This window comes from Esox lucius, chromosome 7, assembly GCF_011004845.1.
Source record: "Esox lucius isolate fEsoLuc1 chromosome 7, fEsoLuc1.pri, whole genome shotgun sequence".
In the NCBI taxonomy this organism is placed as follows: Eukaryota; Metazoa; Chordata; class Actinopteri; order Esociformes; family Esocidae; genus Esox; species Esox lucius.
In genome coordinates, this window is record NC_047575.1 from 40813673 (window position 1) to 40885482 (window position 71810).

At 43.1% G+C, this 71810-nt stretch overlaps 4 protein-coding genes across 5 annotated transcripts in view; 2 read left to right on the forward strand and 2 right to left on the reverse strand.

The window, feature by feature from the left end:
• Window positions 1–2418, reverse strand: part of LOC105011176 (stAR-related lipid transfer protein 13) — a 67375-nt gene extending 64957 nt beyond the window's left edge. The window contains exons 1-2 of the mRNA XM_029120874.2: window positions 2090–2418; window positions 359–1484 (exon numbers count right to left, since the gene is read on the reverse strand). Coding sequence (XP_028976707.2) covers window positions 359–1390 — 1032 coding nt within the window. The 5' untranslated portion in view covers window positions 1391–1484; window positions 2090–2418. The remainder of the gene's footprint in view (window positions 1–358; window positions 1485–2089) is intronic.
• Window positions 2419–19414: 16996 nt separating this feature from the next.
• Window positions 19415–23924, forward strand: rfc3 (replication factor C (activator 1) 3). Its single transcript, XM_010871013.2, has 9 exons — window positions 19415–19615; window positions 20363–20500; window positions 21516–21583; window positions 21715–21812; window positions 21956–22137; window positions 22603–22739; window positions 22879–22977; window positions 23216–23285; window positions 23352–23924. The coding sequence occupies exons 1-9, from the start codon at window positions 19529–19531 to the stop codon at window positions 23541–23543; spliced, it is 1071 nt and encodes a 356-aa protein (XP_010869315.1). The 5' UTR covers window positions 19415–19528; the 3' UTR covers window positions 23544–23924.
• Window positions 23925–25176: 1252 nt separating this feature from the next.
• Window positions 25177–41888, forward strand: LOC105011174 (F-box only protein 6-like). Of its 2 annotated transcripts, XM_010871011.5 has the most exons (12): window positions 25177–25638; window positions 28084–28242; window positions 28720–28812; window positions 29190–29328; window positions 29416–29596; window positions 30322–30366; window positions 36120–36155; window positions 38114–38128; window positions 38914–38946; window positions 39289–39354; window positions 40608–40670; window positions 41247–41888. In XM_010871011.5, the coding sequence occupies exons 2-12, from the start codon at window positions 28121–28123 to the stop codon at window positions 41411–41413; spliced, it is 960 nt and encodes a 319-aa protein (XP_010869313.2). In that variant the 5' UTR covers window positions 25177–25638; window positions 28084–28120; the 3' UTR covers window positions 41414–41888. The 2 variants fall into 2 exon arrangements, with proteins under 2 accessions (XP_010869313.2, XP_019903477.2); XM_020047918.3 differs by lacking the exons at window positions 25177–25638; window positions 28084–28242 and adding an exon at window positions 26770–26962.
• A 3404-nt stretch (window positions 41889–45292) lies between these two features.
• LOC109615948 lies at window positions 45293–53944 on the reverse strand. Its single transcript, XM_020048159.2, has 3 exons — window positions 53910–53944; window positions 53591–53673; window positions 45293–46655 (listed from the first exon to the last, which is right to left on the reverse strand). Exon 3 carries the CDS (start codon window positions 46609–46611, stop codon window positions 45439–45441), a length of 1173 nt encoding a protein of 390 aa, XP_019903718.2. The 5' UTR covers window positions 46612–46655; window positions 53591–53673; window positions 53910–53944; the 3' UTR covers window positions 45293–45438.
• Window positions 53945–71810: the final 17866 nt, after the last annotated feature.

Below are 71810 nucleotides of genomic sequence, written 5' to 3' on the forward strand. Positions count from 1 at the left end.
GAACATCCTGAAAACCCTGGCCAGGCTGACAGGTGTGAGTGCGGGGTCTGGAGCGTGCACACACACACACACACTCACACATACATTGGCACAGTGCGAGATGGGGATGCCAGGGCAGGAAAACAATTATGAAATTTGATCTCGTCTAACGAAAGTCTCACACACACACACACACACACACAGACACACACACATACAAAGAAACACATGCAAATTGTTACTCAAAAAGTTACTCAGTTTAAATGAACTAAAATCATTGAGTTCAAACTTGATTGCTTGGGTCACAGCCTGAGCAAATTATATGCAACAAAGGCTCCCTCTAGTGGTAAACACAGATTGGTACATTTACTTATCTCACCTGCTTCTTTTTAGTCTCTTTTTCCCCCTCCTCTTCCTGCTTGGCTAGTGAGTTGGTCTTATTGGTGAAGCCCCGGTCAATCAGAAAGCCTGTGTGTAGGACTTCCTGTCCTTTCCTCAGTGCCTTCCTGTTCCTGCTCAGGCTTCTACGTCGCCGACTGACCAGGAACTCCTTGTACTGCGGCAGCTCTGGGACCTCTTCGTCATCCTCATCATCGTCATCACCCTCGCCACCATCGTAACCGTCCTCCTCATCGGCCGATAAAGGCTCCTCTCCGTCGGTGCTCCGAGCGACGGCGGCCCTCGTTGGGCTGACATTGTCCTCCCCGGAGAAGACTATGGCACTGGGTTTGTGTTTTACGATGCGAAGCAGGTCAAACAAACCGCCCTCCTCTGATCCACGATGATCCACACAGCCCAGAGTCTGGCCCGGAGAGAGGACAGGAGAGGGCGACGGAGAAAATGGTTGGGACGAACGCGTGGAGGGGACTTCCTTCACCCTCTCTGTCTCCTCTCGTACCTCATAGGGAGGCTGTGTGCCTGAGTGTCCCTTTATGCCTGAGACCAGACCCAAGGCTGGCCCAGGCCTACACCCTGGGTCGTCCGTGGTCCCGGACCAAAGCTCCAGTTCGGCATCCCCGCTTACCCACAAGATCCTGTTCCCCACGGTCAGTCCAGCCGAATTGGTCCAATCACCGCGTGCAGTGAAGGTACTCGGTCTGTGGTACTCCTCCAGGTCTCTGATGGTCTCTGTGGTTATTTGAGCCTGGGTAGGTCCCATCATAGGGGACCCTGGATCTCCAGGCTGCTCCGGTGCTGCCGGCGGGGAAGTGGTGCTCAAGGACTCACTGCATGGCAGTACGGCACCAACCTCGCCCTGACCCTGATGTTCAACCCCCCACTGACCCCAACTCTCCTCCTGACCCTGTGGAGGGTCCTCCCGAAGAACGGCCATTGTTTCCAGAGTCTGGCCATGTATCTGAGGGGGCTTGAGGACAGAAAGAGTGGCAACGGGTCCCTCAGGCATGGCCATGGTTACTGATAGGAGATCCTACACCATGAGGTCTGGGCTTTCATCACTGGTCAATGTATTCTAGATGAGTCCACCTTTTGGAAAGACCTGTTTGCTGAAGACAGGAAGAATTTAAAACTATATTATCTCTCTGGGTCAGTAGGTTTATTTCGTATTCATTATTATAAAAGTGATTAATCCAAGCAAAACTTTCGATAAAATTCAAGTTGGCATAGCCAGTGCTGGCATGTCGGATAATCTGTTATCTGTTAACTTTAAATTCACGGTTGACTTTTAAATGGCATCTGGCTTAAGCTTTGAAATCTTCAAGTCTCAATTTGTTTTAGACATCCAAACAGAGAGGTCAGGACCAAGTCATTTATGACCTGGTTGAAGGAAATGTTTCAAACTTGGAAAAATACTTAACTGTACAGCTGTGACCTATAAAAGCTTGTTAATAGCTGAGAAGGAAACGTCCTACCCAACTTAAAACAAATTTTCCCTAATTATTTATTTCCTTTGAGGCTTTGATTGGTATGATATTTTTTGAGTAGCCTATTGTTTGAATGGACTTCCTGAATTGACTGTAAAAGTTAAAATGACAAACAACACAATGACACCCATTGACAGATTGTTTCAGTAAAACAATGTTGAACGGTGTCAGAAAAGAAAACAGAGCATGACAAACATTCATAAAATACACCTGTAATCATGCAATACCTTTGTCAAAACCGCTGTTGCTGAAGGAAGTAGCAAGGACCTCTCCAAACCCCAGGTAGAGAGAGAGATAAAGGGGGAGACACATAGGAAAAGGGGGGAGAGGGAGAGAATGACAGAAGTGAGAGAGAAAGAGAGAGACAAAACGCCACTGAATTTCCCAAGTATACAGTCCCAAGTATTGTCTTGTAAATTAGTTCATCCTTGTGTTCTTCTGGTGTTCTGGTGTTCTTCTTGAAATTGCGGGTCCATAAGGTCCCAGTGAGAGCCCCGCAGTACCACTCTGTTGAGCAGAACTAGCCTGAAGACGGAGAGTCAGAAGGAAACCCACCAGAGAACAGCATGTGTTTACACGTCTGGGAGGGGGGTTACCTCAGAGAGACAGCAGAGGTGAGTGTGGTTCACCTCAGAGACAGAGAGAGAGGGAGACCGCAGACTGGAGTGGGATGAAGGAGAAGGAAAACGGAGAGGGAGAGAATGAAAGGAGAGAGAGAGAGAGAGAAGGAGTGAGAGAGAGAGAGAGAGAGAGAGAGAGAGAGAGAAGGAGGTGTTTGGGACATTACCTCATTGACAAGAAAGAGAGGTTAGACAGTCAGGTAATGAGAAACATTTTAAACTGTGGAAGTGTGGCGTTTAAAGTGTGTGTGTGTGTGTGTGTGTGAAAGAGAGAGAGAGAGAATGCTCATGAATAAAGCGTTCCTTCAGGCTATGGATTATTTTACCTTAAACCCACATTCCTCAAGAATGTATGAAGTAATGTATTTTTGCACTCCTTTCTTCTCTCCCTCTCTACCTGGTCCTTTCAGAAGACTTCATGAAGTACTGCATTTTTTCCCTCCTTTCCTCTCTCCCTCTCTTCCTGGTCCTTTCAGAAGACTCTTTCTTGTCAGAATCTAACACTGACTGACAGGATTATTACGGTCGGCCATGACAGGCACCATTAAACACATTCCACACACAGTATGACATAATGCCTTTCCACTGTCTCTGTCTGTCCCTCTCCTGGTCTGCCTCTGTCGGTCTCTCTATTAGTCTGTCTCTGTCTGTCTCTATTTGTCTGTCTCTGTCTTTGTCTGTCACACAGGTGTGACTGAATGCCTTTCAACTGTCTGTCTGGGCCTCCAATAACCTGTACCGGGTGATTTCCTGGCCTGTTGGTCCTCTCTGCAACCCTAGTTGCCAGTGACCTGATTTAGCTTGATCTCTAGCTAATATTTTCAATTGGGTCAGTAAAATTAGGGTTGGAAAGGAAATCTACTATACAGGGGTTGGGCGGCCCTCGTCTATGTCCTCTCATCATCGATGTGTCTCCCTGCCTGTCTCTCTATTGGCCTATCTCGGGCCTGTCTCCCTATTGATCTGTCTCTGTTTCTGACTGTCTCCTTATTGACCTGTCTCTGACTTTCTCTCTATTGGTTTGTCTTTGTCTGTCTCAGTCTCTGACTGTCCCTCCATTGGTCTGTCTTTGTCTGTAACTGTTTCTGAATGTCTCCTTATTGGTCTGTCTCTGAATTTCTCTCTATTGGTTTGTCTCTGTCTGTCTCTGTCTCTGACTGTCTCTCTTTTGGTCTTTCTCAGGCTGTCTCTGTTTGTCTCTCTATAGGTCTGTCTCTGTCAGCTTCTGTCTCTGACTGTTTCCCTATTGGTCTGTCTCTGACAGTCTCCCCTTTGGTCTGTCTCAGTCGGTCTTTCTAAAGGTCTGTCTCTCTTTTGGTCTGTCTCAGTCAGCTTCTGTCGCTCTCTGTCTCTACCCAAAGCCACATGTGAGCAGAGACTGTTGCAACACACCACAAGGAATTAGTACTTCTTAGTTCCTGATTTGGGTATGTGTCACACCTTCAAACCTCTATCAGTTACAAGTCAAGGTTTGATGAAACCAAGTCACCATCAGATACCTGTTAAGGGTAGTATATTGCTTTAAGGTTCAAGGGAACTCTGTTTATTTATTGGAGAGGTCCAAACCAATCATTATACCCTCAGTGGTCTCTGTAATAAATCACAGAATGTCCAGGCTGTTTGACTTTTAGATTTGCTTAAAGAACCTTAATGAGGTAACTTGGCATAAAAGCCACAATTACAACAGTCAGTATCCAACTAACGTTCGACTTCGGTACTCCCTTAAGTAGTTCCCTTTTTACGTGAATACCTTGACAGTCTCTGTAGAGCAATGTCTGTCAAGGTTATTGATGTCCTCTGGAAGATCGTGTGACTCACTGTCTTGTGAAATGTATTCTGTTTACAGAACATATGAGATTAGGGCAGAGAGGCCTGCTCAGCAGAAGCTGGGAAGACGTTTGAGCTTCTGTGCAGGGGATGTACTGTTTGTTGAAGCAGACGCAATGGACAGTTCATTTTTCTGTATTGTTTAATAATAGTGTTTTAAAGGGGCCGTATCGTATGTAAGATGTTTATGGTGCTAGTGGCAAAATAAAGCAAACATGACAAGAAATCTTCTACTGGTAATGTTGCAAATATTGTTTTTCAACAAGATTGTTCATTGCCTGAGATATTTCCCATGGAAACTTTTTCACCGGTCCATCTCCCTGTTGTAACCTGTAATTAAACCTGTTGGTCAAATTATGAAATAAATGTAATGGACAGTTCTACTACTTTCTATTATGTTACACTCTCAATTTAAATGTAGTTTGTAATGTATTTGTACCATACAAATTCAATGTTCTTGTGTTGACCCCAGAACAAGTAGAGTTGCTGCTTATTTTGGACACTGCTAATGTTGGATTCCAATAAAAAGAACGGAAATCATGATGTCATGAATCCTTTTTTAAAACAGATTGTTTGAGCTGTTACCTGATCACTGCACAAGCCAAGCAACTTATCACCTATATATACTGTATATACACTCACCTAAAGGATTATTAGGAACACCATGCTAATACTGTGTTTGACCCCCTTTCGCCTTCAGAACTGCCTTCATTCTACGTGGCATTGATTCAACAAGGTGCTGAAAGCATTCTTTAGAAATGTTGGCCCATATTGATAGGATAGCAACTTGCAGTAGATGGAGATTTGTGGGATGCACATCCAGGGCACGAAGCTCCCGTTCCACCACATCCCAAAGATGCTCTATTGGGTTGAGATCTGGTGACTGTGGGGGCCATTTTAGTACAGTGAACTCATTGTCATGTTCAAGAAACCAATTTGAAATGATTCGAGCTTTGTGACATGGTGCATTATCCTGCTGGAAGTAGCCATCAGAGGATGGGTACATGGTGGTCATAAAAGGAAAGGACATGGTCAGAAACAATGCTCAGGTAGGCCGTGGCATTTAAACCATGCCCAATTGGCACTAAGGGGCCTAAAGTGTGCCAGGAAAACATCCCCCACACCATTACACCACCACCACCAGCCTGCACAGTGGTAACAAGGCATGATGGATCCATGTTCTCATTCCGTTTACGCCAAATTCTGACTCTACCATCTGAATGTCTCAACAGAAATCAAGACTCATCAGACCAGGCAACATTCTTCCAGTCTTCAACTGTCCAATTTTGGTGAGCTCGTGCAAATTGTAGCCTCTTTTTCCTATTTGTAGTGGAGATGAGTGGTATCCGGTGGGGTCTTCTGCTGTTGTAGCCCATCCGCCTCAAGGTTGTGCGTGTTGTGGCTTCACAAATGCTTCGCTCAAAATTGCTTAAATCACCTTTCTTTCCCATTCTGACATTCAGTTTGGAGTTCAGGAGATGTCTTGACCAGGACCACACCCCTAAATGCATTGAAGCAACTGCCATGTGATTGGTTGATTAGATAATTGCATTAATGAGAAATTGAACAGGTGTTCCTAATTATCCTTTAGGTGAGTGTATATCCTCATAGGGGAGCCCCTATATGCTCTGATCAATGGTGTGATATATTGATAATTTGCCCATTCCATTTTGCAAAGTGTTTTGATTGTATTCATGAGTAACTGTGTGGTGCAAGGGTTATTTTGTAAATGTGATTGTATTCATGAGTAACTGTGTGGTGCAACTGTCATTTTGTAAATGATTCATTGCAACATATGAGGGCTCAGCTCCAGCCCAGCTGTTTCTCGTATTCAACTTCTAATTTGCTATACCACAGGATTGAACTTTAACCCCACAAAGGTCCACAGGCTGCTACTTTCCTGTTCTACCTGATAATTAATTTTACCCACCTGGTGTCCAAAGTCAAAATCAGCCCCCTGAGGGAAATAATTATGACAAAAATGGGGGAACAAGAAAACAGGGGATCCGGCTTCAAGGTCTGGAGCTGAACATGAAGGCCCTATGCTGTTACAGATACCATCCATTACTTTTAAAGAAATTTTCTCAGACCCAGATTAAGCATGTGCCATTTAACAAGACTAGGATTAATTTCAGTCCAGAAAACAATCCTTGGGGTTTAACAAAGACCCTTAATAGTTCCTGAACAAATCTCTCTGTGTGTCAGGGGCGTGTTCAGTTCCCCCAGGGGGTCAACGTACAGAATATGGCTGCTGTAACCGTGCGGGGACGCAGGAGAGACAAATCGATTAATCTTACATCCTATTACTCTGAGTGATTGATGCTTCCAATGTTGGTCCTTGTTTGTTCACAGCACTGAGACACGGAATGTTGGTGGAAATCATGTTTCTTCCCTTGCCTTATCTATGGATATCACCCCAATCCATCTAAAGGATTTAGCATTGGCGACATGTTGTGCAACATTGTCTGAAAAGAACACTGAACAAATGTGCCATCACACACACTCACTGTCTTTCACCTTAGATCCAATACTGTTCATTCAAATATACAGAACATAAGCCATTTAGCAGACCCTAGTTTACAGACACTTTAATCCAAACAAAAGTCTAAAATGTTCTTAGAAAAAGAGCCTCAGTTGACAGATTCCCCTTGGCTGCCAAGATTACTCATCAGTGCTCTTAAGACAGATGACTTTTCTTCATTGAGTGTTGGACGTTTTTCAGGTTTTGAGCAAACAGAACAGAGGATGACAGGTTTATTTTGTATTTGGTCAACGGCAGAAGGTAGGAGTCTGGGGTTGGTATGTTAACATCAGGGTTCATTCAACTGGTTGAGACCTGTTGCATCTATGCTGCGCTCTTCAGGTCATAGGTCACAGCTGTTCTGTTCCAGACTCACAAATGGAACCATATCACCTAGTGCACTAACTACAGTAGCCCCATAGGGGCCCTATATAAAGGGGACAATAGGATGGTATTTAGGACAGGAAGAAACAAAATCGAGATTCTAGACCTTTTTCTAAGGCATGTTGTGTGCTTATACACAGGTTGCTCAGTTTTACTGATTGTATTTGACCAATAAATATATATTAATAATATATTAACATAGGCAGGTTTCTTTTCAAAGGACCCCACTTTGACAAAGAAGCATCAGCCATGGAAACTACAACTCCAGATTAGGGTAGTAATCAAGGTGAAGTAGAAGTGTCACGTCCTGGCTGTGCCCCTAGCCATCTCTGCGCTGGGCTCGGGGCATAGCCAGGACAGGACAGGAGGTGGCCTTTAGCCACCTCTACTCCTTTTTTTGGTTTCCCCAATTGGAGGCAGGTGTTAGTCATTGCCTCCAATTGGGGACCCTATTTAAGTTTAGTTTGTAGGCCCCAAGGCGTGGTTCATTTTGGTTTTGTGTATCCTGTGTAAGGAAGACCCACGTCACTGGTTGCTGCCTTTTTGTTTGTTGGAGTCCTTCTTTCTTTTGTTTGATTAAAAATGGATTACCTTCCCTACCTCTACTCTGCGCCTGTGTCCTTTCCATCCCACAACCGTGACAGAATGAACCACCACCAAGATACACAGCAGAAATGGACGGTAGGGGAACTACTCGGTTGGCCGGACAGCGACACCGAGGAGGAGGAGAACCCCTACTGTCCTCGGCGGCACACCGCTGCCTGGGAGCCGCAGTCAGCGCCGCCAGCTCCTCCCGCTGCCCAGTGGCCTCAGCCGCCAGCTCCTCCCGCTGCCCAGTGGCCTCCGCCGCCAGCTCCACCCGCTGCCCAGTGGCCTCCGCCGCCAGCTCCACCCGCTGCCCAGTGGCCTCAGCCGCCAGCTCCACCCGCTGCCCAGTGGCCTCAGCCGCCAGCTCCTCCCGCTGCCCAGTGGCCTCAGCCGCCAGCTCCTCCCGCTGCCCAGTGGCCTCAGCCGCCAGCTCCACCCGCTGCCCAGTGGCCTCAGCCGCCAGCTCCACCCGCTGCCCAGTGGCCTCAGCCGCCAGCTCCTCCCGCTGCCCTGTTTTCGCCGCCGCCAGGACCCGCCGTGGACTGGCCGCCGCCAGGACCCGCCGTGGACTGGCCGCCGCCGCCCGGGCCCGCGGATGACTGGCCGCCGCCGCCCGGGCCCGCGGATGACTGGCCGCCGCCGCCGCCCGGGCCCGCGGATGACTGGCCGCCGCCGCCCGAGCCAGCGGATGACTGGCCGCCGCCGCCCGAGCCAGCGGATGACTGGCCGCCGCCGCCCGGGGCCGTGGATGACTGGCCGCCGCCGCCCGAGCCAGCGGTTGACTGGCCGCCCGAGGCCGCGGATGACTGGCTGCCGCCCGAGCCCGCGGTGGACTGGCCACCTTGTCCCGCAGCACCTTCACCTGCCCAGGAGCCCCCGCATCGTCCTACGGCGCCCTCGCCTGTCCCGGCCTCAGCGGCGCCCTCGCCTGTCCCGGCCTCAGCGGCGCCCTCGCCTGTCCCGGCCTCAGCGGCGCCCTCGCCTGTCCCGGCCTCAGCGGCGCCCTCGCCTGTCCCGGCTCTCCCTGACCCTCCGCCGGCTCTCCCTGACCCTCCGCCGGCTTCCCCGTCTCCGGCTCCTTCGCCGGCTCTCCCACAGGGTTCTGACCCTCCGCCGGCTCCACCGGCTCCTGCTCCTCCACCGGCTCCTATTCCCCCGCCGGCTCCCCCGTCTCCTATTCCTCTGCCTGCTCCTATTCCTCCGCCAGCTCCCCCGGCTCCTACTCCTCCGCCGGCTCTTCCGCCGGCTCCGGACCCTCCGCCGGCTCCTCCGCCGGCTCTTCCGCCGGCTCCGGACCCTCCGCCGGCTCTTCCGCCGGCTCTTCCGCCGGCTCCGGACCCACCGCCGGCCCTTCCGCCGGCTCCCCCGGCTCCTGCTCCTCCACCGGCTCCTGCTCCTCCGCCGGCTCCTACTCCTCCGCCGGCTCTTCCGCCGGCTCCTGACCCTCCACCGGTTTCCCCGTCTCCTACTCCTCCGCCGGCTCTTCCGCAGGCTCCTGACCCTCCGCCGGCTCCCCCGTCTCCTATTCCTCCTCCGGCTCCCCCGGGTCCTACTCCTCCGCCGGCTCTTCCGCCGGCTCCGGACCCTCCGCCGGCTCCCCTGGTTCCTGCTCCTCCACCGGCTCCTATTCCCCCGCCGGCTCCCCCGTCTCCTGCTCCTCCGCCGGCTCCTACTCCTCCGCCGGCTCTTCCGCCGGCTCCTGACCCTCCGCCGGTTTCCCCATCTCCTGCTCCTCCGCCGGCTCTTCCGCCGGCTCCGGACCCTCCGCCGCCTCCCCCGGCTCCTGCTCCTCCGCCGGCTCCTATTCCCCCGCCGGCTCCCCCGTCTCCTACTCCTCCGCCGGCTCTCCCGCCGGCTCCGGACCCTCCGCCGCCTCCCCCGGCTCCTGCTCCTCCGCCGGCTCCTATTCCCCCCGCCGGCTCCCCCGTCTCCTGCTCCTCCGCCGGCTCTTCCGCCGGCTCCTGACCCTCCGCCGGTTTCCCCGTCTCCTATTCCTCCACCGGCTCCCCCGGCTCCTGCTCCTCCGCCGGCTGTCGACCCTCCGCCGGTTCCCCCAGCTCCTGCTCCTCCGCCGGCTGTCGACCCGCCGCCGGCTCTCCTGCCGGTTCCTGTCCCTCCGCCGGCTCTCCCGTCTCCTGACCCTCTGCCTCCCTGGCCTGTCCCTGCGGCTCCACCTCCCCGGCCTGTGCCGGCGGCTCCGGGCGCTGAGCCTCCGCCGGTCCGGGTGTGGTCGTCCCGGTCTTGCGGTCGGGAGCCCGCGCCTTTGGGGGGGGTACTGTCACGTCCTGGCTGTGCCCCTAGCCATCTCTGCGCTGGGCTCGGGGCATAGCCAGGACAGGACAGGAGGTGGCCTTTAGCCACCTCTACTCCTTTTTTTGGTTTCCCCAATTGGAGGCAGGTGTTAGTCATTGCCTCCAATTGGGGACCCTATTTAAGTTTAGTTTGTAGGCCCCAAGGCGTGGTTCATTTTGGTTTTGTGTATCCTGTGTAAGGAAGACCCACGTCACTGGTTGCTGCCTTTTTGTTTGTTGGAGTCCTTCTTTCTTTTGTTTGATTAAAAATGGATTACCTTCCCTACCTCTACTCTGCGCCTGTGTCCTTTCCATCCCACAACCGTGACAAGAAGAAAATCCTACAGGTTCCCAGGTTTGGAGTTAGAACCGCTGGATTTATCACAGTAGAAGACTGTGTAGATAACCTATGATAAACTATAACCTATGATAAACTATAACCTATGATAAACTATAACCTATGATAATCTATAACCTATGATAAACTATAACCTATGATGAACTATAACCTATGATAAACTATAACCTATGATAATCTATAACCAGGGGTTAATTTGAGTCGGATCCTGCTGGAACAGGATCCAGCACCTCTCAGATGAGGCACCTACTTTTCACAGATTTGGTCTGCTGCACCTGACTTGTCTTTTTCCATCACTGTGTTCCCTTTGCACTGTAAACATTCCACTAGAAGTAATCAGAGTTCATGAAGTTGCCTTTTTCTGCAGCCTCAGCACTGCCTGACAAGATTGTGAGGTTTTTTGTTGTCCACTATTTGCGCTACCGATGTGCTTTATTCGCATAGATTTGCCAACCGGATCCATGTCTGTAGAGCACCCGAATGTGTTCCGTGACCTCCCAATTTACAAATTAAGCACTGTGAATTAAACCTATGATAATCTTTAACCTATGAGGCAATAACGAAAATAGTCACATTTTAATTAATCTTTTGCCATGTTTTTAGGTAGAAACTGTGTGGAATTGTCTTTCATCAACTGTCTCAAGTACAATAAATCCCCACCTGAAATAACGTGGCATATCCACCCACAGTGACAGCACTCCCTGTCTCTTTCTCTTTTCCTTCTCTCTGTCTCTCTCTTTTCTTTCATTCTCTTTCATAATTTTTTCTTCCTCAGGAGAGCTACGTGTAAATGCAGATCGGGCTAGTTTGGAGCACGGGGGAGTTGTCTGATGCCTGCTGTGACACGCTACAACTCCTGCACCTCACACAACACATTCCTCCTTATCACAGGCCTACATGATAATGAGTAACACAGGGAGGAATGGGGAGTTAGAGAGAGAGAGGATCTGAGGAGGACAGAGTGTGGGAGAGAGGATCTGAGGAGGACAGAGTTTGGGAGAGAGGATCTGAGGAGGACAGAGTTTGGGAGAGAGGATCTGAGGACAGAGAGTGGGAGAGAGGATCTGTGGAGGAGGGAGTGTGGGAGAGAGGATCTGAGGAGGACAGAGTGTGGGAGAGAGGATCTGAGGAGGACAGAGAGTGGGAGAGAGGATCTGAGGAGGACAGAAAGTGGGAGAGAGGATCTGTTGAGGAGGGAGTGTGGGAGAGAGGATCTGAGGAGGACAGAGTGTGGGAGAGAGGATCTGAGGAGGACAGAGAGTGGGAGAGAGGGCGGGGGTGATGAGAAGGGTTGGGAGACAGAGAGGGAGAGATTGACAATAAATCGAGGCGGGGTTAGAGATGAAGAGACAGAGAGTGAGGCAGGGTGACGGGGTAAAAGGGAAGTGACAAGTAGTTAACCGCTTAGAGCATTTGACCAGAATCAAAAGGTTGTTTGATCAAAATTAAAAGGATGTCGTCCTCCCTGATCAAGACAATTAACCCTAATTGTTCCTGGGTTGTAAATCAGAGTTCTCAGTCAACTTACCTTTTCAAATAACCTGAACTGTAGGAAGAAAGAAGCCATCAAAAATAAAGACATAAAGATGACATAACAATGATGTAAGAAAGACTAGGAAGACATACCAAAAGTATAAGTCAGACATAAGGAATACATAAGTAATACATAAGAAAGGTATAAGGAAGGTACATGCACTACATGATGAAGACATAGGGAAGGCATAAGATGGACATTAAGTAAGACTTAATAAAAATGTAAGAGGCACAAGGAAGTCACAAGGTTGCCATAAGGAAGGAATAAGGATGACATAAGGAACACAGGTTCATAACTACCATGCCTTACGGGACATGACATTTAGGTTTTCTATGGAGAACAGAGAAGTTGCATCACTACATGTTCCCGGAAAAAGAAGACATTACAAAAGCATAAGAAAGACAAAAGTTAGGCATAAGGATGACATAAAGGATACATAAGAAATACTAAAGAGAGGCATGGGGAAGACATTATAACACAAGCAAAGCATATAAGATCAACAATGAGGAAGGCATAAGGTCAACATAAGGAAGATATAAGGTCAAGGTTGATACATATACATTCACCAATCCAGGTGCCTGACAGAACATTATATTTGGGTGTTTTATAGCGAGCATGGGTCTTCATCAAAATGTGTTCCTATTTGTCCAATGTGGTGCATCATATGTGAAACAGGGAGTCATTTGGGACACAAACCCTGTTGGACAATTTTCTGACACGAGGAACCCAGTCAGTCCTGTGTTGTGTCATGAGGCCAGACCGACATTCCTGTCTGTATGAAAGACCGTGGAGGTTCTTATTTTGGCATCAGACCGAAGCAGGCGGACTGGTGGTGCATGAAGGGGAGATGGAGGGTGATATGGGAGCCCATCTGTTTTTGTTGCTGAAATTTTACTTGTCCTCCAACCTGTTCAATCTGTCCCTGATAATAAAATTTTCCCTGGACAAAACGGTTTCTTTACGGGATAATGTTGCGATTATTATTATTTTTTATTAATTCAAAAGCATTCCATGGACAAAGAATGGCCGCAAACCTTTTTGATTAATTCATGTAACTGGTCTGGACTACACTGAACAAAATTATAAATGCAACCCTTTTGTTTTTGCCCCCATTTATCATGAGCTGATCTTAAAGAACTAAGACTTTTTCTATGTTCACAAAAGGCCTATTTCTCTCAAATATTGTTCACAAATCTGTCTAAATCTGTGTTAGTGAGCACTTCCCCTTTGCCAAGATAATCCATCCACCTCACAGGTGTGGCATATCAAGATGCTGATTAGACAGCATGATTACTGCACAGGTGTGCCTTAGACTGGCCACAATAAAAGGCCACTCTAAACTGTGCAGTTTTACCGAATTGGGGGGGGTCTGGGGTGGTCCGATAAACAGTCAGTATCTGGCGTGACCACCATTTGCCTCACGCAGTGCAACACATCTCCTTTGCATAGTTGATCAGGTTGTTGATTGTGGAAAAGTGTTGCGTTTATAATTAAATCTAATTGTTGTGTTTTGGATTAATAAATCTATGGATGTATCCATGTTTAAAAAAAGAATCTCAAAAGTACCTGAAATTAATCCCAAATGTATCTTTATTGCAGCAAATGGAACCAACATTTTATATGCATTTTATAAGTGGCTTTTACCACCCAATTTCCAAAAAGTTGGGAGGCTGCGTAAAATGCTAATAAAAACAGAATGCAAAGATGTGCATATCATTCATCCCTATATTTAATTGAAAAAAGTACCAAGACAACATATCAAATGCTGAAACTGAGAAATTATCTTGTTTACTCTTACTACAGAGCCATGCTGTGCAAAATGTGGTTTGGCATTGTCTTGCTGAAATAAGCAAATCCTTCCCTGAAAAGACACTGTCTGGATGGCAGTGTATGATGCTCCAAAACTTGTATATATTGTTGAGCATTTATGGTGCTTCCACAAATCTGCAAGTCACCCATGCCATGTGCACTAATGCACCCCCATACCATCATGGATGCTAGCTTTTGAATTGTGCCCTGAATACAAGCTGGATGGTCCCTCTTTAATCCAGAAGACGTGGCGCCATGACCGCCAAAAATAACAGAAAATCTTGATTCTTCAGACCACAGGACAGATTACCACTTCGCCTCAGTCCATCTTAAACTTGGGCCCAGAGAAGGGGGCTGTGTTTCTGGATCTTGTTTATACAGTTGTGTTCAAAAGTTTGCATACCCTTAGTTCTTAATACTGTGTATTGCCCCCTTTAGCATCAATGACAGTGTGTGGTCTTTCGTAATAGTTGTCCATGAGGCCCTGCATTCTTGCAGGTTGTACAGCTACCCATTAGTCTTGGCAAAATGCCTCCAGGTCATGCAAAGTCTTTGGTCGTCTTGCATGAAGCGCACATTTGAGATCTCCCCAGAATGGATTGATGATATTGAGGTCAGGAGACTGTGATGGCAACTCTAGAACCTTCACCTTTTTCTGCTGTAACCACTGGAGGGTCAACTTGGCCTTTTGCTTAGGGTCATTGTCGTGTTGGAAAGTCCATGAGAGTCCCATGCGCAGCTTTCATGCAGAAGAATGCCAATTGTCTGCCAGTATTTTGTGATAAAATGTAGCATTCATGTTGCCATACATTTTCACAAGATTCCCCGTGCCTTTAGAGCAAGGCTTAACATTGGCACCCGCCCACCCGCCAAATATGGGTGGAATTCGGATGTGGCGGGTAACGCAGTCACTCTTACTAGCCACTATGGCGGGTGCCATTCTATATCTATACACAGGGTTTTTCCAGCTTTCAAAACTCAAACCAAAATCTCACAACGCCTCTGCGTGTTGGCATGGTAAAATATGATTTTGTGCGGGAGAGTAACCATACTGTCAATGAAATCTGGCAACCTTGCATACAGGACCACATGTGTCCTGACAACGCGGAGATGAGTAACGTCCAAAATACAAGTGGATCTTAGTTTTCTTTTACACCCAAGCATGTCAAAATATTTCTATAAAATGTAATAACCTCAAACTATATCCAAGCCGCATACATTTTTTTAAACTTTTCAGGTGACTTCTAGTATAGCCTACAATTACTGATTAATATACTGTCCCCTCCAAAATTATTGGAACGGTAAGGCACATTTTTTGTTGTTCACTGAAGACATTTGTTGTCGTTTCATCTGACCTGCGGCCGTATGTCTTGGACACTCGGGTGACGAGAGGGGCGGAGCTGTCAACTGATCACCACCTGGTGGTGAGTTGGATCCAATGGCGGGGGAGGAAGCTGGACAGGTTCGGCAGGCCCAAGCGTACTGTAAGGGTCTGCTGGGAACGTCTGGCCAAGTCTCCTGTCAGAGAGATCTTTAACTCCCACCTCCAGCAGAGCTTCGACTGGATCCCGAGGGAGGCTGGAGATATTGAGTCCGAGTGGACCATGTTCTCCAACGCCATTGTCGAAGCAGCCGCTCGGAGCTGTGGCCGTAAGGTCTCCAGTGCCTGTCGAGGCGGCAATCCCCGAACACGGTGGTGGACACCGGAAGTAAGGGATCCCGTCAAGCTGAAGAAGGAGTCCTATCAGGCCTGGTTGGCTTGTGGGACTCCTGAGGCAGCTGACGGGTACCGGCAGACCAAGCGCACGGCAGCCTGGGTGGTTGTGGAGGCAAAAACTCTGGCCTGGGAGGAGTTCGGTGAGGCCATGGAGAAGGACTATCAGCTGGCCTCGAAGATATTCTGGCAAACCGTCCAGCGCCTCAGGAGAGGGAAACAGTGCCCTACCAACGCTGTTTACAGTAGAGGTGGGCAGCTGTTGACCTCAACTGGGGATGTCGTCGGGCGGTGGAAGGAGTACTTCGAGGATCTCCTCAATCCCGCTGTCACGTCTTCCATTGAGGAAGCAGAGGATGAGGGCTCAGAGGTGGACTCGTCCATCACCCGGGCTGAAGTCACAGAGGTGGTCAAGAAACTCCTCGGTGGCAAGGCACCGGGGGTGGATGAGATCCGCCCTGAGTACCTCAAGTCTCTGGATGTTGTGGGGCTGTCTTGGTTGACACGCCTGTGCAACATTGCGTGGCGGTCGGGGACAGTGCCTCTGGGATGGCAGACCGGGGTGGTGGTCCCTCTTTTTAAGAAGGGGGACCGGAGGGTGTGTTCCAACTATAGGGTGATCACACTTCTCAGCCTCCCCGGGAAAGTCTATGCCAAGGTACTAGAGAGGAGAATACGGCCGATAGTAGAACCTCGGATTCAGGAGGAACAGTGTGGTTTTCGTCCAGGCCGTGGAACACTGGACCAGCTCTATACCCTCTACGGGGTGTTGGAGGGTTGATGGGAGTTTGCCCAACCAATCCACATGTGTTTTGTGGATTTGGAGAAGGCATTCGACTATGTCCCTCACGGTATCCTGTGGAGAGTGCTTCGGGAATATGGGGTCCTGGGTCCTTTGCTAAGGGCTGTCATGTCCCTGTACGACCGAAGCAGGAGCTTGGTCCGAATTGCCGGCAGTAAGTCAGACTTGTTCCCAGTGCATGTTGGACTCCAGCAGGGCTGCGCTTTGTCGCCGGTTCTGTTCGTAATTTTTATGGACAGAATTTCTAGGTGCAGCCAGGGGCCGGAGGGTGTCAGGTTTGGGGACCACACGATTTCGTCTCTGCTCTTTACGGATGATGTTGTCGTGTTGGCCCCTTCAAGCCAGGACCTTCAGCATGCTCTGGGACGGTTTGCAGCCGAGTGTGAAGCGGTGGGGATGAGAATCAGTACCTCCAAATCCGAGGCCATGGTCCTCAGTCGGAAAAGGGTGGCTTGCCCACTTCAGGTTGGTGGAGAGTGCCTGCCTCAAGTGGAGGAGTTTAAGTATCTAGGGGTCTTGTTCACGAGTGAGGGAAGGATGGAACGGGAGATTGACAGACGGATCGGTGCAGCTTCTGCAGTAATGCGGTCGATGTATCGGTCTGTCGTGGTGAAGAAAGAGCTGAGCCGCAAGGCGAAGCTCTCAATTTACCGGTCAATCTACGTTCCTACTCTCACCTATGGTCATGAGCTTTGGGTCAAAATCCCGGATACAGGCGGCCGAAATGAGCTTTCTCCGCAGGGTGGCTGGGCGATCCCTTAGAGATAGGGTGAGAAGCTCGTTCACCCGGGAGGAGCTCAGAGTAGAGCCGCTGCTCCTCCACATTGAGAGGGGTCAGCTGAGGTGGCTTGGGCATCTGTTTCAGATGCCTCTGGAACGCCTTCCTGGAAAGGTGTTCCGGGCCCGTCCCACCGGGAGGAGACCCCGGGGAAGACCTAGGACACGCTGGAGGGACTATGTCTCCCGGCTGGCCTGGGAACGCCTCGGTCTCCCCCCGGGAGAGCTGGAGGAAGTGTCTAGGGAGAGGGAAGTCTGGGCATCTCTGCTTAGACTGCTGCCCCCGCGACCCGGCCCCAGATAAGCGGAAGAAAATGATGATGACTGAAGACATTTGGGTTTAAGATTAAAAGATGAGTATGAGACAAGAGTTCTGAATTTCAGCTTTTATTTCCTGGTATTCACATCTAGATGTGTTAAACAACTTAGGACACATTCCTCTAATTGTGAGCCAGGAAAACCCCTGTGTGTGTATATATATATAAACATATATAAACTTTTTTTTTACTGTAGTCTCATTGCAATGAGAGTGACATTACGACCTACATCCCTACAACTCCCATGAGCACTACCTACATACAGTGTTTGATTCTGGAAATAAAACATAATTTCCCAACAACAAAATGGTGGCTATTGAAAATGCTGAGTGGTTAGTAACTTTGGAAAACCACTATCCACAATGGCTGGTGAGACAAAAAGTTAATGTCAAGCGCTGCATTAGAGCTCACACCCCCAATAAACATCAGTGAGCCACCACCATGCTTCACAGAGGGATTGGTATTCTGTTCACTTTAGGCCTTTTTGACCCCTCTCCAAACATAAAGTTTTTCTTTGTATCCTGAAGAATTCTTCTGGCAGTTTTGGCTGAAATCTTTCTTGGTCTACCTGCCTTTGGCTTGGTATCAAAAGATCCCCGAATTTTCCACTTCTTAATAAGGGATTGAACAGTACTGACATTTGCCCGGCATTTCCAAGGCTATGGATATCTTTTTATATCCTTCTCCATCTTTATAAAGTTCCATTATCTTGTTACGCTGGTCGTTTGACAGTTCTTTTCAGCTCTCCGTGGCTCAGTATCTAGCCTGCTCAGTGCATCCACGTGAGAGCTAACAAACTCATTGACTAGTCATACACAGACACAAATTGTAATTTAAAAAGCCACAGATGTGAATTCAGATTTAATTGCCATTTTCACCTGTGTGTATCACCTTGTGTGTCTGTAACAAGGCCAAACATTCAAGGGTATGTAAACTTTTGATCAGGGCCATTTGGGTGATTTCTGTTATCATTATGATTTAAAAGGAGCCAAACAACTATGTGGTAATAAATTACTTCATATGATCACTATCCTTAAAGATATACTTTTATTGCATGATCAATCAATCAAATGTATTTATAAAGCCCTTTTTACAACAGCAGTTGTCACAAAGTGCTTTTACAGTAATTGTTTCAAAATCAATGACACAATTTCACAATTTCATACCCTCCAAGGCTATGCAAACTTATGAGCACAACTGTATATGGTTTCCTCTTTGCATGGCAGAGTTTTACGTTGCATTTGTGGATGCAGCAATGTAATGTGTTCTCAGACAATAGTGTTCCTAAACCCATGCAGTGATTTCCACTACAGAATCGTGTCTGTTTATAATGCAGTGCCGCCTGAGGGCCCGAAGATCACGGCCATCCAATACTGGTTTTCAGCCTTTTCCCTGGCATACAGAGATTCCTGGATTCTCTGAATCTTTAAAATGAATGATATTGTGTACCGTCAATGATGAGATCCCCAAACTGTTTGCAATTTTACATTGAGAAACGCTATTCTTAAATGGTTGCACTATCAGCAGTCTTTCACAGAGTGGTGAAGCCCTCCCCATCCTCACTTCTGACAGACCTATCCTCTCTGGAATGATCTTTTAATACCCAAACATGTTACTGACCTGTTTACATTTCATCTAATTTGTTGTGTGATATTCCACCAGGTTTAGATTTTTAGCATTACACAACTTTTCAAGTCTTTTTTTGCCTCTGTCCCAACATTTTCGAAATATGTTAATAAGTGAGCACATATTTTTTAGGAAACAGCAAAATGTCTCAGTTTGAACATTTGATATGATTAAATGTTTTACACACATAACATAAATCTCAAAGTGATATAATTACACATATTAAAAGACATTTACATATTTTTATAAACCATTTTATATATTGTATATTTGCTGCTCTTTATGGGGGTCACACTCGGTTTAGCCAAGGCTTGAAGGCGCCATCTGCTGGCGGTAAATTATGCATTAGTATTTTCAAACTCGAAAAGATTTGTCCCTCAAGACTCTCCGTAGGTCCGATGCTCTTTGACAGCGCGCGTTGAAAGGCATTTCGCGGGAGTCAGACATACAACAGTTAGCACTAAATAAGAAGACTTTCTCAGAAATAGAATATTCAAAATGAGTTTGTGGGTGGATAAATACAGACCTACCTCTTTGGGGAAATTGGACTACCATAAAGAACAGGCAAACCAGCTGAAAAATATGGTAAGATCCAAACCAACTTATCAACACGCTCAGCTAGTTAAAGTTAGCGAGCTAACGATTAACGACAGACGCTTAGCTAGTTGGGTTTAACCAAATAACTTCACTATAGTATAGCGTTTAAGCTATAAGCTATTTTAGTCGTTGTACAAGTGGTAACTGCGCAGTGCGTGTGCAAGAAAAACTGATCTGGAACACGAACGTGTCGTGCCGGAACAGAGTCACGAACGGTAGAGAAGTTCATCAGTTCGGCCACACAACATTTGGTTCCGAAACGTTTTGGTATAAAGTAATGTAAGGATCAAAACTGAGAGTGACCTGAAATATTTCGTTGTGTCCAACACAGAAAACCTCCTTGAGGAAACATTTCGGGACTGGTTGTAAAGGTTTTGTTTTGGCCAAATAAATACAAACTAGAGTTTAAGCCGTACACTGCTGGCCTTTAATATTCAATAGCTGGGCAACATAACTTTCATGAAGTACTTTCATAGTAAACTAAAACATGCGTCCTTGCAACAACATAACTTAAGCCACTCCCACCCGGTTTCTGTCCGTTTTGGGTTAAATGAACGTTCCAGGTCCAACATGATTACGTCCTTCACCTTTTTTTCAGTGCAGTGCTCCCTCCCACCGTGGTGAAGTATATGTTATATCTTGTGTTTTTGGTTTAGGTCCAGTGTGGTGACTGAATGGGTCGTCTTCCTGTATGTTATAACCTGTGTGTGTTTGTATATTTGTTTGTGTGTTTAGGTTCAGTGTGGAGACTTCCCTCATCTGTTGGTGTATGGGCCTTCAGGTGCTGGAAAGAAAACTCGTATTATGTGTCTGCTGAGAGAACTGTATGGAGCCGGGGTAGAGAAACTACGTATAGAACACCAGACCATTACGGTGAGAACACACACAGTTCCTAGCTATATGAGCCAGTTTCCTTTTGGGTTATGTTCAGTGAAAAAAAACTATTTTTAAGACTGTTTTTATTTTTTTATACCTCATTTATCATCTCTGTTTTACTGGCTATTACTTGCGATAGTGGATGTGTGCTTTGCTTAATAAATGTGTTAGGTAGGGATGGGACAATAGACGATTTAAGTTCTAATCGCGGTGGAAAATACTCACGATTATGAAATCGTGGAGAAATTCCATAATCTGGATAATCCTCACAAGTGACTAGAAATAGTTCTGCCAGTCGCTGTAGTTTCCCTGACTGCTTGTTTTATTTTACAAGTGGAGTGCACATGTCAGTAACGGTAAGAAATGAACTCTATTTTCACCCCTGATCCTCAGATAATTGACTTGAAAAATCTCTGCTTGTTTTATTTAACTGGTGGAGTGCATATCTCAATATTTTTTAAATATTAGATTCAACTTTGTCATTTATCAAGTACAGTACAATGAAATGCAGTTAGCATCTAACAAGTAGTGCAGATAGAAGAGGGCAGAAAATTTGCTTGTATTAAATATAATGTTACAGATGTGACATACAGATGTGCAATGTGTAGATGTGCATGAATGCAAATGCAGTACAAATGGCAATTCTAAATGCCACTAAACATCCTCTGCAGTGTATTGTCAATGAAGCTGGCAACCATACCCATTTACAGATTGACGTGTTATTATAGTATTAGTTAATTATTAAAAACCTTCTTTGATATTTTTTTTACTGTAATGGCTTTTTAAATGCACAAGAACAATATTTATGTACTGAAAGAATATCCGATCAACCCTTTTGAGCTAGAAACAAAAGTTGTCATTGGGATTGTTATTAATTGGGATAAAATCGTAAATCGGGATCATTTTGGACAGGATAATCGTGGCATGAAATTCTCATGTTCTCCCACCCCTAGTGGCTAGTCAATACCACTTAGGCTCACCGTGTGATTGACCTTTGCACCCCTCTGTGCAGGCTCCCTCTAAGAAGAAGATCGAGATCAACACCATAGCCAGTAACTACCATCTGGAAGTGAACCCAAGGTAGGCAGCAGGCCATGTCCCTGTCTCTGTGTGTTTGACAGCGATACATTCAAAGTGTCTGTGTGTCTGTGTGTGTGTGTGTGTTTTTTTGACAGTTGCGTTTAGTGACCCTGACTCTGTGTGCTTGACAGCGATGCAGGTAACAGTGATCGTGTGATCATCCAGGAGTTGATCAAAACCGTGGCCCAGTCGCAGCAGATCCAATCCAGCACACAGAGGGAGTTCAAAGGTGCTACACTCAAAATGCATGCCGTTCTCCATTTGTTTGGATTTGCCATTTTCTGCCAAAGCACTTAAATAAAACATCTCTTGTCACATGACCTCCATGTTACTGTCATTGTTGAGGAAATAATAAACCTCTCCCCATTCTAGTTGTCCTGCTGACGGAGGTCGACCGCCTCACCAAAGATGCCCAGCATGCATTGCGTCGCACCATGGAAAAGTACATGTCCACCTGCCGCCTCATTCTCTGTTGTAACTCCACCTCCAAGGTCATTGGGCCAATCAGGAGCAGGTGCTTGGCTGTCAGGGTGCCCCTACCCAGCAGCGAGGAGGTAAGGAGGGAGGGGTGAAGGAAGGAGGGTAGGAAGAGGGAAGGTGGGAGGGAATGGGTGAGGGTGGGAGAGAGGGGGAAATACCTGGCCATCAGAGAGGCTGAAGGCCACATCATTTAAACTGGACCTGATGTCTCGTTCCGTCTCCCCTCTGTGTCTCGTTCCGTCTCCCCTCTGTGTCTCGTTCCGCCTCCCCTCTGTGTCTCGTTCCGCCTCCCCTCTGTGTCTCGTTCCGCCTCCCCTCTGTGTCTCGGTCCGCCTCCCCTCTGTGTCTCGGTCCGCCTCCCCTCTGTGTCTCGGTCCGCCTCCCCTCTGTGTCTCGGTCCGCCTCCCCTCTGTGTCTCGGTCCGCCTCCCCTCTGTGTCTCGGTCCGCCTCCCCTCTGTGTCTCGGTCCGCCTCCCCTCTGTGTCTCGGTCCGCCTCCCCTCTGTGTCTCGGTCCGCCTCCCCTCTGTTCGCTCCCCAGGTGTGTAGTGTTCTGTCCACGGTGTGTCGGAAGGAGGGTTTGCTCCTCCCAGCTGAGTTGGCGAAACGCATCTCTGAGAAGTCCGGACGCAACCTCCGCAAAGCCTTGCTGATGTGTGAGGCTTGCAGAGTCCAACAGTACGTGCATGTCTGTGCGTGCGTGTGTTTGAATTTTTGTGAGTTCGAAAATTACCAGTTTCCAAGGCTATGTACACCTGGGATGTTAAAGGTTTTTGTTGCCTAAATGTGATGTCATCACCTGACCTCTGGCCTCTAGGTACCCGTTCTCAGCAGACCAGGTCATTCCAGAGACAGACTGGGAGGTTTACCTGAGAGAGACGGCCAACGCCATCGTCAGCCAGCAGAGTCCACAGAGGTGGGGGTGTTGGAGGGGGTGGGGGGCTTCTCACCGATAACTAAGAGGTTGCATGACTGATTCTTCAAGTCGGCAAGGTGAAAAAGCCACTCTGTCCCTGTGCAAGGCAGCTAAACATAATTTCTCCTGGGTCATTGCTGAAAATGGGAGGGATGGCCAGCGCCCTGGTACTAGTGGTGTTCTTTGTATTAGAGGTGTGAAATGTACAAAGTAAAAGTCTGTTGTTCCTCTGTCCCAGGTTGTTGGAGGTCAGAGGTCGGCTGTATGAACTACTGACTCACTGCATCCCCCCAGAGGTCATAATGAAGGTAGGCTACGCCCACACGTGTGTTTTCACCCCACCTGTCAGCATGCTAACTGCTATGTGTGCACAGGGCCTGGTGACGGAGCTGCTGGGTAACTGCGATGGCCAGCTGAAGGCGGAGGTCACCCACATGGCAGCCCACTACGAACACCGCCTCCAGCTGGGCAGCAAGGCAATCTACCACCTGGAGGCCTTCACCGCCCGCTTCATGGCCATGTACAAGAAGTTCATGGAGGACGGGCTGGACGCCATGATGTTCTGATCTGAAGGGGCTCTGTAGGTCTCCTCAGGCCTGGGCCGCTCAACCCTGTTCCTGGAAATCTCTCCTGGTGATTTTCTTTCCAACCCTAATTTAACTCACTGATTGTAATAATAAGCTGGAGATCCAGCGAAATTAGGTTACTGGCAACTGGGTTTGGTGAGGGGAGCTACAGGGCAGTAACTCTCCAGGAACAGGTTTGGGCAGCCCTGCCCACACACGTGTCCATGGCTCTTTGCTTTTCATCTTCTTTCCTTTGTCTTTGTGCTCACTCATACTCTCTGACCTACAGCATGATATGTGAGGCCAAGATTATGTGAAACCTGTCCCATGTTGGAACCCTCACTGTAAAATAAAGTCTCAATATGACTGTTTTGAATGGAAGAGTTCCAGTACCATTTCATGTTTTGTCTGTTATGGTCTTTTAGTGTCCTCTGCCACATTTTCCATCTGTTTACTTTCTCACTTGCTCCGTTATGTCCCCACCTGAACTCAGAACAAGCCCTTGGTTCTTCACGTAGTAGTTGCACTGAACAAAATTATAAACGCAACACTTGTTTTTGCCCCCATTTATCATGAGCTGAACTCAAAGATCTGACACTTTCTCTATGCACCCAAAAGGCCTATTTCTCTCAAATATTGTTCACAAAATTGTCTAAATCTGTGTTAGTGAGCACTTCGCCGAGATAATCCATCCACCTCACAGGTGTGGCATATCAAGATTCTAATTAGACAGCATGATTATTGCACAGGTGTGCCTTAGTCTGGCCACAATAAAAGGCCACTCTAAAATGTGCAGTTTCATCACACAGCACAATGCCACAGATGTCTCAAGTTTTGAGGGAGCGTTGCAATTATCATGCTGACTGCAGGAATGTCCACCAGAGCTGTTGCCCGTGAATAGAATGTTCATTTCTCTACCATAAGCCGTCTCCAAAGGCATTTCAGAGAATTTGTCAGTACATCCAAGCGCAGACCACATGTAACCACACAAGCCCGGGACCTCCACATCCAGCATCTTCACCTCCAAGATCGTCTGAGACCAGCCACCCGGACAGCTGCTGCAACAATCAGTTTGTATAACCAAAAAATGTCTGCACAAACTGTCAGAAACTGTCTCAGGGAAGCTCCTCTGCATGCCTGTCGTCCTCATAGGGGTCTTGACATGACTGCAGTTTGTCGTCGTAACCGACTTGAGTGGGCAAATGCTCACATTCGATAGCGTCTGGCACTTTTGAGAGGTTCTCTTCATGGATGAATCCCGGTTTTCTCTGTGTACAGCCCACAATCAACAACCTGATCAACTCTGCGAGTACACGATGTACACTGTACACAATGACACAATACACAACACAGTACACAAGGACACAATACACAATGACACAACACAGTACACAAGGACACAATACACAATGACACAATACACAACACAGTACACGATGACACAGTACACAACACAGTACACAATGACACAGTACACAACACAGTACACAATGACACAGTACACAACACAGTACACAATGACACAGTACACAACACAGTACACTGTACACAATGACACAATACACAACACAGTACTCAATGACACAGTACAACATTGTCAGGGACCCTTTTTGGCTCAACAGTGCCACTTTTACAACCAGTCGCGATCAGAATCGCGGAGTGCATTAACTAGTCTCCATTTAACAAGCAGTTTATTTATTCCACAACTCGGTACTGGGCATTCGAACGGCCAAGGCTGTGTGTGATCAATCAAATGAATAACATGTATTTTGTACAGCCCATTTTTCATCAGCAGTCACAAAGTGCCTTTTACAGATACCCCGCCTGAAACCCCGAAGAGCAAGCAACGAGAGCATAAACATTCTCAAGCAAATGTTCATATTTATAGAAACGACTGTACATATATGCACAGATTTGTACTTATGCGGTATTGATGAATGAGCCTGCTGATTTGAAATGCCTGTATAAAGTTGGGATAGGAGCATTTCATCACCCCTCCAAAGGCTGCTAAAAAAATGTACAAGAGAAACAGAAAGTGATGTTTGCAGACCAGACTGGAATACCCATCAACACACATCAAACACAACAGAACTCTGTAAGTTTGTGTTATTTAAATATGAGTTGGCCGAATAGTCAACAGCCACGCCAAGAGTTAGGATGAATTAGCTAAATGTACAAATGTATTTTAACATGTTTTCAATTCCTATGATGTTGTATACAGTCAATATGGGGTTTTTTAAGCTTGTTTCACGTTTCCTGTATGTCATGGCGATAACCTTAGTTTTGCTTTCAACTAACTTTAGGAAGAGGCAGCTTAATTGATGTGTAGTTTCAAAGGAGTTCAATAAAATCTACCGTGGTGTACGGAAATGCTGTGGGTTGGACTATGAAAAACAAACTGCTTTATGTCTTATTCCCTCTGGAGGGAGGTCACGCATAGACTACAAAGACAAAGAACATGAGGATTTGGAGACCAGAAATAGGTTTAGGGTTAAGAAGTTGTACATGTAAACTTCTTTAATTATGCAACTATAGGTCAAATAGCCATCAGCCATCCCAAACGTTAGGCAAAACCTAAAGATATATTTACATTATTTACAGTTAATACACTGTTGTATACTGCATTCAATATGCTTTTGGTTTCATATTTGTTTCTTGTATGTCAGGCTAAATTCAGTATCATCTTTAAATAACTTTAAAATCAATAATAATCTAAATATTAATGAACATTCATGTCCTTTTTATATAATGAATTATTCAGATACATTCAAAGTGTTTAGTAATAATAGAGGGAGTGTTGATGGTGTTGAGGTAGTTCAGAAGACAGTAGTAGTGAATGGGCTGTTGATGGTGTTGAGGTAGTTCAGAAGACAGTAGTTGTGAATGGGCTGTTGATGGTGTTGAGGTAGTTCAGAAGACAGTAGTTGTGAATGGGTTGTTGATGGTGTTGAGGTAGTTCAGAAGAATTTAGTAGTGAATGGGCTGTTGATGGTGTTGACGTAGTTCAGAAGACAGTACGTTTACAGATGTTACCAGGTCTATAGGCAGGTATGGACAACAAAATAAACGGCAGATTTTAAATCCATAATCCAATTTAAAGTGTGACAGGACCAGACGCAGTGATGTAGTTTGATAGCATACATAATGGCCCTCATTTATCATTCTTGCGTAGAAACGGGTGTATATGTTGGCGTAAGATTTTGCTTACTCTCACCGCCTGATTTATGAAGCTGTGCGTACCTTTAAAATCCAGTTGTACGCAATACCTGCCCTTGATAAATGCCGCGGCTGAAAACGACCGTCATTAGAATAACACGCCCCTATACATTCAAGTCTCCACTTCCCCCACGCGCTCATTTTACGCTATGGACACACGGAAGACGGAAAAAAAGAGAAACTTTGATTGAGACTATCACCAGGTAGGTAGAAAGAAATAAAATTGTTTCATTTGGCAGTTTAAAAAGCGGAATAAAAGATGATGATGTGATGTGGAGTACCATTCATTCACATTAATAATTGCATGACAATTTGTAATATTCGTCTTATTATTTTACGATATTTATTATTAATGACGTTTATTGTTATTTAGAAGAGGAATGTCGTTATTATTATTATTTCTATTATTATTATTATTTAAAAGAAGAAGAATGTCATTTTTATTATTTTGTCAGTCTGAATTATATTTTGGTCATTAAAAGCTTTTTATTACTGAACCCAGTCCGTGCGCAACTGCCGGGCCTAACCCTGAAACGTCATGTAAAGCGCACAGGCTTGCATCTGAAGGAATACATATAAATCAAATGCTTTGGTAAAGTCACACAAATTAAACATTGAAGTCCATGTTTGGACAAAACTAAACACTGAAGTTTTTTTTTTTTTTTTACAGTGGGTCATAATATATCATATATTTTAGTTTGTCAGTGCGTTAGGATTTTTTTCTGCGCATTTCCGCACTAACTCAAAACGTGCGTACACCACATCCTGAGCTGGCGTAGGATTTGAGAGTGCCGTACGCCGACGTCCATATTGATAAATCTCAAAGTCACCGTGGTTTTGGGTGTACGCCAGGTGTACGCTGGAAATTTGGTGTACGCACTTTTGATAAATGAGGGCCAGTGTCTCCAAAGATATTCTGAACTGTACAAAACCATAAATGTAGATGGAAGCCCGCTGAAGATTCTGCAACTGTGACACTAGATGGCTCGCTATTAGGGTTCAACTGACTTAATAAAATCTTTCAACTTGACAGACCTGATCCTGCAAAACTTGTAACGGAACTTTTACCAGTCCCTGCTTGGGTTTTGCCGAAGACACTCCAGGGCTGGCAAGACATCATGGAGTTTAACTTTTCTGATGAGAACCTTTTGCCACTTGATGCTGTGGACACTGTAAAATTGGGCTAGTTTTCATTCCATTTGTGTGGGTTTTGAGTTGTCAATTTCTGGGACCTTGCAACACTGCCTCCACCCCTCATGGCGACCTTCCCAACAACAGTACTGGTCCATTCAGCCTGTTGAAACGGAACCATTTCTTTCCATAGGCATTTGGTCTTTCTGCATAGACTCCTCTCAGAGCAAATGGATTTTTGGAAGCTGAAAAGAAATGGTGGGGATGGGTGGTGCGTGGGAGATTTGCCCGAAGACTGTGGGTACAACTTTGGTGACGACAGAGTGACCAAATACTTTGCCACCTCCTTTGAGTGAGTAACTAAGCAAATTCATCCAATAGCCTGTCCTTAAAACCAATCTACCCCGTTATGGATTTAAAATGAATGGTGTGGCAAATTTGGTGGAAACTTCCTCAAACGTCCACAACTCAGTGCTTTTAAAACCATTGTCACGTGAGCAAGAATAACAGTCACTCTGTCCTTTACCAGTGACATGGAGTGACGGCACCCAACACTCTGCTCATCTCCCGGGAACTATAAATCTGTAAATGTTCACATTGACTGTAATTTAATGTAGAGGTTATACTGACTTCTCATATCTCATTATCTTATTCTCACCATCCATTTTTTAATATCTGTATGTCACTTGAGTAGTTTTGTCTACTTCTAGCAGCTCCATTACAACCTGTAATAATCTGAGTTTGTAGTGATTAAAGGTGATTCTGTTTCTGACAGGGATTTTCCAGTTATGTATCTTTGGGTTTTTGTGTGAATATCTCTCTCTGTCAGGCTGTGTCTGAAGAAACAGGTGATTGACCTACTGGCAGAGGGCTTTTCTCCTGAATACCTCGATGCCCAGCCAGCTGTCACTGTGAAAGACTAGTAAGACACATTTGCTTTTCTGTCTTTGATGAGACCATAAAAATGTGTCTATTATTCCTTGCCCTAACCCGAAACCTAACCTCAATAACCAAACCATTACATAAAAACCCAAACTTAAATCATAAGGCCTAAAACTAACGACAATTCTAACACTAGCTCAAATTAACTGTATGCCCAACACCTCATCTGGAAATAGCCTCTTTGTGGGGACTGGCTAAAAAAGGTTTTTGGCAAGTTCTGGTCCCTACATTTACAGTAAAACCAGATTCTCACTCTCTCTCACACACACACACACACACACACACACACATAAACACCCTTTTAGAACAGTAGTTGTAACTCTGCTCAACACCAATCATGCGTGTTTGTGTCTGTAGCTACAGTGGGTTAGGATGCTTTGGATGCATCTACAAGTTGACTGTGCGTCTGTTGGATAAGAAGAAGAAAGTGATTCAGGAATTTAAACCAGAACCAGTCACCCTCGACCCACTTCGTGATAATATGTCCTGGAGACAGGTAATGTTGGAAATGGTTCAAAATATCATATCATCACGTTTCGTCTGTTTCTTGTCACATTTATTCATCTTCTCTGTTCGGTTCCAGGTGAGCAACAGCTTCTCTGACTACGGTCCCGGCCTGCGCTTCATCTCGTTTGAACACGGAGGAAAAGACACCAAGTGGTGGAAAGGCCATTATGGAGTCAGAGTCACTGGCAGCTCTGTTACTATAGAGACCACGCAAGCTTCTCCAGCCAGGAATCTCCTGAAGAACCCAGCTGGAAACGGTATAGGAGAATAATTTACTTCTAGATGTTTAGCCTTGTATCACTAATCACTTTCCACATACTCTGACTGGCAAGTCTCTGTGTTTAGTGACTACATTGCTGGATGGCTTCTGTCTGTTACATTAGTCTATAGAGAAAATGTTTGTTCTGAGGGGTATTGCAGAAAACACTTAGTAAGCCCTGTCAAACCAAAACTTTGGCAAACAGGGTCAGGGTCTTCGGCTCCAGAAAGAATGCAGGAAATGTTGCCTGATAAGAAACCATAGAAACCAAGCCTGCTACCTTAGGTGTATCTCATCCTCTGAAACTGAATAATCACAGGGCTCATCCACCAATCAGATTCTATTCTGTCATCATGGCCAGTTCAGATAGGAAACCAGATTGGTCAATGGCCAGCTACGCATCAGCTGACATCGGGGATCACTCCTGCCTCCACCTGATTGGTTATGTGTTTCCTTTTGTCATTACCAATGACGTTGTAGTTGGTACTATCAAACACACGATCACATGATGGAAGGGAGGGGTCCCAGAAAAGCAGAACCTAGAACCAAGACATTTGTATATGAGTATTGTTGAGCATTGTTTTCTAATAAATTGATGAACTAATATGTGGCAGGAGGTGCAAAATCTTCTTACCAATCTCAGTATGCTAACAAAAAGAAATGAAAGAAAGCTAGAAAATAACATGTGCGCAAACTGCTGTATCCCCCCGTGTTGTTTTACAGGTGCCAGACCTGAAGAATCTTGTGACAGTGATGAACTTGAATTCTGTAAGTTGTCTTGTGGGATTGATTCAACATATCAGTATATATTTTTTAGCTACGAAAGTAATATATTGGGATAAAGATAAAAATGAAACCACATTCAATTTAGGAGCACCAAATTTTTTGCCGGACCGCGTAAGCGGAGCCGGCCAAGAAGAGCGAATGTTTCTTGCTGACTGAGTGAGTAACTGACTGACTACCCCTTGTTAAATAGTGTATTGGTTAGAGACGCAGACCTACAAACAACAGGTCCCACGTTCGAATCTCGTCGCAGCCAAAACACATTACACCTTAGGATTTATTCTGGGTGGACAAACACTTAGTTGGAAACAACCTTCAGTAACTATGTTATTCTAAGCCTAAACTAAAACTGTTTACGGTTAAATTGCAACTATTTCTGGTGGATTTTCGAAGTATCCATCCGTGCATGCTTTTTGGGGTAATATAGGCTGTATCAAAACCCCTTGGGCAGTGAAAGTGTAGGGGTTTCCACGATTCTCTCGTCTTTTCACTTGATGAAAAAGTCAGTTATCGTGACCTTTATTGAGTTATTGTATCAATGTCATTCATGAATGAAAGAAAATCGAAAATCGTTTTGGCAGTGTAAAGTTTCAGAAGTGTAAAGTGGCAAAAGCTATACATTTTATAGATGCTATTTGCAGTGGAGGTAAACTTAATAAGAAACTTTACTCAGTTTAACAGAATGCATAATGATGTCTAGCGAAATATTCAAACTTGGCGTGATGTGAATGCGAGACAAAATGTCCTAATGTTGAGATGCTATACCAACAGTTGGCAGATGAAAGTTTAAAGTTACCAAGAGCATAATCATGGGCTCCATCATTGTGAAATGGAAAAAGTATGGATAGCACAATACTCTTCCTAGAGCTGACCTTCTGGCCAAACTAAGTAGCAAGAAGGGCCTTGGTCAGGTAGGTGACCAAAATGGAAGCCACTCCTGATTGAAAGGCATTCAACATGCCAGCTGAAAGACTGAGGGCATGAAGGAAACATTTCTATGGTCAGATGAGACAACTGGCTAGTATCCTCCCTATGATAAATCATGGTGGTAGGTAGGGTTGGGTAGGTTACTTTTTAAATGTAATCCATTACAGTTACAAGTTACATGTCCACATTTGTAATCAGTATCATAACTTTTGGATTACTCAAACTCAGTAACGTAATTTGATCACTTTCATATTAAGCAAGCAAGTTTATTTATATAGCACAATTCATACATAGAAGCAATTAAATGTGCTTTACAGAGAAAAATAAAACATTTTAAAATAGCATAAAAACAAATACTCAAATGAAAACATCATGGAGGCATTAGAAGACAAACAGGAATATTTCCAATATAATACCTTTTACAGTATCAATCAAAGTTAGAGTTTACATAGTTGGCCAAAAACAGAAATAGCATTTTACCTTATGAGTTATTGTAACGAGGACGCGCATGGAGGACGCGCGCCACCCCCCCCGACGTGGTGTTCGGTGCGCGTCATCGCCGGCCTTCTAGCCACGCCGCTCCTCCTCCCACGGCACTGTCCTGTCTTGTTATTGCACACACCTGGTGTCCATTCCCTCATTAGGTTGCCTATATTAGTTCCCTTGTTTCTGGGCGTCTTTGTGTGGTATTGTTCTATGTTTGGTGTTGTATTGCAAGACTATTGCACGCTTTTGCGCTCTTGCGCTCTTGTTGTTACGCGTGCCATTTTTTCGTTTAAGAAAGAAAGAAGATTAACTACCTCCCTGCGTTTGGCTCCTTTATTCACACACCCTGACACACCGATGACAGTTATGTACAGTGCCATAGCTTTCTACTTCAATGTGATTGGGCTACATCTCTACAAGTTAAAGGCCTGTCACATATTCAGTCATTGCAATAAAACTAATAACCTTTGATCTTCTAGAATCTGACTTCTGAACATAACCCAAAATATAAAGTTTTGTAAGCCTATTCAGTTATTTGTGTTTTATTCATGTTTTTTTATTGCTTCAAAACATTGTTGAAGTAGAAATGGCAATTTTTCTATTTGACATTATTGTATATAAAAATCAAGAAATCCGTAGCTTTTCGCAAGTACACTATATTTGCAGTAATCAAATGTTTTCCTTCACAACCACCAACATTGTCAAAACATTGCAAAAACCCCAGGCGTGTTAATGCAAGGTCGCAATCGTGAACCCCTCACACACATATCGTCATGAAGTGCTTTGAGCGGCAAGTTAAAACACACGTCACAGACTCCATGCCTGCAACACTTGACCCGCTACAGTTTGCCTACAGACAAAACAGATCCACAGAGAACACCATAGCTCTGACCCTCCATTCTGCACTCTCTCATCCGGACAAAAGGAACACACATGTGAGAATGCTGTTCATTGACTACAGCTCAGCCTTCAACACCATTGTGCCCCACAAGCTGGCGGTTAAGGTCAGGGATCTGGGTCTCGACCCCACAATGCGCAGACGGATTCTGAACTTCCTGACGGGCAGACGCCAGGTGGTGCGGATGGGCAACACCACCTCCTCACTGACTCTGAGTACGGATTCCCCCCAGGGCTGTGTGTTGAGCCCGCTCCTGTACTCTCTCTTCACCCACGACTGCCTGCCAACCCGCATCTCCAACACCATCGTTAAGTTAGCTGATGACGCCACCATCATAGGCCTGAGCTCTGACAAAGACGAGTCAGCCTATAGGGACGAAGTAAGGTCACTGACTTCGTGGTGTCAGGATAACAACCTCCAGCTCAATATCAGCAAAACGAAAGAGATGATTGTTGATCACAGGAAGCAGCGGCGGGGAGACCACGCCCCCATACACATCAATGGGTCTGCAGTAGAGAGAGTTCACAATGTGAAATCTGAGCATTAACAATTACAATATGAATGTACGTTTCATTGGAAGTGCATGTGCCTAAGAATGGGAACAACAGAAACATCTCTGTTTAGATTATCTCTCTGTTGGTTGTGCTCTAATGACCATAGGAATGTTTACGATGGCCATATGGCATGGTGGTTGACTTCTAAAAACATGGTCTTTGCTAGAAACGCCCTTAATGTATATGCTAGCTTCTCCCTCGATTTGATACGGGTTCTACATTATTTGACCACTATACGAAACCGCTGATTTCTAACAACAACATCCGGTTCCTTGGTGTCAACATCAGCGATGACTTGACCTGGTCTCATCACTCTAACATCGTGGTGAAGGAGGCCATGAAATGGATGAGCTAAGGAGATTTGGCATGGATTCCAGGATACTCACCAAATTATATGGATGCACTATTGAGAGTATCCTGACCGGCTGTGTCACCGCCTGGTATGGCAGCTGCACCGCCCTCGACTGTAAAGCGCTTCAGAGGGTGATTAAAACAGCAGAGAGCATCACAAGGTCTGACCTGACATCCCTGCAAGATCTGTACACAGAGAGGCGTAGGAGGAGGAGCAAACGGATCATTACAGATCCCAGCCACCCATGCCATGGACTGTTTACCAAGCTGTCATCAGGCAGAAGGTACAGGAGTATTCAGTCCAAAACAAACAGGCTACGGGACAGTTTCTTTCCACCGGCTGTAAGGCTGCTCAACTCGGGAACCCATCTTCCCTTCCATCCATAGTCCATGCACTCCTGTCACTTATATCATGCACCTCTGCTACTTATTTCATGCACACCGGTCACTTATATCATTCACACCTGTCACTTTTACATTGCACTACGGTTGTATAGTTGTATAGTTATTATTATCGATGTGTGTTTTTGTATATTGTTATCAATGATTGATTTTAAATTTATAATTACTGTTACTTTTTAACCGCAAATTTATTTTCAAAACGCTCGTTGCAGAAGTCAACTGTGATTATACACCTGCACTCTTAGCTTAAATTCAATTTCGTCTGCAGACAATGACAATTCCATATAATGTTTTATCTTGGAGGCGGTGCTATTTTACTGCTATCTGACAAATAGCTGCCTAATCTTCTAAACAAGTCGTATCTGAAAAAGATAAAACATCAGGTGTAGTATCGCATATCATTGTTCTGAGAAAGATGGGTCGATATACAACCCGTTTCTGAATGTCTCAACAGAAATCGAGACTCATCAGACCAGGCAACATTCTTCCAGTCTTCAACTGTCCAATTTTGGTGAGCTTGTGCAAATTGTAGCCTCTTTTTCCTATTTGTAGTGGAGTTGAGTGGTACCCGGTGGGGTCTTCTGCTGTTGTAGCCCATCCGCCTCAAGGTTGTGCGTGTTATGGCTTCACAAATGCTGTGCTGCATACCTCGGTTGTAACGAGTGGTTATTTCAGTCAAAGTTGCTCTTCTATCAGCTTCAATCAGTTGGCCCATTCTCCTCTGACCTCTAGCATCAACAAGGCATTTTCGCCCACAGGACTGCCGCATACTGGATGTTTTCCCTTTTCACACCATTCTTTGTAAACCCTAGAAATGGTTATGCGTGAAAATCCCAGTAACTGAGCAGATTGTGAAATACTCAGACCGGCTCGTCTGGCACCAACAACCATGCCACGCTCAAAATTGCTTAAATCACCTTTCTTTCCCATTGACATTCAGTTTGGAGTTCAGGAGATTGTCTTGACCAGGACCACACCCCTAAATGCATTGAAGCAACTGCCATGTGATTGGTTGATTGGATAATTGCATTAATGAGAAATTGAACAGGTGTTCCTAATAATCCTTTAGGTGAGTGTATATGCCCACTTTGAATTTGATACCAGTAACACGTTTCATAAAAGCTAGAATAGAGGCGACTAAGGAGACCCTGAACTGCTGAACTTCAGTCTCCTCAGTTCCCAAATGCTTACAACTAGAGATTTTATAAAAGAAGAGGAGATGCAACACAGTAATAAACTTGGCCCTGTCCCAGATTTTTTGAAAAACGTCATACTGACATCAAATTTAAAATGGGCATATATTTTTCCAAAAAACATTTGATATGTTGTCTTTGTACTATTTTCAATTAAATATAGGGATTAAATGATTTGCACATCATTGAATCCTGTTCTCATTTGCATTTTACGCAGCGTCCCAACTTTTTTGGAGATGGGGTTGGAGGTTACTAAATCTGACTATATTATCGTAGACATACCCTGTTTTTACCAGCGCTTCATCAGTCACTAATCTGGTTATGCCAGCCCACATTTGCGCGCAGGATGATCTCACAAAAAATAACTGAGACTCGCAAATGTTATTTGGGTTCAAATAAAAATATCAAACATGCAACGTGTGTTTTTGAATTATTTTGCACACAAATTATTTTTCAATTGAATTAATCCAAGAAGTAATCATATTTGTTTTTCAAAGGTGTCTGTAATTCGATCACAGTATTTTAGCTGGTAACGTAGCGGATGTAAAACTGTAAAACTATTTTTTTTGTAATCTGTTACTCTCTAACTCTGGTGGTAGGAGGATCATGCTATGGGGATGCTTGTCAACAGAAGGGACTGGGAGACTACTCAGTACTGAGGGGAGGATGAACAGAGCAAAATACAATGAGGTTTTGTTAGAAAGCCGAAGGCTTAAAAGCGGCCAAGCCGCTTCTATAAAGTACTGAACAATGGTTCATGTGCATGAGACATTTCTGTTTCATGCTGTAAATAAGAATATATTCTTAGTACAGTTACCAGAAAAACAAAACCATCTATGTAATGTTTTTCTTAAAAGAAATCATAACCTACTTGTTTTGCCAGTGTGCTGTATTGTAATCATATTTTTGTATTTCTCTTTATTTCAGATCAAGATTTGATTGAAGGAATTGGGTGTAGTTTTGGTAATAGTCACTTCCTACATTTCTACATACTAAACATGTTTACTTTGTCAGCAAGCTGGGAGGTGCAGAAACAATTCCAAATTGTAAGTAAGGTTGATATATGTTGAGTAGAAAGTGACCTCATTTTCTTCATTCAGACAAGCTCATTCTGATCCAGGATTTAGTGGGTTGATAGATTTGTTATTTAATGATGGGTGTTTGGCATGAAATCCCCCATAATGATAATGTTTATCTTCTTGGAGAAGGTGATGAGAGAGGTCAGGGGTGAATGACCTCAGGTGGGTCTACCTGGACCCTACAGCCAGACTGTTGCGTTTGAGACCCTGTCAGTGGGAAATAAGCATGGACGGTCTGCTAAATGACAACGTTGTTGACCATCTTTCTAATGGTTGAAAATGTTTGCTCATCCAGTCTCTTTAAGTCACTGACAGCCATGAGCTGATAACTATTTATTCATTACCAAATGTACAGAATTTACTTCTCTCCACAACTAAACACTGTCGCAATAAAAGTAATAAAATGTAGGGCTGCCCTGATCTATGCTCATCAATCAACCATTTTTAAATCAGTAGTGCTTTACAATAAAGTTCTTATACAGATACCCAGCATAAAACCCAAAATAGGAAGCAGAATCCAGGACATCAGCACAACAACGCGGACAGGGACGGTGTTGACCCAGAGGGCTGTGGATAGGGACGGTGTTGACCCAGAGGCCTATGGACAGGGACGGTGTTGACCCAGAGGCCTATGGACAGGGACGGTGATGACCCAGAGGCCTATGGACAGGGACGGTGTTGACCCAGAGGCCTATGGACAGGGACGGTGTTGACCCAGAAGGCTGTGGACAGGGACAGTGTTGACCCAGAGGCCTATGGACTGGGACGGTGATGGCATTCCTTAGATTAAAAATGATACCCCAGCATAGAATTCAGACAGACCCTAGTCCCCCCGCACATTAACTTTAGCAGAGTAAGAACTAGGGACTGAGATGGGGGTGTAGGGGTGCAGGTTTGGACTGTTTCCCCATCCTGATGGGGATATACTGAACTGAAACAGGATGGAGTCACTGTGGACACTGGTTTCATCAGAAGGGGTGAGGGTAGCTTATTAGCAAGCAAAATTATTTATATAACACAATACACAGAAGCAATTCAATGTGCTTTACAAATAAAATAGAAAATGTAAAAATACAGTAGCATTAAAACAAAACCTAGAATAAAAACAATATGACCCAAAGGTCATATTATCTAGGTGACTTCCACTGGGTTTTTTGAGTTTAACAACAAAATGCATCCTGAAGCCTTCAGTAGGATTGCTGTGGGTGCTGCTGCCCCGCCCCTTCACAACCTCGGCACCCCCTGATGAGAATCCAAATTGTCTGCTACTGATGCGTGCGCTCAGTTCATCTGTATGTCGGTGAGACGTGCTCCTCTACTAACGATGCGCGCGCCTCATCCCTCTGTTTTAGATCTGTTGTATAGGGTCCCGCCCCCTGCCAATATCTGCACCCCCTGATCAAAACATCTGTAGATATGCACCTGCAGCCTACGGCTGCTATAATCTGTTGGGCAGAAGAAGCGCTCAGCTCTAAAAACAGCTGGTTATGTGGAGCAGCGCAATCAAAGACTAGAGGTGGTACTGGATAAGCAGATCTTACTGTGGAATGCAGCGTTCAGACATTCAAGTGCCCGTAACTGATAATAGGTTCCGCAATAGCCTTATCTGTCTCTAGAACAGTGTTTCCATACCCTTTGTGGAAATCATCGATGTGTTGTATTTGCAGTCAAGGCCTAATAAACAAATATTATAGTCTTCTTGAAGCCCTTTGTTATACATTTATTTTATTTTAACATGTGTGAATCACCAAGACTGCTGGATGTGAAATAGCTAATGTGGGTCTTTATAAGCTAATAAACTGTTGCTGTTTTGTAATCATATTTCCTTGTTTTTCTCTGCAGATTGGGGCAACTCAGGTAATTGGTCAGTTCCTACATGACACACCAGCTGCCACAGGGGGTACCTCACGCACATAGCAAATGTAGCTTTAAATAAAGAAACATGTCATAGAGTCTATACTCCTCAAGGCCCCTATAAATTCCACGTCATGGCGAATGCAGACGGAATCACGGAATCCAGACATAAACATGAAAAACAGACCAGGCCCGACTCCACAAGGGGGAAAAAAGGGGCAATGCCCCCTCAGATAGAATCTGTGTCCCCCCAGTTTTGTTTCCCCATAAGCAATGCCAATGGCATATGAAATAGATTAGCCACAATGTCTGATTCAGACACAAAGACATTTAGTCCTGGGCCTGATTCCGACATAAACATGGAATTGAAAGAATTATGTATTTTTGTTTTATTGTCATATTTGTTTTAATATAAAAAAACGTAACTATAATATTGCTGTAACAGTACTAATAATTATCACTGCATTTTGCCTACTCTGAAAGTGCAATGGGTCTGAAAGACTATCAGGCTCTGTCGGCTGTGAATGCAGTGCGTGTGTGTATTCCTTGGTGGTTGTGTGGCAGTGGAACTCAACCACTTTATTTGTGCCACTGTTTTCCTCTAATGCTACGTGCACACTGTCCGCTCGCTCAACTCGCAAAACGCTCAATCTCTGGTGAGCTGTCGCTGAGCCGAACCTAGTGTGCACTAATTTCCCATGAAGAGTTGCTGTTGCATGTGAACTAGCTAATGAACATCCTAATATGCTAATAAACAGTTTCGTAATCATTCTGTTTTTATCTTGTAGACAGTGATTCAGAGGAATCCACTGTGTTTGATGGTAAGTGGGCACTTTCAAAATCTGCATAAAACGTGAACATTGTCACTTTTTCAGCAATCTGGGAGGTGCAGAAACAGAGGTATGGATTGTCAGTAGGGTTGAAACATGTGTTTCCCTGTAATTCTGTATTGCAAAGATGCATTTGACTGCCTGCTTGGTAGGCTGAGTCCAGGACTCCAGCTACTCTGTTACTGTAAAATAAGCATGTTGTCATGAATAACATTGAACACATTGATTCCAAATTATATGACCCTCTTTGCGACTAGTAGAACAAATCATGCAAAACCTTTCCCCTGACTGAAATTTTTAAAAAGCATAACCCTCCTCCATTTTGTTTTATAGGTGCCAGTCCTGAAAGATCTGATGAGTCCTTGGAAAGTAAAAGAAACGCTGGTGACGCCCAGAACTGTAAGTTGGCAGGGGAGAGTGTGTCTTTTCAGTATGTTATATTTTTGCCAGACCGCGTAAGCGTAGCCAGACAAGAAGAGTGAATGTCTCTAACTCGCTGAGTGAGTGAGCCGGCCAAGAAGAGTGAATGACTCTTACTTAGTGACTGGCTGACTGAGTGAGTGACTATTGTTATATAGCGTAGTGGTTAGAGACACAGACTGCCATGTAGGTGACTGTTGTTCGAGCCTCACCACAGACAAAACAAATGATGCATTCAGGATAGATTTTATTTTGCTACATCCTTCAATAGCTACGTCATAGTAAGCCTAAAAGTATGCATCCGTGCATGTTTTTTGGGGTAATAAAGATCACAACCCCTTGTGCAGTAAAAGAGGTGGGGTTTCCACGATTCTCTTGTCTTTTCACTTGACGAAAATGTCAGTTATTGTCACTCTCACGAATGAAAGAAAAACTAACGTTGTTCTGCCATAAAATGTAATAGCTTTGGCAGTTTAAAGTGAATCTTCAGTCTCAATTCTTATGACTGTTCCAAGTAGTAAGTAGATACTAGTAGGCCTATCACTGGCTAATAAGCTGTTAAAACAGCCAGTGGCAAAAAGCCATACAGTTTATAGATGCTCTTTGTGGGGGAAGTAAACTTAATTTCAGTTTAACACAATGATTAATGGTGTCTAGCTAAATATTAAAACTTGGCGTGATATTAATGAATGACAAAATGATCTAATATCGAGACACACATTTCTGACGAGGCAGTATGTCCCAATCGGTCCCAATACTGGCATACTAGTTTACTATGTACAAAAGAGTTTGTATTTCACTACAGGGACGAACTGGGAATGAAAATGTCCCTGGACTTAGCAATAAATGCTGATCGCTAGTGGTGGGTGGTCAACAAAAACCAGCATGAGGTGATTTGGCGAACAGTGGTAGAGTAATGCGAACAACAATTGTGCCACTGCCTTTAAGGCTTAGCACAGGGGTTCCCAGCCTGGGGCTACTCAAAATAGATCAAATGTAAAATGGGTTCCTTGGAGGAAGAAGGTTGGAAACCCCTGCGAATGTGTACATTATTAATGGAAGGTGTAACAGGCCTATAAGGCTTCATAGCCTAACTCCCACAAGTAAGAGCTACTAACAAAAACAACAAATGCTGTAGAATGTTGTGGGCTGGCAGTTTCCAATGTGCAATGCCACATTTCCTAGCAGGTCCATTGTCATACAGTTTATACTTTAACTTTTTCCATCAACAGATGAGAAGGCCCAGGGACCCACTAGCAGACCAGAACCTAATGGATCAGATCCCTTTTTATCTGGTATTTACGTTTACTTCTCTGTATCCTACTTTTCACCATTGTTCTTTATTATTATAACCTTAATGATAGAGTACATTGTTTGGATTTAGTTATCCTTCATCTTGTAATAGAGTCTGTGGGAAAGATAGAGGAGATGGTTTCACTGAAAGAGCAGTGGGCCAGATATTAACCATAGCTTAGACCACAGGACCACCCTAGAGGTCACATTTTAATACTTTTTTATTTAGTGGCACAAATACTAGCTATTCCTGTTACTAGAAATTAATCAATGTAGGCCTGCTTAAATACTGCCAGTATAATGTTATAGAATGTGTAACAAATATTTAAATGCTTTGATAATGTTTTGAAAAAGGTTTTATGTCTTTATGAATAACATTGTCATCTGACTGTTACATGGCCTAAGTCATGATATCATGATTACATGACATGTTCATCATAATTCATTGTTTCTAGATGATGTGTATAGTTATCAGGGTTATTCTCACTTGCCGTTAGCCTGCTTGATGAGATTAACTGTTTTAGAACTTTGTGGACATTTTTCTTGTTATCCTGAGATGAGATGTATTTGTTTTTCAGTTGATAAATGCAGAGAGAAGCCAGTTGTTGATGATGGAGACTCTATCAGAGACAACAATCAAATGGTACTAACTTACAAATACAATTTGTATTATACACCTGATGGCCAGAGAGAGTGTCATAGTAATGCTGTTTGGAAAAAGACACCTATATGTAAACATAAGTAAATGAATCACTAGTTAAAATGAGCCAAATATCATCACATCCATTTATGTCATTTATATCACATCCATATATATCATTTATATCATTGCATTAACCTTCATTGTGTTTCATGTGTATGAACTAGAACCTTGTACAGTCCCCAATCATGTGCTGGATGCAACAACAGATGAGGTTGTTATGGAAGGATATGTGCAATAAAGTTTTGTAACTGAAGGTACATATTGTTGTAGCCTAATAACAAGCTTCTGTTCATCATGGTGCATGAAACTCACTTAGACCCCAACAGAATTCTAGAAAGCTGCTGTAGATTTAACCTCCTGAGACCCTGTGACCACATCTGAGGACATTATGTTTTAGGCTTCCTGCACCATGTACTTAATTCATGCATCACTTATTCATCTTTGAATACCTCACTGGTACTGACAAATGCAGTACACACTATGATGTTCAGTATATAAATAAAACACTTTGACTGAATATGTCATTAGCAGTTGTGCCCTTATGTGTTGCCATGTTCAGCCATTGAAATGCACACACACTTAGTGCACACACACATTCATATACTCACACACACTTAGTGCACACACATACATATACTCACACACACTTAGTGCACACACACATACATATACTCACACACACTTAGTGCACACACACATACATATACTCACACACACTTAGTGCACACACACATTCATATACTCACACACACTTAGTGCACACACACATACATATACTCACACACACTTAGTGCACACACACATACATATACTCACACACAGTTAGTGCACACACACATTCATATACTCACACACACTTAGTGCACACACACATACATATACTCACACACAGTTAGTGCACACACACAGACATATACTCACACACACTTAGTGCACACACACATACATATACTCACACACAGTTAGTGCACACACACAGACATATACTCACACACACTTAGTGCACACACACATACATATACTCACACACAGTTAGTGCACACACACAGACATATCAAAATCCTATTTTCTCACACATTTCAAACAAACAGATACAGCACAAAAAAAAAGAGCAAATGAAAATTACAAGTTAACTTAAGAGCCAATCCTCTTCTTAAATTTGACACCACATTCATGTCACTTGGAATAATATGATTTGTTTTCTCCCACTGTGTCGACCTCACACATCATCCACGTGAATATAGTTGCAGGTTTTTATCAGGTAGATTTTGTGAGATTTACCCCAATAGTACTGCGAAATTACCACAGCCGCTAGAGTAATTTAAAGGAAGGCCTTCGATGGAAACTATGGGTTCAAAAGGGTAATATTATCTGCCTCCCGCTGGCATTGGAAGTGGGCCAGCAGCCCAATCACCTGGGCCAGTCAGACACAGAGCACTTGGTTATTTATATCTCACCTGGGCCAGTCTGACACAGAGCACTTGGTTATTTATATCTCACCTGGGCCAGTCAGACACAGAGCACTTGGTTATTTATATCTCACCTGGGCCAGTCTGACACAGAGCACTTGGTTATTTATATCTCACCTGGGCCAGTCAGACACAGAGCACTTGGTTATTTATATCTCACCTGGGCCAGTCTGACACAGAGCACTTGGTTATTTATATCTCACCTGGGCCAGTCTGACACAGAGCACTTGGTTATTTATATCTCACCTAGGCCAGTCTGACACAGAGCACTTGGTTATTTATATCTCACCTGGGCCAGTTTGACACAGAGCACTTGGTTATTTATATCTCACCTGGGCCAGTTTGACACAGAGCACTTGGTTATTTATATCTCACCTGGGCCAGTCTGACACAGAGCACTTGGTTATTTATATCTCACCTGGGCCAGTCTGACACAGAGCACTTGGTTATTTATATCTCACCTGGGCCAGTCTGACACAGAGCACTTGGTTATTTATATCATTTGCGTTGCATCAGCCCCAATTGTCAAGCGGCTCACCGGGAGAACTCCTGGTGCTCTGGATGGCCAGTCCATTATTGCTTCACCATCATCCGCAGGACATACTTGTAGTATGTAGTATGCGTTTTGAGATTCAGCCAATGCTTTTGATTTCCTCATAATTCACATAGCTCACTTGGCCTAGTGGTTAGCTATTCAACTGTTATTGTATGGACGACCATCTACAGTAATCTTTGTACAAGAGTAGACTTTAGTAGACTTTTAGCATTCTGTTGCCCACTTTATTTTCAGCAAAAAATTTAATGGCTGAGACAAAAGTTGCATTTGGAGACCATACAGAGGTGGACTGACTAGCAGCAAGCCCGGTGGTCTTGTGGGAACATCCTCGACCTTCGATGTTTGACCCCGTTTCAATTCCCCTATCAGATGTTCCAATTTTTGTCTCTCAGAAATATGTATCCACTCAGTACTTTTTGAACATCGCACTACAATATATATATCCACTCTGTAATACCATGAATCTCATATATTGAAGAGAATAATTGTATTACGTGACGCTTTTATGTTGTTCTTGTTTTCTAAAGAAATGAACCAGCCATGGAGTGACTAGAGTCATTGTTTTCATTATAGGTGCTGTATAGCTATTAGCTAGCCATCTACAGTAATCCTTGTACAAGAGTACACTTTAGTTCCATTAATAAATGTTCTTTTGTCCATGTTATTTCAGCAAAAATGTAATGGATGAGGTAAAAGTTGCATCTTAAATGCAACTGACAGATATGAAAGCAGGAAGTGAGATGAAAGATTTAAAAAAATGTAAGTGACTTTTCCTGTTATGTCTAATTATTTATTTTGTTCATTGTACAGTTTTTACAGTTTTGTTTGAATGTGATTTAATAGAAGTCAGGTCTCTGGGTTGACAAAATCTAGCAATGCCTTCAGGACAGACAGTGCCTGTCCCTTCACTGTTTTTTTCTCTCAAAACTGTGGTTTTGTTGCCATCTCCTCCACTTTACAGTTTTCACAGTGTTTCATAATATGCAGCCAAAAGCCCATCACCACCTCAATTAAATTCAGGATGTATTTATTTTCCATTTAGGACACCTAGGTTTATCACATTCGAAGAACAATGGACACTGATTATTACGAATCTTAGTTTATTTTATACTTTTTTATTATGTTGTCAATACATTGATTTTAAATGTAGTTTCCTTTAAATAACAATATTTTTAAATGCAAATAAAAGGAACAATGGTTGATGAAATAGAAATCAAAACAAAACATAAACCAGACAAAAAGTTAATCATGAAATAAACATTAAAAAGTATTACATATTCTAGCAGAACATAATGCAATACAACATTTAATTGTAGGGTATTCCACAGATTTAAGCTTGCCTTCATATCAAAAGTGTGCCTACCTAGTTCTCTTGTGATTACTGTAGCCTATACTAATTCACATTGATGGTTCTACTAGATGTATTTTCACTGAGTATCAATCAATCCAATTTATTTATAAAGCCCTTTTTACAACAGCAGTTGTCACAAAGTGCTTTTACAGATACACCCGGCCTTAAACCCGGAGGAGCAAACAACAGTAGTGTTGAATTTCAGTGGCTAGAAAAACTCCCTAAGAAGGCTGAATTTTAGGAAGAAACCTAGAGAGGACCCAGGCTCAGAGGGGTGACCAGTCCTCTTCTGGCTGTGCCGGTTGAGATATTAAGAGTCCAATTGGAATAATTAATACATTTATCTGGGCTAAATCCATTTAATTTAAAATTAGACTAGGTCAGAAGTATGACCAGATGGACAAGGACAGGGACAGCAATGGGCCCCCCAAACCAGGTGTGGACCATGTCCTCCTAAAGTTTAAAATCCTAAAGTGTAAAACGGGAGAAGACTGGGAAAATTCTGAAAATGCATTCATCATATCAACAACGATTTATAGTGGAGAAGGAGAACTTTGTGGGAAAGGAGAACTGATTATGTGTTTCTGCTTTCCACTCACAATAAACAAATGAGCCCAGAGGAGACTGAAGTGTTCCTTAATTTCACCGTTCTTAGTGCCCTTCCAGAAAATGTATATCTGTAGCCCTTTATCTAGTGTACCCATAAGCCCACTACCATCCCTCCTAATATCAAGGCCACGCCCCAAATTCCTGAGGCTCTCAAAGCTGCTACCCCTAACAATACCATACACATGCACAGGACCAAAAACAACACTCTTCCTGACACATTCATTCCCTCAAAGTGTGTCATTAGACCTGTTATTTTTAAGGCAACGTTATCCGTAGTATGGGGTGGAATGAGTATTCCCATTTTCACTGCCACTGTCATTGCTGCACCCAGCAATATTACTAACAGCAGCCCAGACAGTAATGATACACACCATAAAATCATCATCAGCCATAACATCATCAGTGACACGCCAACTGTCACTGCATTTAACCCTGCCCACACCACTGACATTAACCCTGACATTAACCCTGTAACTGAACCTGTCACTCCCCCTGCAAGAGCCCCTAACCCTGACATTAACCCTGACAATAAACCTGACATTCCTCCTGCAAGAGCCCCTAACCCTGACTTCAGTCCTGACAATAAGCCAGACATTCCCCCTGACACTAAACCCGACACTCCCCCTGCATAAGCCCCTAACATTAACACTGACACTCCCCCTGACACTCCCCCTGGCATTAACCCTGACACTAAACCTGTCACTAATCCTGACACAAAACCTGGCAGTAGATTTGATACATCTGGCAGGAGTCCTAACAAGAATACAACCCCTGGCAAAACCCTTGACACGACCCCTGACACGACCTCAACCCCTGGAACTAGCCCTAACCATGAGATTACCCATGACACCAAACCAGACACTAATCCAGGCGCAAGCCCAAATTCGGACACTTTGTCTGACACTGACTCAAATCCCTGCCAAACCCACTTTAGAAAAAAATAAACTGCCTGTTTCACTGCTTGGCCAAACCATAAAATAGCCGTTGACACCCTCCTTGAAACTTCCATGGAGCGTAACCACGACACTACCATTGGCGCTAGCCATAAAAAGAACACTGAAGCTACTCCTGACACCAACCCCGACACCAGCCCTGATACCACCACTGCCCCAGCTTCCACATCCGCCCCTTCCCATACAGGTATCATCAGTAACCCTATAGCTACCACTGTTGTGGCCAAAGTCCATGTCTTTGACTCCGTCTGGACCCCGGCCTCAGTCTGTCCTGCATCACATTTGGTGTTTCCTTTCGACATCTTCTCTGCTGTAAGTTTGTAATGCCTATTCCTCTTTTCCGAAACTGTTTTAAGAAAAAAGAAAGAACACTTAAAATACTGAATATGTAAAAAAAAATACTAAATGACGTTGTATGATGTCAGAAAAAGAAATACTGATAACCTACTTTTTGAGAGGACAACCCGTTAACTGATTTTTTAACTTCACATCTAAAAGCTGATATTTCTGTGCTACAACAGTTTTTGGCAGACCTCAAGTTGGTTTTAAATGAGAGCTAGATAAAATGCATGCTTTTTACAAGATCTAAGACCCCAGTTTTTGAATGACCATATACAGTTGCTCAAAAGTTTGCATACCCTTGGAGAATTGACAGTATATGTACCATTTGTAAAGAAAACATGAGTGAGAAGGCAAAACACATTTTTTATTTCTTATGGGATTCACATTCAACTGTAGGTCATAATAGAATGGCACAATCATAAAACAAAGAAAAAAATGAACTGATCCTTGTTCAAAAGTCTGCATACCCTTATTCTTAGTTGCTAACAAACTCATTGACTATTTATATACAGACACTAACTGCAATTTAAAAAGTCACAGGTGTGGGAAATTCAGCTTTAATTGCCATTTTCACCTGTGTGTATCACCTTCTGTCATCAGTAATTTTATCCAAATCAATGCCAAAATCTCACAATTTCTGACAGGGTATGCAAACTTATGAGCACAACTGTAGTTACCACTATAAGTGGGACACAAATTGAACAAGTATCGTGCTATAAATACCCTTATGTCCATTTTAGATTATGTTGATGTTGTATACGGTACATGCAGTACATTCTGCTATATCCACTCTGAAACAGTTGGAGGCAGTCTTCCACTGTGCCCTCAGATTTATTACCGGTTTTGGTCTTACAACTCACCACTGTGTTTTGTATCAGACAGCAGGTTGGGCCTTATAGGCAAGAAGAGAGCAGCACTACCTTGTTTCTGTTTTTAAAGCATTACTGGGTAAATTACCTACTTACTTAACATCTTTAATCAACTTCAGTATGACTAATTATCAAACCAGGTCTCAAGACTGGATTTCACTATTGGTCCTCGCTGTTTACACAGAGGCTGGCAAAACTACTTGCAGTTTTGCTACACCTTATGTGGAACAAAATGCAGTGTTCTTTAAAATTAGATCAGCTGGTATCTTTTTGGGAGTTCAAAAAGTGAATCAGTTGCCTGTGTGACGACAGATGTAACTGTTTCTAGAACTGTTCTATTTTGGTGGAAATGTTTGTATCGACACGTGTTTGCTTGTGTTCTATTCAGTGCTCAGTTGTAAACGGTCTCAACTGACTTCCCTGTTGAAATAAATTATAAATAGAGTAAAGGTTACATGTCACCTTGTTGTCCCCAAGAGTAAAGGTCACATGACACTTGGATGTCCCCCAAGAGTAAAGGTCACATGACACCTGGATGTCCCCCAAGAGTAAAGGTTACATGACACCAGGAATTCCCCAACAGTAAGGGTTACATGACACCTGGTTGTCCCCCAAGAGTAAAGGTTACATGACACCTTGTTGTCCCCAAGAGTAAAGGTCACATGACACCTGGATGTCCCCAAGACTAAAGGTCACATGACACCAGGTTGTCCCCCAAGAGTAAAGGTTGCATGACACCTGGTTGTTCCCCTAATGTAAAGGTTACATGACACCTGGTTGTCCCCCTAAAATAATGGTTATATGATACCTGGTTTTCCCTTAAGAGTAAAGGTTACATGACACCAATCAACATTTACTGGCCAAATGCTCATGACCACTATTTTACCCTGCTTTCCCTATATTAAAAACAAGAACTTGATCCAATGGAAAAACTCAATTGTGAAAAAAGACATACAAACATAAAACATTTGCAATAAGACGTTGTACTGAAACAGAAAGAACAAAAAAAATTATAATCATAATTATTATTTTTGTGTCACACTTCACAGCTCTTTTCCTACATTTCCCTCATCTTGTCCTGCATTTGGGTAAATGTGTATATATATATTTTTTAATTAATTTGCAAAAATGCTTTTGCTTCAAGGGAAAAAATAATGAGGAATGAGGCTGTAACATAACTTAACGTTAATGTGTAAAAAGTGACTGGGGTCTGAATACTTCCTGATTGTACTATATGCTGAACTGGAACATATTTATTGTCATGTGTGTTTTGTTTTGTCAAGTCTTTTTCAGAAAACACAATTTGATGTGCCTGTCATATAGAAAATATGTATTATTGAATCAAATGCGGCGTAATAGTTAGGATTACGTTAACTTTTGCCTTATAATAGCCCGAAAACAGTGAAACTTCTGTTATTTTCAAAATTCATAGGATTGATTTAAATCTGATTGATTCAAATCAGTAGTCACTGAGCTCGCTAACTGTGTAGCCCTGTTGCCTTGAAACATTAGAAAGTGTATTGACAGGGCAAGATGCTGCATGTTCATGTTCTCAACCTTACGTCAAGCTTTGTGAATTCTAAACTTTGTCATTGTGTGTGTATCTATAACATACTCATTTAAATGATAGGTAAATGTTATTTAAATTAAATTGTTTTCACAATGACGGTTGTAGTATGAATAGGCCCTTTGCTTTTTTTCTTTATTAATGTGAGCATTCTATGATCATTTGCCATTTGTAAGGCTAAACAGTGCAGTTCAATTTAAGTGCTCAGTCATAGGCGTGTGAAAAGAGAAGTGTTTTTAACCTGGATTTAAAAATGTATTAATTTGGGTCACGTCTAAGATCTTCTAGTAGTTAATTCCAGTTGTGTGCAGCATAACTGCTAAACGCAGATTGATCATGTTTAGTTTGGACTCTGGGCTCTACTAGCTGACCTGTGTTCATGGATCTAAGAGCCCTGCTCGGTTTAAATTCTTCAAACATATCAGAAATATTTTCACGGTAACCTCTGTTTTATCTTGGTTTAATTGTAGAAAATGTTGGTTTATCCAAGTATTTATGTGCTTTATACAATAACACAGTATGTCTATTGAGCTGTTGTCATACGGTTCAAGTTATACATTTGTCATACATATGGTAATAAATTGATTTGCATTTTAATGAGTGAAATAAGAATTATTTCTGGCTCCCAGGTTTCTTTCTTTCTCTTAAAGGGTGTGCTCCTAATCTCAGCTTGTTACCTGTTTAAAAGACACCTGTCCACAGAAGCAATCAATCAATCAGATTCCAAACTCTCCACAAGGCCAAAGAGCTGTCCAAGGATGTCAGGGACAAGATTGTAGACCTACACAAGGCTGGATTGGGCTACAAGACCAGCATGACAATGACCCAAAACACACGGCCAAGGCAACAAAGGAGTGGCTCAAGAAGAACCAGGTTAAGCCTAGCCAGTTTCCAGACCTTAATCCCATAGAAAATCTGTGGAGGGAGCTGAAGGTCTGAGTTGCCAAACGATAGCCTCGAAAGCTCAATGACTTGGAGAAGATCTGCAAAGAGGAGTGGGACAAAATCCCTCCTGAGATGTGTGCAAACCTGGTGGCCAACTACAAGAAATGTCTGACCTCTGTGATTGCCATCAAGGGTTTTGCCACCAAGTACTGAGTCATGTTTTGCAGAGGGGTTGAATACTTATTTCACTTACTAAAATGCATCATCAATCATCATCAATTATAAATCAATTTATAAGATTTTTTACATGTGTTTTTCTGGATTTTGTTGTTGTTATTCTGTTTCACACTGTTCAGATAAACCTACCATTAAAATTACAGACTGATCATTTCATTATCAGTGGGTAAACGTACAAAATCAGCGGGGGATAAAAAAAACATTTCCCACACTGCAGATGCATCCAGTGTTCTCTTTTTAAATAGGGGCTTAATGGCACCTGTTTTAAAAGATGTTGGGAAAATGCCTGATAGTTGTTAACAATTTGCTGTCGGTTCATTGTTATAAAGGTAAAGAAATTAAATAATGGCAGTGTGTAGAGTCAACATGTGGAAGCTTTAAGATGTCTAACTGTTTCTTCTAGGGATTTTTGAAATAAAATAAAAATGCGCTACGCGATTACAGGGAACCATGCGCCACCATCCAAAATAATCATTAGCAAATGTAAACATATTCATAACAAAATTTAACAAACCGGTTCTAGTTTTCAGGTTCACTGCAGTTCTGCGTATAGTTTGTCCAAGTGTTGTTGCTGTACCCCAGCAGAAGTCGTTGGTCGAGCACTGTAAGCAGGTTTGCCATATATGCGATTTTAATGCGAGATTGGGCTACTTTTTAAACAAAAATGAATTTCTCACAGGTGGTGCTTTTTTGGGCTAGTTCTGAACTTGACCGCGGCCTCACCATTTCTTATCAGTGTTGCCAAGTCCTCAGTAAGGAAAGTCGCTATTGGCTGTCCTAAAAGTCGCAAGAAGTCGCTAAATTACATCATTGCCTAATTTGCATAATTTCCCATCAGCATCATGAATGGATTTTCTTTTTTAACCTACAAAACTCTCGTTGGGGAATAGAATATACATGCGTATTTACAAATGTTATCACCTAAGCAAAAAAAACTAAACCAAAAAATCGAAATTCTAGAAAAAAAAACTAAAAACATTTGGAGCGACACACAAGGGGAGATATCATCATGGTCATGGATTTAGAACTACAAATTAACTTTCTTCTGTCGATTTTAATAAAAAAATTTAAACCAACCCTCCTCCTTTATCCGGGCTTGGGATGGCAAAAGTTACCCAAAAGAGACACTATGGCGAAGCGCATGCGCGATTCATTTTCAGTCTGGATGCGGAGGAGTTAACATCTCTGCTGTGCGAGGACTGGGCCGCCTGTGAGTGCTTTCAGATGGGGGAGGGGCCCACGGCGGCACCCGCTGCTCCTTGAGAAGAGTAAGAACAGTCGCTAGATTTGTAGCTAGTCCCTTTTATGAAAAAAAGTCGCTAAGGGGGTCTGAAAAGTCACTAAATCTAGCGACAAAGTCGCTAAGTTGGCAACACTGGTTTTTATATGCTATATCGTGTGTTTCTATGCTGTTATCACAGTCTGACATCATCTATACGGCTTCACTTGCGTCTATAACGCATCTTAAATTTTGTTCACTAGTAAAATGCACCAACAAACGTTGGGCAAGTTTTCAGGCATTTTGGGCTGGTATGGAGCAGTTGTTTTTGCCGAACCGTGTTAGCAGAGCCGGCTACGAAGAGCGAATGTCTCTTACTGACTGAAAAAAAACTGGAAAAGTTTTCTTTATTTAACAATTTAAATAAGCAAATGAGGCTAAACGTCCTTATTCCCTAATTTGCACATCATGAGAATACGTTTTTCAACACATTACTGCAAACTAGGATGTTTGTTGTTTTTCTATTGTGATAAGAAACCCAATGGTCAGACTTTTACGGAACAGTTTATCAAAATATATTTCATGAAATTATTTAAAAAATAATATTCATATGTATGACAGATGCATATTTTGCCTATATTTACAGATAAAATGACACTTAAAATCTACATTACACAATATATTTCAAAAAGCCTCTGTTTAAGTCTGGCTATAAGACCTAAGAACCTGTGTGTGGAATATTGTGCATGTATCTCCATTGAAGACTACGAGAAAACATATAATTTTGATAAAGATAGGCTAATGCAATTAGAATGTACTTTCCAGAAATAAGCATGATGCATCTTTCAACACAAAACACCAGATCTACAAAGGATGTAGACATGTATTGACTAACTAAGGATATGCTCTGGAAAATAAACTTATGAATGATATATGATTCAATATGGAATGTTTTAAAAAATAATGGTGGAATGTCTACATGAAACATGCCAACAATAACATGAGTTTTGCTAGGTCTAGTTGATGGAGTTGGGTTAACATGATATAAATCAACTATTTATATCAATTAATTTCAAATTATTTGTACATTTTATGAATGTATGGAAGTATATTATTGAAATATATCCCAAAATCAGATTGAAGCAGAAGCACTATTGTTAACTGTGGTGTCTGGCTTGTTGGTTTTGCGAGCTTTGAGTACGTATGTTGGGTGCAAAAGGGGAGAGAAAGTGAGGCAGCCAAATGGGAGAGAAAGCGAGACAGTCCAAGGGGAGAGAAAGAGAGAAACCCAAAGGGGAGAGAAAGAGAGAAAGCCAAAGGGGAGAGAAAGCCAGGCAGCCAAATGGGAGGGACAGTCAAAGGGGAGAGAAAGAGACAGCCAGGGGAGATTCAAAAAACAATGCTGAGCTGCTAGAGATTCCTGAGACCAGAATGCTGTATTCAATATCATGTGGGTTGAGCCTCTCTTTCTGAGAGGTGAGAGCTACATGCTCTCTTGTTTATTTACAAAGCATTTCTTTTAAAATTCCCACCATATATATCATCTTTAATTTACACTAGACTAACACATTTCAAAATCAGATCACAGACATGGATTACATTAAGGACTCTAGTGGTCTCCACAGAGTTGAGCAGGACTGCTTTCAGTTACTTCGCTTCTTATTTATGGAACAAACTGCAAATCCAACTTAATTTAAACACTCTGGTGTCCCTTGGACCAAAATGTTTTCTGTGACTGTTTTTGTTGAGCTGTATTTGTTTGTTTTTAAATGTCATTTTTACAATTTTTGTTTGCGTGCCTAAATGCCACACAGGGCACAGCATCAAAAGAGATTCAGGTCTCAGTCTGTTTTCCCTGTTAAAAAATTTTAAATAACAAAATATAAAAAAAATCTGAACACAGCTAAAACCATTATTTTAAAAGGTGTGCACACTTATGAAACCAATGTTTGGCTGTTTATTTATTATACATTCTTTTAGTAGCTGTTTAAAGTATACCAAACCACAGATTACTGTTTCTTTAGACCCAAAGAATACATTTATGGGAAGGAACCACCATTTTTAACTAGTTAATAAGGATGTTTTGATGAGAACCAATTTGAACATTTATGATTATTTACAAAGCCAGAATAGTAATGTATTAATTAAGGAGTTCAACTCACTTTTTGAATGGTCAGTGTAACGTATGTGTCTCAGTGCTGGATTGCTGGAGTCTCTTAGAGAATCTTCGCACGGAAATCCCTGTCTAGAGAAAAACATTACAAAGAATTAGCACGTATGTTTTTGGATTCTGTTGTTGTTGATAACTTATGATACATACAACTTATCGAGGAAATTTCCTAAGACTTATTATTAAGTGGTGTTTGGACATTTGCTAGTATTCGTAACAGTCACTGTTATCCCTGAGGTAAAGTAATACTTTGAGTGATAAATATCTATATCGTTTTCTTCCAAACAGAAATGGCAACAGCCCCACCTCACCTGTAATCCTGATGACCGCACCTGTTTAAGTTCTTCCTTCCCACATCAACTCAGATTTGGTTGAGTTCGATGAAGCCACATGTCCGTATTTCTTTCATATTCTATATTCACATCTACCTGTTCTTATACCTTCCTATAAATTCTCCTCCCATTTTGCTCATGAAACAGAAAAACTGGTTTTAAAGAATGTTACTGCTTTACACAGGCCTCTCCAAATAATCCAGACAAGGCTTAAGTCAGGAGAGATGTTTGAGGTGTGAGGCTAGGGTAGCTGACTGCAGACCAAAGGGTAATGAGTTGTGAGACCAGGGCAGCTGACTGAAGACCAAAGGGTAATGAGGTGAGAGGCTAGGGCAGCTGACTGAAGACCAAAGGGTAATGAGGTGAGAGGCTAGGGCAGCTGATTGCAGACCAAAGGGTAATGAGGTGAGAGGCCAGGGCAGCTGACTGTAGACCAAAGGGTAATGAGGTGTGAGGCTAGGGCAGCTGACTGAAGACCAAAGGGTAATGAGGTGAGAGGCTAGGGCAGCTGATTGCAGACCAAAGGGTAATGAGGTGAGAGGCCAGGGCAGCTGACTGCAGACCAAAGGGTAATGAGTGAAGTGGGGAAAGGTATATCTGGAAGTGCAGGACAAAGTAGTGTTTTTTGAAAATGCACATTGCACTGTACAATGAGGAAACGGTGGAGTTAAGGTATTTGAGGGGTGAGGGATTCCTCCAAAGGAAAAGCAGGTCTTTCTTGATAGGTTTGAGTATGAGCTGGTTGCCTGACATCCAAGTATATATATCAGCCACTTAGGCAGAACTGCATGTGACCAACTTGATGTCATAAAAATATTTGGGCATTATCTGCTTAACAGTAATAGCAGAGATCATGGCAGGATGTGATGTAGTCTAGGGACGCTTGAAGTGAGACTTCGGTACACGCCTCGAGATTTTCTAGCAAGACAGGTTGTAACGAAGCTTCAGTACCTGTTTCAGATTAAAAAACGTCCCTTAGATGATGCATGAAACTTAGTTTCGGCACTGTACAACCTCGCTCCTTGTTTGAGTATATAAGGAAGTGAAACACTCTTAATTTCTGAGAGTGGGCAAAAGTTGTTTGATGCCTGAATACAGATTTTTGGAATGGGCCAATCTAGAAAAACATTTGTTTCTCAGTAAAAATTCATAAGAATTTTTTCCTGTTACAAATGCACTGTTCTTTCCTCACTGTCCAGTTACAAAAGTTTATTTGCCTGTTCAAAACACATTTAAAATCACACACAAATGTCTTCTCTCTTTATTTCTTTACTCACTGATTAAACATGCACTTTAACATTCAGTATTTACCTATTATTAATGTAAATAAAAACAAACATTTAGGAAAAAATAAGAATACACAAATTAAGTGTGAACAGGGTTTGTAAAATAAGATTTTTTTTTTAGAAGGGTTCAATTCTGGCTTTACTGGCAGAGGGATGAAATGAGCGTCAGGTTACTTCCATCCTGAAAATGTCAAAATTTTAGGCTATAGTTATATTAACTATTGTTTTCGCATTGCGAGTGATGTGACTGACGTGACTCCTTATTGAAGGGAATGACTGATGCTTCCCTTGAGCCAATGCAACGCCATTGTGGTAAACATTATTGGACCGGCTATTAATTATTTAAACCAGCATTTGCCGTCAGTGAGCGCTCTCGAGAAATTAGCTTTTTAGCAAAGCAATGTGCTGGAAAGCCTTCTAGATTCAACAAGGCCTCGTATGGCCATCACTAATGTGATGTACCAAGCTAAATTTACAGATAATTATTTTATTTATTTATTTTAAAATAACAGGTTTATAGTTACAATTTCCCCATGTTGGTTTAGAAGAAATCATGCGTTTAGTAGATTAACTAATTTAAAAAATAATTAGTGCAGGTGTAAATGCATTGGTTAAATCAAGGAAGTAGAATCAGGTGGGTAAATTACTGGGTACCAAATTAACCAATCAAAGGAAGGGTCAGTAGGAAAGAGTTTGGGCGGAAAAGAAACCTGGTCGGTTAGATGTTACCGTAAATGCAAAACAATTTATATGCATTTCTTTCCTCTTCCAAATTCACATCTACCTGTTCTCATACCTTCCTATCAGTCCTCCTCCCATTTAGCTCATGAGACAGAAAAACTGGTTTTACGAATGTTGCTTCTTTAAACAATTCTCTCCAAATCATCCAGACAGGGTTTAAGTCAGGAGAGACTAGGAGCATTCCTCAGCCGACGTTCCATTCATTACTGCCCCTGAACACAGATACAGACATCATGAGTTACTGACAAGGAAGGCAAGTATTTCAGTTTATTTAATGTTTCAAGAATACAGAGTTCAAATACCTTCTGGCAGACTAATGAATAAATAAGGATAGAATCACAGAGCTGTAGAGGTTTGCACTGTACAATGAGGAAACTGTGGGGTTGTCAACCGTGATGGACAGGTATTTGAGGGGAGAGGGAATCCCCCACAGGAAAAGCAGCTCTGTCTTGATAGGTTAGTGTATGCGGTGGTTACTTAATGAGGTGTGAGGCTACCCACACAGAAGTATTACATATTGACATGTATTTCGAAAACATATATTTTTAATATGTCTATTTTTTTTTAAACATATACTAATGTATGTATTACATGTATTAATAATGTAAGGCCATATATTTCATACATACAGCTCTGGAAAAAATTAGCATCTCTGCATGTATGGCAGCCATTCCATTCCACTGTGTCTGCTAAATTCCAACACAGGTACACCTTTTTTTTCTTAATGAGGTACTGATTAGGTGATCACCTGAACCAAATCTAATGTAACGAGGGAAAGTATAAAAAAGGGATAAAGTGAGAGTCAGGTTGCTTCCATCCTGAACATTTCAAAGACGCCAGTTCATAAGAACAAGGTTAAGCAACAGACATTGGGGACAACAAAGCTACAGACTGGCAGAGGTCGAGAACAGCATTCCACTGAACGAGATGACCGTCAACCCATTTGAATGTCACTCAACTACCATAGGATGGAAGAAATAATTTGTAAACAGCAGCTGTGGTGAAGAGCATGGGAGAACGGTTCGAAACAGGCTCCTAGGGGCAGAGCTGAAGTTGTGCAAAGCTAGAAAAAAGCCCTTCATCATTGAGAACCAAAGAAGAGCTAGGCTGAAGTTGGCAGAAGACCATAAGGATTGGACCGTAGAGGAATGGAGTAAGATCATCTTCCCTGATTAGTTACATTTTCAGCTTTGCCCAACACCTGGTCATCTAATGGTTAGACAGAGACCTGGAGAGGCCTACAAGCCACAGTGTCTGACACCCACTGTGAAATTTGGTGGAGGATCGTTGATGATCTGAGGATGCTTCAACAAGGCTGGAATCGGGCATATTTGTCTTTGTGAAGGACACATGAATCAAGCCAAGTACAAGTTTATCCTGGAAGAACACCTGTTTCGTTCTGCTCTGACAATGTTCCCCAACTCTGAGAATTGTTTTTTCCAGTAGGACAATGCTCCATGCCAGGTCAATCAAGGTGTGGATGGAGGACCACCAAATCAAGACCCTGTCATGTCCAGCCCAATCTCCAGACCTGGAATTTGATCAAGAAGAAGATGGATGGTCACAAGTCATCAAACAAAGCCGAGCAACTTACATTTTTGTTCCAGGAGTGGCATAAAGTCACCCAACAGCAATGTGACAGACTGGTGGAGAGCATGCCAAGAAGCATGAAGGCAATGATTAAAAATCATGGTTATTCCACCAAATATTGATTTCTGAACTCTTCCTAAGTTAAAACAATAGTATTTTGTTGTTGAAAAATGTATATGAATTTGTTTTCTTTGCATTATTTGAGGTCTGAAAACAATGCATGTCTTTTGGTTATTTTTACCAGTTGATGTTTTCTACAGATAAATACTCAAAATGACAATATTTTTATTTGGATCTTGGAAGTAATGTTGTCAGTAGTTTATAGAATAAAAAATTTTTTTTGAGTGAGGCACAGAAGCGTTCAATTAGCAGTGGTCTCTTTAATTTTAACCCTTCTGTTCCTCACTCAAAACCATCCTTTTCGACTTTTTTGGAAAGGAAAGAAAAAGCTTTGCAGTGGTCTCTTAATTTTTTCAGGAGCTGTATATACGACTAAATGGTTGTTGGGAACAGGTGCGTCCTCGGGGAGCGCTGCTGCCATCAGTCTCCAGCCGGTGGTTAGTACACCTAACAGGTGGAGTGTCACAGAGTAGGGAGAGCTGCCGTGCCATGAGGAGGCGACGTTACAGCAGGGTCAAATGTCATTTCTTAGTCCTCAGTGTCTATTTCTCCAAAATGTCAGTTGCTTTTGCAGGTTACGTTTTATACCCGTTATTTCAAGCAAGCTACTGTGATGTTGTGAGTAAAGGAAAATGGACAAAACAACTCGATAACATCAACTTATCGAACAATCATCCCAAAAGTTTAACATCAATATAATTTTTTTTTTATAATAATACAAATGTACATTATTTTATCTTTTATGACAGGTCCTCACACCACTGTTCCCATCCAAAACACTGTCACTGCTACTATCATAGAACTAACGTTTTAAAAAGGTTAGAGTTAGGATATAGAGAGGGGATAGGGTTAGTAAATAGTTAATATGTTACAGACAGTAGACAATCTGTAATGTTAGCCTTCTGGCTAGCTAGCCTTTACATAACTTAACTGTCTATAAGTAAGCTCCAAATCCTCCTATTTCACTCAATGGCCTTTGTGCCTTGGCACATGACCTTTCTGCCCTAAAAAATGTTGTGACACTGAAGGCCACATGGCTTTGCCCCTAAAATTACAAAATTCCAAGCCTGCATGTACCACATTATATCAACTGGAAACAGGGTTTTAGGTATTTACCTAAACCCAGATGGCTATAAAGCCTCCTTTCAACTTAAATGATAGAACATGGACTTACAGTGATGTGTTGAGCTTGATGAATTCCTGTAAACCTTTAAACTGACTCTTTTCTTCCTCTTTCTCTGGGATTCGTGTGGTACCATGCTCAACAGAGAAATGTAAATAGGCTGTTTACACAGGTTGCCCATATCTGTTCTTTCTTTCACCAATTTGTTAGCCTTAATACTGGTGCTACCCCTGACACTGAATCAAAGCCCTGCAGTACCCAAACCACTAACTCTAACCATGGCTCCACCCATGACCCTAGATAACCTTGATCTGGCCCTACCCATGACCCTAGATAAACCTTGGTCTGGTCGGACCTGTGACCCTAGATAACCTTGATCTGTCCTTACCCATGACCCTAGATCAGAGGTGTCAAACCGGTTCCACGGAGGGCCGTGTGTCTGCAGGTTTTTGCTCTCTCCTTGTACTTGATTGGTTAATTAGGTCACTGATTGGTTAGTTTCTACCCTCACCTGGTTGTGTAGGTATGAACTAGGAACCAATTTATAGGAAAAACCAAAAACCTGCAGACACTCGGCCCTTTGTGGAACCGGTTCGACACCTGTGCCCTAGATAATGGTGGCTGCTGGTCTTTCAAAGAGGGGAAGCTCATTTTCGGCCTACATTATAACCCTCTGATGGTCTTCATTTCTAGTGACACTCGGGGTCTTTAGGGTCTTTTGGACCCCAGACAATAACATTTAATTTTGTAACAGATTTTTTTTTTTTCTATTACAAATATAAATTTACTCTGTTTATTAATGTTTTTACTCAACATTTAAATAGGCTTTTTACAAAAAAAACGGCATTTTACTTAGAATTCACGTTATAAAAGACCCATTTATGAATGAATGAACGAACAAACTATCTAAAAAATATATATTAAACTTTGTAAAACTGAAACAAGGATTGTGGTGTAGCCTATAATTGTGGGAAATGTATGATGCAAATCGGCTAGCAATTTTGCCAAACAAATATCAAGAAATATTGCAGCAGTTTGTCTTTCGAATACACTTGAGAAATCCGCGATGGGACGGAGTGCGAAATAACTTCAGTGACTTCTTATAGTACAGACCGCTGTCAGTCAAAAGGAGATGCAGTTTGATAGATCAGATCCTCCAATCATCACGCGGAAGGCCGGAGTCCGGGCCAGCCCACTCCTCATTCACCCCCAGAGACGCTGAGCGTCTCTATATAGCGCTTTACACAGTGCTCAAAGACACTTTACAAAACAGAGAAAATAAGAACAAAGCAACCTTAATATATATATAAAAACGATAATAAAATCTAACTTTCACTGTGCCTTGTGATGGAATCACTAGGCCGCCGTTGTTTTTCAGGTTTAGAAGTTGGTAGCTCTTGTCAAATGAAGATGGTACAGCATCTCTGACCAAGCTCGCACGGCACACATCACAGGACAGTTTTCGTAGAATCTGCCGGACTACAAACCCTGCTATGTAGACCAGAGCATTTTCCACCAGACCACCAAACCGAGTGGGGAGATAACTGTGGTCACACACAAGGGCCAAATGTGGGCGAATGGAGATGGGTGCTCTTCAGCAGAACCTTTGTGTTGTGAAAACTTTGAAGACTGTTGATTACTAGACTGTTGATTACTAGCTATGCTACATAAAACTTTCTGAGAAAAAGTTCTGCTGCAGTTGATCTACAAAACATCTTAAAACAAGACATGTCATTTTCAATGGGAGAAAGAAACAAGAAGCAATTTTGGATGCCTTTTTATGACAGCTGTACATTCTGCCCATGTGCAACTCAGGCTGCCCAGCCTCTTTCTTTCTATTGTTGACATTGTCCTTTGTAGCGGAGGTAAATTAGTTTCAGAGCATTGGAATGGATTTGATTTATCATTCATTAGAAGGTAATGTAACAAGCAGAAATACTGCACGTCTTCCACAGGGCATCTCTTCATGTGTCTACACCTTAGCCTTAACAAGCTGCAACATTCTCCGACCTATCCTGGGTTGGAGAAGAGACGAAAACACAGTAAATCAAACTTCAGATTCTCTTCAGTTTAGATGGAAGACAACACACTGAGGTCAGGGGTCAGATCCTTGTGCCTTGCTAAAGGACTCAACAACCAATGACATTCAGTGAGCTAGTTGAGCACAGCCAATGGGGGAGTGAAACAAGTAAATTGAAAGGCTCTCTAAGCTCCAAACTGAGACATTTATTAATTGGTAACCCTTTGATATCATCACCAACATGACTGAGACACTTACCTGCCCTGTGGGAAGTGCACGGCGTTGACCTGGCTGTTGATGTTAGTCTCCATCTGCAGGGGGATGGAGGGAAGCTTGACGGGGGGAGATGTCATCTTCCTGGCCACGGGAACATCGTTAGCGGTCAGACTACAATCCCACAGCTTTGGCAGCGGGCACCTTAACAGCTTCCTGAGAGAGACTGAGCATTAGTTACTGTATCTGTTAATCCTTTACTGTAGCCATGTAAAAGCTGTTCCATGAGTTAACAGTGCAACAATACCTGACCCCTGGCCTGAGTTTGGCCTCTGAGGTGGACATCACCAGGGGCGGGGCCCCACAATGATGATAAAATTCATATTTGAGAACAATGTCCACAACTTTTGCATGTAAAGCCAAATAGTGTAATGCCAGATACTTCTGTAGTGGGTGAAGAATGCTCTGCAGTTGATTCTCATGCTGCTTTAAGGAGTCCATTAGTTTAACATTCAGTGTTATACAGTTCTGTGCATGTACTTTCTTTTTAATGTCTATAGCTATGGCCATCCAATGGTCATTTAAAATGACAGGTATTATTACATTTTCAAAACACCACCAATTGTGTGCTACTCTAGGTACCTCAGGCAGAACACCCATCCTTTCAGAAAATAGATTTTGTAGCTGTTGGCTAATGAAAGACGCAGGGCACATCAGCACAAAGTGATCCTCCAAATGAGATTTAATTAGATCAAGGTACTCGTCAATTATCTTATCACTGAACCAATTTCCATTGCTTATTGTATCAAAATCTTCAGCAGCCAGTGAAGATGGTTTTCTGTGAGTTGGCTTAGGAATGTCTTTATTTTGAGAGGAATCACATTCCTTACATTTGTCAGTACACATGTGAATTACTTCTTTCTGACCAAAGTGGAGAACTTCTACACTACTTGTAAGATCATATGCAAGAAGACAGAATGTGTCCTTAAGCAACAATTTATTTAGTAATACAAAAGTATAGCCCACTGGCATCTTTGATGTGTTTGTGCAGTTTGCATGCCAAAGCTGGTCATTATATTTATACAGTTTCATAAATGGGTATTCATCTGAAAATGTGACTACACTGGAAAGAGTATAGGTGTGTTTGCTAAATATTGAAGGTAAAGTAAAGCTTCTAGGTAAGTGCATGCTCACTGTGTCCATTTTTATAAGCAAAGTCTTTGGGTATGTGTAACATAACAGTTGGAATGTTGGGAGCCTTTTGATTTCTTAGATACATTACATGCTCTGTTCTGTTGGACTGAAACAAGATATTCACCAATGCTTTCTGCAGAAATCTCCCTTGGTTCTACTATGAGTTGTTTTGTGTTTAGACTGTGAATGTAGAGCAGGTCATTTGCCAAGAGGTTAGCAGGTAGAATTTCATGAACAAAATCTTCAACTATATCCTTTACACAACTATAATGAAGTTGGTTTTGAACCATGGATTGTGAAAACATGGTTAAATCCACTGCTTCTAACTGGGAAATGGCCTTTTTGAAGTGACAAGATAGTTTCACTTGATCAGCTCTAAGTAATCTCTTATGGCATTCTTGAAATGCTAATGTAGTTTTCAGAAAAATCTAAATGGGTAACGCTTCATCCACTGTATGGTTGGAAAAGTAGTCATACTGTGGAATCACAGAAATATCTGATTCTGCATCATGTTGGTGTTCATCGCTACAATTGGTTTGTGTCTGAGGCTCATTAGCTACTTCATAGAAATATATAACCCCTTCTGTACTTATGCTAAACCCTTACCTAGTCCTGCCAACAGAAATGTGTACGTCATCAGCCTAAATATTAAAAGTGTCAAAATCCAGCACTGACCAGAAATGCCCACCTGTAGATGTTTTACCTGAATGGCATATCACAGAGCTCAATCTGTACTTCTCCTTCTTGTTGCCAACAACTGGGATTTCAATTGTACGGGAGGGAAGAACTGAGTTTCTATTAACTGTAAAGTTGTCTGCAACACGGGGCACAAAAAACACTAGAATATCTGGTGTGGTGTTCCAAACGGTTTGTCTAATCAATACACCATCACACTGACTGCATTTGTTGGGTACTCCACCATTGGTGATTAGTTGTCTGAAAAGACTATCAAGCGATATTGTGTCTGTATTCAGTCTAAGTTGAAAATGTGAGTTGAAGTAATGCTCATTGCGTGAGATGCTGATTTTGCACATTTCACATCTATCAGTATGCATAGCACTGACCGTTGTTTTGATACCCAGCTGTTGTAACCAGGGGAGTAATTGATATATAAAATCTAGCGGGTCATTATGCTGACCTAATTTCAATGATGGAATTGTGTGGTTTATCTCTATCAAAACTTTAATACACAATGCTTAAATTTGTGTCCAGGCCTCTGAACTGCAGACAACAAGAGAGCAGCAAAGTTCTCTTTAATATCTGAACATTCTGTAATGGATTGTGAGTCTAGATTTTTAAAAGTAGTTTTTACTATGCTGAGATGTAACAAAGACTGCAAGGTTGAGTTGAACCAACAGTAAAAAGCTCTGTTTTCAAATCTACATATAGTTCTTTTAGGATCAAAATCCTGTTGAGAATTTAACAATTTGGGCAAATTTGACTCATTACGCAATGCATTCTGATCATTGGTCATCCCTATCTTTTCATTAAGACTAAATGAATTAGAACTTATAGGTGGAGGAACCTGAAAAGAGCAAATATTTCTATGTACAGCTATTCTTCATTTCTATATACACATTCCTGGTTAAAGTGGTCTGTTGTCTACTGTGTTGAGTTTGCAATTGTATTTATGTAATTGCTAACTTGTAAGTATCTATAATGTTTGTTGTCATTTTAACTCTACTTCCCCTTTTCCTCTAAGTGGTTACTCCACTTGTCAGGCCGCCATTGTAAATAAGAACGTGTTCTTAATGACTTGCCTGTAAAAATAAAGGTATAATAATAATAAAAAAAGACCTACGAAGATGCTTTGGTGCCTTTCTCCTTTTCTCCCAGCCTTCCTCCGGTTGCGGCAATATGTGTTGCCTTTTGAGATTTCAAACTTTGATTTTCTCACATACGTCTCTCTGGCCAGCTTTATGCAGAGTATACAGTTTGCCAATACATTCGTCAATTCTATGTTTTTTATCATCAAGGAATAGAACTTTTGTGTTTTTGAACGTTACCTCACTAATTGCTGTACTTTTTTTATTCTGTCTTGGTTTCGACTTGTATGATTCTAAAAACCTCTGTAAATCTCTGTAAAATTGGTATTACAGGGAGAAAGTTTTTTGAATAGTGTTCACTTTTACAATAGCTATTCAACCTTCCTGCTTGACTATGCACACTTACAAGGCTCTGTATTACCAATGTACTATTAGTTCTGCTCCCCAGGACTATGCAAATGTCATACACCAAAGCACAGATTTCCTTGAGATGTGTGGAATTCAACAACAAGCTGAACATGTACATGCCGACTCTATACCTATCATCTTTACCAGTAAACTGTTTTTTACAGAGTTCGCTAGCCTGTCGCATTAAATGACTTTTACAAGCCCGTATGATACAGAAGTTGTTGTGGCATGTCCTTTGACTATTCTCCAGCAACGCTGCAAATACATCTCCATATTGTTGTTGTTAAACACTTTCATAGCTGAATTCAACAACACTAAGGACCTATCACTATTCATTTGTACAGGTACTGTGTTATTGTTAAACACCAGCCTTTCTTTGTCTCTCATTATATTCAAAAACTGCTCTACTGCACTCTGTGTATGATCCTCACTTATCATAACTGCAACAGGAGCATAATTCTTTGGCAAGGATGGGCAAGCTACAACTATATCATAGAGTAAAATCCTTTTTTTATTGACTCTAGACTTGATCACACCACCAGTGGCATCCCAGAAAGCTGCGCTGTGCTTGGTCATATCATGCCAGAGTCTGATTCCCCCCTCAGTAAAACAAATTACCTTAAAAGGAGATACTTGTAATTGTAATACTTGTATCTAATCCAATGCCACTTCTGTTCTGAGCCTCTAAACATCGGAGGTCAGCTTTTGCTATTAATTCCCTGTGAACTTTATATGGGTCAGTATTATGTAATGACAATGCAAGTTTCTTCCTCTCTGGACCATGAAATGGTCTGGCCTTGATACCATCTTTAACAGAATGTATAATACTGCCTAAATATGAGACGTGGAAATCTTGTATATTCACATTGTTCAGAACAATATTAAATGTTAACTCGCATGAAGAATGGCCACAGTATCCATTTATTGTAAGATATGGTTTTTTTGATATCCTTTTCTGAGCAACTGTAAAGTGATGATTTCGAAAAGTTACTACACAGTAAGGATTGGACTCTTTAATTTTTTCTGCAAATAGACCTACCCATGAAAATCTCTTAATATATCTACCACTCTTTTCAGAATGGACCCTGTCCCATTCATGATGAGTCAAAGTAAACACACTCTTGTTTGGAGTGGGAAGCCTGAACCCTCCAAAATCTGCTGCATCTGACAAAACACACTTCAGTGTATCCTTGCTTATACTGATATCAACCTCTACAGATAAATGTTGCTCATAAGATTTAGTTTCCATAGAGCTTGCAATGTCGTCATCAGATGCACCTTTATCAGAACTGTCTGTCTCAAACTGATAGTATTCATTTCCAATATCTTGGGTGTCTGAGAGTTTATCGGGTACTTTGGACATTGATACTTCATCATATGAATTATAGGCTACATCGGGTTGAACATCAAAACCAGTTTCTTTATCTTCAAACGTGTCTAAAGGTTGCAAATTAAGTTGGCCTTCTGAGGGTGTTGTCTGACAAGTTGACATTCTCTCATTTAAAGTGTCTTTAGGAAATGGATGTTCTAAATGAGCCTCATTTACATTCTCTGTTTGTATCATTTTGTTGAGTTGAATCTTGTCCTCACTAGCGATAGAATGTATAAATGATCCACAGTCTCCTTTAAGAATGAATCAATTTTGTAATGGATGTACTTTAATGCAACACGATTCTGAGCTGCTTAAAAAAACTGCAGATTCTACATCCTTTTGTTTATCCGGGGATAGGTCAACACAATCAAAGTGATACCAATTTGCACAGGCATCACATGCTAGCATAGGTCGTTTACTGTTATTCTGTGATTTACAGAAACAAAACACTGTTTTGGGTTTCTTGTGCTGTGTGACCCATTCCTCCTCACCATATTTACGTTTTACTGCTTTCCTCCTCCCTACTCTGTGTTTAATTGGTGTTCTTGTATCAATTAGTTTACTGTCTTTGATTTTGTCGCACTGACTTAAGGTTATGCTGTCATCTCCTATATCATTACATATGGATGACTGACTCAAAGGGTTGGTCAACTCAACATGTTCCTTAATCTGATTTACAAGACATTGAATGTTACCGTAATTCTCTTGTTACCGTAATTCTCAGTCATATACTTCTAAGATTTTTGACATTGCGCTTTGTAACTCGAGGTGTTCCATTTGGCATTGGTAAAGCTTGGGCTACTTCCTCCCAAAACGTAAAATCAAATGTGTCATTATGTTGCATAACGACATGTATTGCTCTTGAAATAGCATGATAATCTAAAAATGTCTTTTTCCCCCCTTTCTTCGTCGATACTCAATTTTTGTGTGTTCCCCAAGATCCCCAACAACCCCCTCCATACAATGTTTGTATCAAATTTGCATTGAGTCTTTGCCTGAGCACCACACGATCGATATCTTCTCCTTGTTTCAACCCCTCCGCCAACCCTGACCCCTCACAACTCCCTACCCCATGCAGTCCTGCAACACCTCTTTGAACAACACCCTTCCCTACAACACCCTTCCCTACAACACCCTTCCCTACAACACCCTTCCCTACAACACCCTTCTCTACAACACCCTTCCCTACAACACCCTTCCCTACAACACCCTTCCCTACAACACCCTTCTCTACAACACCCTTCCCTACAACACCCTTCCCTACAACACCCTTCCCTACAACACCCTTCCCTACAACACCCTTATAACACCCTTACAACCTACAACTCTCTTCCTGGTCCTGCTCTTCCGCTTGGGTTCAGTCTCTTGCAGTGGTTCCTTCTGAACTCTGTAGGACTTGGGGAAGCACAGGAAGGACACCTCCATGTCAGGCTGACCATTGATGGGGATCTGGTTGTAGCAGATGACGCCACCATTGACAGCACCCTGTAAATGATTTGAAAATGTTAGGTTAAACAGTGGATATAACAAAATTTCTAACATGCCCTACAAAATACATTTTTGATGACCACAATAACATACCCGGCAGACCTCTTGATAGTACTCCTCTGCACGCCAGCTTGGCACAAAAAGCATTTCGCCTCGACATGGCTGAACTGATGGAGAAGCAACATGGGTAGAAGCAATTAGTGTAGTGACAACAGCTCCTGGTGGTCCATCAGTGAGTTCAGTGGCTGGACCAACCTGACGTTCACCCAGATCGTCCTGAAATCATGAAAAACCACATTCATGTTCTGGACACAGCATATAAACCTAGGCTAAATGAAAGAAAAGATAAACATTTAGAAGAAGAAATCTGACACAGAATTGGATGACAAGAAGTAAATCTTACCATTGGACAATCCTCTGCCAGGCCAGACTCAGAGGCAGTACATTCAGGTGATGCATCGATGAGTTCAGTGGCCTGACCAACCTGACGTTCAACCGGATCGTCCTGAAATCATAAAAAACTACATTCATGTTCTGGACACAGCATATAAACCTAGGCTTACCATTAACCCTAACCTAGACAAATATTTAATTTGCATTACTAGTAAAGAAATTACACAAAATTATGAGATATCTTACAATTTGGACCCCAGCACAACGAGGTCTAGTTGTACCGATGGCCTGCATTTCCTCAAACAAAGTGTCTTTGATTGTCATGGTGCGGTGAGCAGCAGCGCCACTGTGCCATAGTTCCTCAGTTCCCATACCTCACAAACACATCCCAGACTGTCACATGTTTCCAATCTTCCACACCAGGTCCCAATTTGTATCATTTGTATGTGTATATATGTTTCCCCTCTGCTCCCCACATTGTGGATCATTGTTGCTGTCTGTTAGTATACTGGTGAGTGTTGTTAATGTACTGTTGAATGTTGATTGTTAAGACGCGTTGTCGCGCACTTTATTTTCATTCAGTCAGTAGTTAGTTTCGTTTTCCGTTCGTGTTTGGTTTGTTTGTTGTTTTAATAAAAACCCACGAACGAGAGTACTGCCTGCGCCTGGTTCCTCCAACACTACACCACGACGAGTCGTTACAGAATGATCCACCGCAACTGGAGCCAGCAGGCAGTCCCTCAAGAGAGGGTGTATACGTGGAGGGGCGATTGGGGGTCTGACTCCATCTCATCGGATGATGATGAAGCGGTCTATGAGAGAGTGGTGGAGGATCCCCTTGGGGAGCAGTGCTGGGGGTTGCCCCAAGATGGGTTCGGGGTGCCGCTGTGGGGCATGGACCAGTATGGAGTGGTCAAGCCCCTCACCAAAGAACAAGGGGAGCTGCAGGACATGCAGGAGGCAGGAAGGACAGGACGTAGGCGAGGCCGGAGGAAGAAGAGGGCAAGGTGCCCAACGCTCGGTCCGAGGTCCCCCCAGGAAAATTTTAGGGGGGGGCTGAGAGGGTGCCCGAGGGAAGTGCCGACGGCGCCCCCTCTATGTCTGGTGCCTCCTCGACCCCGTGCAGGCTGGCCAGGCTGTAGGCTGGCAATTAGGCGCACACCGCTTCCTGCTCCGCGGCCTTCCGCCGCCCCTGTCCCTGCGCCACGGCGCCGATTGCCCCCTGCTGCATTGGAGCAGCAGCCAGCGCCTCCTACCTGCCAGCAGCGGCAGTCAGTGCCCCCTGCTGCATTGGAGCAGCAGCCAGCGCCTCCTACCTGCCAGCAGCGGCAGTCAGCGCTCCCTGCTGCATCGGAGCAGCAGCCAGCGCCTCCTACCTGCCAGCAGCGGCAGTCAGCGCCCCCTGCTGCATTGGAGCAGCAGCCAGCGCCTCCTACCTGCCAGCAGCGGCAGTCAGCGCCCCCTGCTGCATTGGAGCAGCAGCCAGCGCCTCTTACCTGCCAGCAGCGGCAGTCAGCGCCCCCTGCTGCATTGGAGCAGCAGCCAGTGCCTCCTTCCTGCCAGTGGCAGCAGCCTGCACCGCCTGAGCTTGCCGAGGAGGAGTGGCCTGCACCGCCTGAGCTTGCCGAGGAGGAGTGGCCTGCACCGCCTGAGCTTGCCGAGGAGGAGTGGCCTGCACCGCCTGAGCTTGCCGGGGTTTGGCTGCCACCGCCCTCTCCTGTCCCGGCCGCCCCGGCGCCCTCTCCTGTCCCGGCCGCCCCGGCGCCCTCTCCTGTCCCGGCCGCCCCGGCGCCCTCTCCTGTTCCGGCTACCGACCCACCGTCGGCTCTTCCGGCTACCGACCCACCGTCGGCTCTTCCGGCTACCGACCCTCCGCCGGCTCTCCCGGCCTCTGACCCTCCGCCGGCTCTCCCGGCCTCTGACCCTCCGCCGGCTCTCCCGGCCTCTGACCCTCCGCCGGCTCTCCCGGCCTCTGACCCTCCGCCGGCTACCGACCCTCCGTCGGCTCTCCCGGCTCCTGACCCTCCGCCGGCTCCTGATCTTCAGCTGGTTGTGCCCCCCCGGCCTGTCCCGACAATGCAGCCATAACAGGCATCCCAAAATCATCGCTCAAATGAATTTTATCCGGGCACCAGTAGCACCGCTCGTAGGGCCCGAAGGCCCTGGACATCTCCCTTCGGTAAGTCACACCCAGATCCCATGCTTGGGTTTCATACTCCAGGGCCAGCAGTTCTTGGTAATTGAGGTCCTTTTTCCCATCAATGCGGCGTGGAAAATCAAGGACAAATACCTGAAAATATTTTGACGTGATATTGACAGATTTGAGTAATTTATAGAAATGTCTGGTAAATTGTGCATTTCATTTGCAGTAACATGTTTATACAAGTAATGGCAGTTAAAGTTTTACCTGAGGCCATCTCAACTTAGCAGCAAGGAGGAGTTGTTTAAACTCTTCCCCTGCCTGAGTGATGGATGGGCTTGCTTCAAGGTTGTTACCAGGAGCGATCAAACATACTACGTCTGGGACAAGGTCTTTGGGTAACACTTCCCCACGAACATCTGCCATCAGATGTGAAGCTCTTGCTCCAGGAGTGGACATGAAGCCGAACGCCATGGAAGTTTGACCAGTGCAATCAGCCCGATTTGGCATAGGGACAATATTTTCCAATAAGGCACGGAGATGAGAATCACCAATCACCAGGACAAACTATAAGGAAAGAAAGTTAGAGATTTATCCCAATATTGTTTTGAAAATATGTGATGTGCACATCCTTAAACCTTCATAGTAAATTACAAATGTGGGCTGTTAGGTTTAGTCAAAATATAACTAATATGGGGCATTACAACTCAGAACCTACATCAAACAACATGCAATATAAAAGATGATGTACTAAATGATAACAGGACAAGGTGTGAAGTACATACAGTTAATCAAAACAGTTACTCACCTTTCTACCCAAGATGATCTCCTTTCGTCTTGGCAGTTGGAGTTTATGCCGCTTAGGATGGGGATTGTATTCTGAATGTGGCCAATTCTTGGCTGCATGGCGAGAGCCAAACTGGTACAACATTCCTGTCATGACTGAAAAGTCAATATTATTTTACGGTTTTCTAGAACGAGAACGTTTGCTTGGAGACAAACATATTACAGGGCTACACAATGTTGGTCCTGGAGGGAAAAACACTTCTGTGTTTGATTTCTAAGAGCAATTTAGCACTCAGTCTGATTCAGTTGCCCTCAGATGGTATCCCTGGTTGGAATAAGTCATGAAGACCTGGGTTTTGGCCCAACGGGACCAACATACAGGGCAGCCATATGCAATAAATGTTGTATTATAGAGACGTCCATGGTGCTTTAAAGAGTCTCAGCCATTTTGCCCTAGGCTAACTGTTTAAACCTCTTTGGGAGTATTAATGTAAATAATCCAAGTAAGCCAATAAGGAGAAGCTGTGTACATTTTGACAATACCAATGAATCAGAAATTTGCTCAGACCAATTAAATTAAAAACATAAGCATACCAACATGAATCAAACAGCAACAACAACAAATTGAGAAGAAATTGCCAACCTGATAAAGAAAAGATGCCTCTTCGAAAGTTGCTGAGGAGATTTTTGAATGGTGATTCAGTAAGCCGATTCAAGCAGAGTCCAAACAAGGATTGTCTGCAAATGTGGCTTGTCCTACTTACCTTGTTGATGGGACACACCCTCCCATTTTACTGTCCTATCAAATGAGAGATTTGTGAACGACATGCTACCTGGCAATTGAAGGAAAATTGGGATAACAAAAGCACAAGTTCATTTTATAGTCAAATTAATTATAAAACAGATAAAAAGTGCAGAAGTCATGTGCATGTTTTGTATTCATAGAACTGCAAAGAAGTGTATATATGATCAAAGAAACTGAAACATGTAATAACTAAAAGTAATAAATACATTTATTTTTCAGTATCATATTCACACATTAAACAATAATTGTATATATTTACAGACAAATACAATAGTACTATTTCCACAAAGAAAGTTAATTTGGTGAAATGGAACTAGTATGTAATAGTTGTAAAAACAGTATGCAAAAAAAAATCCTTATCTGAAAAGCTTTAAACTTGTTAACAGGCTTTTGGGCTCACCTGCATCTCTAAAGGTGGTACAGCAAGGCTAATGA

Bases quoted from the DNA above. Each gene is read 5' to 3' on its own strand.
- LOC109615948 (XM_020048159.2), bottom strand. From the start codon at position 46,611: ATGTCGAAAGGAAACACCAAATGTGATGCAGGACAGACTGAGGCCGGG.
- rfc3 (XM_010871013.2), top strand. From the start codon at position 19,529: ATGAGTTTGTGGGTGGATAAATACAGACCTACCTCTTTGGGGAAATTG. The intron at 22,138-22,602 runs GTAAGGAGGGAG...TTCGCTCCCCAG, and splicing joins CCCTACCCAGCAGCGAGGAG to GTGTGTAGTGTTCTGTCCAC. The intron at 23,286-23,351 runs GTAGGCTACGCC...ATGTGTGCACAG, and splicing joins CCCCAGAGGTCATAATGAAG to GGCCTGGTGACGGAGCTGCT.
- LOC105011174 (XM_020047918.3), top strand. From the start codon at position 26,823: ATGCCGCGGCTGAAAACGACCGTCATTAGAATAACACGCCCCTATACA. The intron at 29,597-30,321 runs GTATAGGAGAAT...GTTGTTTTACAG, and splicing joins GAAGAACCCAGCTGGAAACG to GTGCCAGACCTGAAGAATCT. The intron at 38,947-39,288 runs GTAAGTGGGCAC...TTTGTTTTATAG, and splicing joins GGAATCCACTGTGTTTGATG to GTGCCAGTCCTGAAAGATCT.